At 45.9% G+C, this 72,089-nt stretch overlaps 2 protein-coding genes across 2 annotated transcripts; one reads left to right on the forward strand and one right to left on the reverse strand.

The window, feature by feature from the left end:
- Positions 1 to 24,284: 24,284 nt before the first annotated feature.
- ZW10 (zw10 kinetochore protein) lies at positions 24,285 to 56,957 on the reverse strand. Its single transcript, XM_075546616.1, has 16 exons — positions 56,756 to 56,957; positions 54,545 to 54,679; positions 51,354 to 51,455; positions 50,763 to 50,840; positions 50,451 to 50,610; positions 48,661 to 48,810; positions 46,811 to 47,002; positions 37,267 to 37,430; positions 35,551 to 35,733; positions 32,958 to 33,196; positions 31,252 to 31,323; positions 29,172 to 29,341; positions 28,309 to 28,439; positions 27,424 to 27,555; positions 26,388 to 26,590; positions 24,285 to 24,846 (listed from the first exon to the last, which is right to left on the reverse strand). Exons 1-16 carry the CDS (start codon positions 56,858 to 56,860, stop codon positions 24,726 to 24,728), a joined length of 2,337 nt encoding a protein of 778 aa, XP_075402731.1. The 5' UTR covers positions 56,861 to 56,957; the 3' UTR covers positions 24,285 to 24,725.
- An 11,985-nt stretch (positions 56,958 to 68,942) lies between these two features.
- On the forward strand, positions 68,943 to 69,626 carry CLDN25 (claudin 25). Its single transcript, XM_075547822.1, has one exon. The coding sequence runs from the start codon at positions 68,943 to 68,945 to the stop codon at positions 69,624 to 69,626; it is 684 nt and encodes a 227-aa protein (XP_075403937.1).
- The last annotated feature ends 2,463 nt before the right edge of the window (positions 69,627 to 72,089 follow it).

Below are 72,089 nucleotides of genomic sequence, written 5' to 3' on the forward strand. Positions count from 1 at the left end.
ATGGAGAGACTTGGGAAATGGAGAGACAGGAAAATCTTAGGGAGGGAAAGAAAAGCTGGGTGGTCCTCTCTGGTTATCAGCTGCTTATCCATCAGCATCTTGCATCCTGCGCGTTCACTTCTGCCTTCTTTTAACCAGTCTAGAATAGGGGCACCCAAGCTAGCCTGGAGGACACCCGTCCCAGGAGTCCGAATGGGCCCAAGGGTGACCGCAACTCACTCTTCTTCCCTCATTCTCTCTATCAAACAAGATCCTATTGACGAGGAGTTTAACCTTTCTTTGGCAAGCAGAAGTCTGTTCTTAGTGTGCTGCCATCTTTACCTGTTCCCAATCCCCCACCTCATTCGAACCAGGTGCTTTTCAAACCTGCCCCTTCTCTTCCCGGCCAGCCTCGCCACCCATCCATCTCCATCAGCATCTTCTTCAGAAGTATTGTAATGGCTGTCTGACTCATCTCCTGCCTCCGTTCTACTCCATTCTGATCAGTTACCTACATCTGTCTTTTCAGATGCGTCCAGACGTTGAACTATCGCTACAGAAAGGTAGATGAAAACAGACCCTTATCTTTTTCACCCTGCTGCCAAAGAGATGTTTCCAAGTTAAGTCCCATAGAGTCGGTTCCGATTTGTGGTGCCCGTGCACAACAAAACGAACGCCACCTGTGCTGCGGCAGCCTCACATATTCTCGTGTGTGCGCCCTCTGTGCAGCCCTGTGCCGATCCATCTTGTTGAGGGCCTTCCTCTTCTTCACTGCCCCCTCCTTTGCCCAGCATGGTGCCCTTTTCCAGGGACGGCCTCTCCTGACAACGTGTCCAAAGGACGTGGGATGAAACCTTGCCATCCTTGCCTCTAAGGAGAATTCTGGCTGTACTTCTTCCAAGACAGGTTTATTTGGGGTTTTGTTTTTTTGTAATCCGTGGTACTTTAGGTGTATTTCCAAGTATAATTTTAGTGTATCTTCAAGAGCAAATCTAAATATATCAAAGAACATCCGGGGCTTTCCATAGTCCACACAATAAACACCTTCAGTCGCTTGTTCATGCATTCGTTCAGCAAATATGTGTTGCTTCCTACCAAGTGCCAGGCACTGCTTCAGATCCTAGTTATTGTAATGAGCAAGACAGGCAGAGCCCCTGTCCTCAAGGCGCTTACCGTCGCCCTCAGCCAGGCCAATCGTTGAAGTGCAGTGTCTGAAGGAAAGGACAGGGCATGATGGGAGAGCTACCTTGGACTCAGGAGGTCCTTAGCATGGCATAGAAGGTTTTTTCCCAGTTTATCTAACATACCTGTCTGACTTCAATGTTTTCACCCGCCTGGTGTAGTACCTCTCCATAAGCCAGCTGGTTGTTGTTCCAAACTATCCCCAGAATAAACCACAGCACCCCTCCTCATGCTGCTCCCCATTGCTGAACCGTCTGCCTCTTTTAAATAATCCATTCAGTCCATCAGTCAGTCAATCACTAGTGACCGAGAGGTAGTACGTACAGACACTGTACTAACACAAACACTGCAGAGACACTGCTGACCAAAACCAGACACGTCTCTAAGCTAAAGGGCTCACTGCAGGGAGGATCTTAAATGAATCAAATGACATTAAAATGCACATTTGTAACTGATAAAATGCTGTGAGGGAGAGATATAGGATCCTAGTGAAGGTACGTACCAGAGAGAGATGGCTGATTCTAAGGATGCTTCCCGAAGGAAGGGGTAATCTAGGGATCTGGGAAAGAGGACAAAGTTTCCCACACAGGCTGCAGGAGAGAACCAAGTGCCTCCAAGGAGTCAGAAGAAGCCTGGAGGCTGGAGCAGGAGAGCCCAAAGGAGAAGACACGAGCAAGAGGCTGGAGCAGGGGCTGGGCCAGAACGGGCAGAGCGTGTAAAGCCGCCTTAAAGACTGGTCTTTATTCCCAGAGCAGTGGCAAGCCTTTTTAAAAGTGGCGCACTTGCCACTATCTTCTAAGACCCAAGTTGAATGTCTGTCTACCATTTCTAAAGCCTCATGCTCCCCCCATTGAGCTGCACTGCCGGACGGTGCCCGGTGAACCTTAGTCTGCGTCTGGCTCCTCCGTCGGTGTGAAACCCTCCAGAGCAGAGACCCTGCCCTCTTCACCCCATAAGCGCAGAGCTGCACTCGACGCCGCATGAGATCAGTGCTCGGTAAACCTTTGCTGAATCAAGGAGTCAGTCAAGCAGTCAACTAACATGTGCTGCTGTTTGGTTGGTTGTTTGTTTTATTTGACTCCATGGAAGAAAATCCTGGTGGTCCGCTTCTGTAAAGATAACAGCCAAGCAAACCCTGTAAGGCAGCTCTAGTCCATCACGTGGATCCCTGTGCGTTGGAATCCACGGAATAACACCACCAACAACCATCCCAGTCAGGCCAATTCCACCCTACTGTACTCTTACCTGTCATTACATTTATTCAACTATGGTTGTACAACTGTTTACTTTGGAGCCATTCAAATTCCTATCTAAAGACATAAATACTCAGCTGAATGTGAGCATGAGAGCAATTTCCCTTCAACCAGATGGACTGACCCCAAGCTGCGCCAGTGCGCTCAGACATGGGGACAATTGTGAGGACGGCACAGGACTGGGTAGTGTTTCGTTCTGTTGGGGATCGGGTAACTGAGTTGGAAACAACTGCACAGTACCTAACAACTACTACTACTACTTTAGTTCAGATTCTTACTATGCCTTGCCTTCCAAACCACCTCCCAGACTCCCGTCTCTCCGCTACACAGTCAATTCTCCATGTGGGTACCAGGGCTCCTTCCAGGACAGAAATCACGCCAGGTCACTGTGCTCCTTATACAACTCCATGTGGCCTGCAGGGTCAAATTCGAATTCTTCAGGCTAATACTCAGTGCACTGCATGATCCGGTGCTTTTATCGTGTGTTTCCTTACAACCTACCTTCCTTTAGCCTATATTCCAACTACAATCAACTCTCTGCCATCAAGTCGACTCTGACTCACTGTGACCCCAAATAGCATTCCAGAGACTACAAATCTTCACCAAAGCAGGCAGCCTCATCTTTCTCCCAGGGAGCGGCTGGTGGGTTAGAAGGACGGACTTTGTGGTTAGCAGCCCAACTCAAAACCCACTATGCCACCAGGGCTCCAATAAAAAGCAAATTCCTAGAATCTTCCCTTATTAAACCGTCCATGCCCACCTCCACACATTTGCTTAGACTGTGCTTGGAAGCAAACTCCTTCCCCCGTTTTCCTAATTAGAAACCCACTTAGCTCACAAGTTGTAGCTCTTTTTCATATAGATGTATTTATTCTCAACACCTTGCCCAGTAACTGGCATAGACTAGTCCTCAATCAGACTCAATTGTGTCCTATCTATGCACTGCCCTCCTCCTTTGGGCCACCTGCCATTGCGACAGCAATAAAGAGTGGGAGAGATGGGAAATGTAATTCCCTCCTCCACTGGCGGGAAGCATGCATTCCCAGGAAGAAAGGGAACACAAGGCCTTGTCTGTTCAAGGAGTCAGACTCCAAATGACCTAATGGTATTCAGGGAAATGATTACTAAAGCTACAAAGAAGCAACCATTGTTTCTGGACTTTTTCTAAAGTTCATAGATAACATAGAACTTTATACTTTACAAATAAGAGTACCCAACACTCATTTTAGTCAGCAGTTATTTTGTTTTGTTTTACGGTCATTTACTTTGGAACCATTCAAATTCATATCTTAAGATTCCAATACTCAGCTGAACATGGAGCAGGAGAGCAATCCCTCACATGGTAAGTCAGTGGTGTCCATGGTGGATATAAGGAGCATTTTTCAAAGCAACCAAAGAAAACAAAACAACAACAAAAAGTCAATGACAAAAAAAGAAAAGCCTATAGTTAGTCCAAGGACTGTTTGTTAGCCTTTAGGAGTGTTTTCTGGTTGTGTATGATGGGGTGCCAAGACCTCTGTCTTGTTTTTGTGCATGCTATTATCTCCGCAGGTCTGGCTAAATAAGATAGACTGGGTGAACAAACTGGAGGAGAAAACAACGGGACCGACAGTTTGGGGTGGCATGGGAGAAGGGGAAGTGGGGGGAAAGGAAGTGGTGTTAACAAACCCAGGGACAAGGGAACAACAAGTGATCCAAATTGGTGGTGAGGAGGGTGTGGGAGGCCTCGTGGGGCATGATCAAGGGCAATGTAACCAAGAGGAATTACTGAAACCCAAATGAAGGCTGAGCATGATAGTGGGACAAGAGGAAAGTCAAAGAAAATAGAGAAAAGAACTAGGAGGAAAGGGGCATTTATAGAGGTATAAATAAAGGCATGTACATATGTAAATATATTTATATATAAGAATGTGGAAATAGATCTATGTGCATATATGTATAGGTTTAGTATTAAGGTAGCAGATGGACATTGGGCCTCCACTCAACTACTCCCTCAATGCAAGAATACCTTATTCTATTAAACTGGCATTCCATGATGCTCACCTTCCAAACAGGATCTCTAAAAACAAAGTGGGTGCATAAGCAAATGTGGTGAAGAAAGCTGACGGAGCCCGGCTATCAAAAGATATCGAATCTAGGGTCTTAAAGACTTGAAGGTAAACAAGCGGCCATCTAGCTCAGAAGCAACAAAGCCCACATGGAAGAAGCACACCAGCCTGTGTGATCATGAGTTATCAAAGGGATGAGGTATCAGGCATCAAAGAACAAAAAAAAAATCAAATCATTGTGAATGATGGGAAGTGTAGATTGGGGACCCAAGACCCATCTGTAGGCAACTGGACATCTTACAGAAGGGTCATGGGAGGAGACGAGCCAGTCAGGATGCGACGTAGCAATGATGAAACATACAACTTTCCTTTAGTTCCTAAATGCTTCCTCCACCCCACCCCCAATTTTCATGATCCCAATTCTACCTTACAAATCTGGCTAGACCAGAGAATGTACACTGGTACAAATAAGAACTGGAAACACAGGGAATCCAGGACAGATGATCCCTTCAGGACTAGTGTTGAAAGTGGCGATACTGGGAGGGTGGATGGAGGGAGGGTGGGAGAGAAAGGGGTAAATGATTACAAAGATCTACATAAAACCTCCTCCCTGGGGGATGGCCAACAGAAAAGTAATAATTTATACATTATCAAGGGCTCATGATTAAAGGGGGTGTGGGGAGGGCGGGGGAAATGAAGAGCTGATACCAAGGGCTCAAGTAGAAAGCAAATGTTTTGAGCATGATGATGGTAACAAATGTACAAATGTGCTGGACACAATGGATGGATGGATGGATTGTGACAAGAGTTACACAAGCCCCCAATAAACTGATTTTTTTAATTTAAAAAATAAAGAGTTTTTTCATCTTTAATTAAGACACAAAGTAGAAGGAAACCTCGATCATGTGGTAGATTAAAGCTAACTTTCCCAGCATGTGCTCTAGGTCAGTAATAGCTGTCTAGTGCTTTTGGTCACGTCTTATAAGTGGACATGCGTGTGAAGCCCTTGTGATTCAGAAAGACGGCTTGCTGTCACCATGTGCAGCCTTCTTTGATGCCAACTGTTTCATGCACCTGTCTCTGGCTTCTTCTCCAAGACTCTGCTCATCTAAAGCCTTCTGCTATGCCTGGCTGCATACAGGGCGGGGTGGGGTGGGGTACAGAGGGATGTGCACAAACCACACTCTGCCCTCCTGAGAGTCACACTCTAAGTCAGACGCACCTGTGGAGAACACAGAGAAAACGAAACAACCCCAGAAATACATTGTATGGTAAACGGAACATCAGCAAAACCATATTTTCAGTTCTATACCAGCTGGTGTGGGCACAGCCCCTTTGAAATGAATTGTCTTCACAGACACCCTGAGAGGTAAGCAAGGAAGGGGTTTCTAACTCAGTTTGATGATAGTCAAACTGAGAGCAGAAAGACTGGATGATTCGCCCAAGTTCACGCTGATCAGTGAAGATGTTGTGGTGGTTAGGGGCCATTAAGTCGATCCTGACTGAAAACACAGCCAGGTCCTAAACCATCCTCACAATTGTTTGTAAGCTTTAATCCACTGTTGCAGCCACTGTGTCAGTCCATCTCTTCGGGGCCCTCCTCTTTTTTATTGTCCCTCTACAGTGAGTGATGGGCCAAGTGAAATCTAGGTCTTCACATTAGGCCTCAAGCTAGAGCTCTCTCCTCTTCTCCATCTCAGACTCCGCAAACTTGCAGTGGAGTGAAAGGTCCACTAGGTCAGTGGCCCCTGGAGGCACAGTGAGGTTTATGACTGAGTCAAAGATCTTTTCACAGTTTTACAAAGCCAAGATGTCAGGGGATCAAGGGATCTGATATCAAGGAGTTCAAGAAAAAAGAAAATGAATTGCAAATGATGAGGGCAACAATTGTACAACTATGCCTCATCTCATGAACATGAACTATGGATGGTCACGCTATCTGTAAGAGCTCCCAATAAAAGGTTTTCTAAAAAGCCGAGATGTCAAGTTGATGACCAGTGTGCCTGACCATGGTCTTTCCAATCGCCTCACGTGCATGCAAAGGCTGGACAGTAAAAAAGGAGCATGGAGATAATGGTGTTGATGTTGAATATTGAATCTACCACGGACTTCCAGGAGAATAAGCAAATCAGTCTTTGGAGAAATACAACCAGAATCGTCTTTAGAAGCAAGGATGGTGAGACATCAGCCTTCGTTAGGAAAGGACGATTGCTCGACGGGACACGTGACTGGCAAAGCAGATCAGTGAAACAAGACAAGCGTTCACCGGAATGTATTCGTCCAATGGTTGAAACAGTGGAATCCACAGCACTTGATGGCGAAGGCGGAACAGGGCAGGGAAAGGTTTCATAGTATTACTATGCAAGGGGACAATTCCACTGCCTTGCAAGCACGACTTTGCAAGAACCTTTTGGGGCATCTCGTACGTGAGGACACTACAAGGTGTTGCTGACTTCATGCTACCTAAAAATAGCAAAGAGTGGAGGCGGCAGAGAGGTTTGAGGAAGTGCGGCCCCTCTCAGTGGATGGGGTGGCCCCAAGCAACAAAGCCAGGCATCAAATCCGGATGTTTCATCATGAAGGACACGTCTAAGAACCATGTCAATCATGAGGCAACATTGATTTGATCTGTGGCAAGATGAAGAAGGGAATGAAACAGCATCTTGGCTTTCACTCTGGATCGCATTGAATTTTGAAAGTAGGAAATCCCAAATGCCCATTCCACCGCCTGCGTTTGCCCTGACAGAACGGGAGCAAGGCTCTTAGGACATGGGACTGCATAAGGGGTGCCCGGAAATAACCATGGGCTCTGCCAGTCTCTTCTCTCCCAGACACAGCCGCTGAACCAGAGTCACGAAGCAGCTGTCACAGTAACTTGGCTAATTAAATTATAGCCCACTGAATGCTTTATTGACCTGAAGTTCACTCCAGTGAGCAGGCCCACTTTGAAGGTGACTGTGTTCATGGCTGTTAGTGAGCAGATTAAATAAAATAGATGAAGATAATCAGAGGCAATAGGAAGAGTCCCAGTAATGCAAGCCCAGCGTTAAAAGCACAACTGCTGTGATGGGTGATCGGTCCAGTGAGGTATGAGAGACAGACAAACCCCGGGAGGAGGGATTTTCAGGCAAACAACAAAAAGAGCACTGAGTCTGGAATCAAGAAAACGTGAGTTGGGTCCCCAACTTTGCTATTATCATTTCTCGTCTGGAGTCCAGGGGCGCTCCTTGCTTCCTCACGGAGCGGTTGCTCCTAGGCTCCCAGGAGAAAGCACACATTCTTCTGTTGACATGGATGCAGCCGGCACCCACGGCACTAGGCGCCCAGCCTCCCACATAATCTCTGACCACCCACCAAATACTGATGACACAGCTACTTCTATAAGACGATAATAAAACGCACACCCGCCTACTATTACCACACCCTCCACAAGTCAGTAAAGTCGACTGGGCCCAGACTTTTTCCTTTTGGGGGGTGGTGGGAGCTTAATGACTGATCAATTTCTTCTTCTGTTGTGGGTCTGTCCGGGTTTTCAGTTTCAGTCTGTTATTTTATTTTAGGTAGGTTGTGTGATCCTAGAAAGGCGTCCATTTCTCCTAGGTTTTCAATTTGTTGGAGTACCATTCTTCCAACTGTACTTTTTCTTTGTTGGTTCTAATGTGACGTTGCCTATTTCATTTCTTGTCTGTATTATTTGCATCTCCTCCTTTTCTTCAGTTCAATTTGTCAGTGTTTTTTCTAGTTTGCTCATCCTTTCAAAGAACCAAATTCTTGTCTTATTCTTTCTCTAGTTGATTCTTTCTGTTGGCTTTCTTGTTTTGTGTTTGTTTTTCTTTTTATTTCTGCTTTGATCCTTATTATTTCATTTTGAGATAGTTAAAGTTTACTGTGCCACCTTGGCTGATAAACACATGTGAGGTTAATTGAAGGGCAGAGAGATAAATGACTCAGTGAGCCTTGCCTTTCTAGTTCTTGGGTCTTTCTTTATGATGGTCCGACCAGGGTGTAGCTGCCTTAGCAGTTCCCTGCTTCAGCTGGCAAGGCTCACTTCCTGCAAGACATCCCCCAGGAGAAGACACATGGACCTACCCCGATGCAGCCCTGGGTGCTGGAGCAGCCATGTGGAGACCCCTGCCAGTGCTGAGATGCTTACACACTCACTGACTCGGCTTTCCTCCTGCAGTCGGCATCATTGTGTGTGTTTTGTGAGATGGAGGAGGACTTTGTGGACTGGTGTCAGACATATGGGTTAATATTGGACTTGTGGGCTTGGGCAGCACTGGGTTGGGATGTTTTTTTGATGCGCACTTACCCTTTATAGAAAACTCTCTCATACATATGAGTTTCTGTGGATTTGTTTCTCTAATATAGCCAGACTAACACACTTTTCTTCTTGTGTCTATTTGTTTATTTTGCTCCTGTTTTTCTGATTGTTGGAACTTTGAGTATAAGTGTTCATTTAGGTTCTTTTTTCTCTTTTGGTATGTTCTTGCTATAAATTTCCCTCTGAGTGCTGCTTTCGCTTTGTCTCAAAACTTTTGGTGTGTTTTGTTTTCCTTCTTGCATATTCAAGGAATTTCTTATTTCATTTTAAAATTTCTTCTCTTATAGTTTGTAAGCAATTTCCACGTAGTTGATCCTCCTCTCCCCTCCCCACACCCACCCAGAAAACTTGATCTCCCGATTGTTGATTTCTAATTTTAGTGTTTGGGTCTGAGAAAATATTGAATTTTATATGTGAATTTTTTCCCAATAAAATTGTTTTAAAAATAACCCTCCAGCTTTCTTACCCCAGATCTAAATATTGGTCCGAGTGGCTGACAAAAGAGGAATAGTAAAACTGAAGTGGACTTGGAGTCTTTAAGGACATACAAATTCATTTCAAACATTTAAAAAGCTTAAAGAATTAATTCATGAATTAAATTAGATAAATTTTGTTACAGATGTACAGTCTTGGGGATCTAAAGGTGGCGCTTCTACACTGTCCTACATGGGCATGATAAGTTACAATCAACTTCATGGCAACAGGTTTGCGTTTTTATGGTTTGGCGTACACACACACACACACACACACACAAATATCCACACACATCTGAGGGAAGACGCTCTCCTAAGACTGAAAATGAAGCCCTTCCCCTGCTGTAGGCCTCACGGATCCCTCACGAGACTATTCCTACTCCCGCGTCAAAGGTGCGTCCTCTCCTCCCTTCATTTGAGCCGCACAGTTCATATGATTCGTTAAGCTTCCTCAGCATTAGACCGCACTCCTGCATTTTGGGGGATCCAGTCTCATGGGAGAACGGCTCTGTAATTGAACTCTACATTGTGTTCATTGAGCTGAGCACTGAGGGTTACATGTCTGATCGTTTGTGCGCGACAGGCCCTGGGCGGCATATTTTATCAAGACTACCTCGCTTCATCTTCTCCGTGAGAAGTTGGTCGTATTATGTTTTATGACCCCTTTTAACAGATGAAGATCCTGAGTCAGAGGGAGGGTAACTTGCCCAATTCGTTAGCCCCTAACCAAATGTGGCTCAGAGGCCCTGCATAGGTGTTCTAAAGTTATAACTCTTTGTGGGACTAGATAGCCTCAGAGTGACTGGTGGGTTTGCACCACTAACCTTGAGCTTAGCATCCTAGGGCCTAACCCACAGCGCCGCCCGAGCGGAGTAAATGCAGACTTGCTGGGAACCCGGGGTGGTGTGACTCGAGCCCACACTGACATCCTGTCCCTGACCCTGCCTTCTACAGCCTCCCGTTCACACCAGGCCCCGGAGAGCCGCTGGCCGCAGCAAGGATTCTGAGAAGGGCACGGAGTATCCCCCGTCTGCCTTTGTTTCCCCATCTCTGCACCTCCACAAATTCCACCCACACCTAGTACACCCACGCACGCCTCTCGCAGGACACGACCCATCACACACAGGGAACAGGCGGGGCTTCCTGAGAGCCCTTTTTTTCTGCACTGGAGCGACTTCTAAGGAGAAACCTACTTCTGTGGAAGTTTTCAAAAAGCAAAATGCACCATTACTGCCTGGCCTCATGAAAAAAATACTACTACTACCAGGCTCTCCCGAAGACTGGCTTGGTGGCCCTTGTGTCATCTTTTCTAAAAGAGGGAACAGCCAGGCGGAACCTCTCTCCTTCTCTGGGCCCTTCTGGCAGAAACCAATAGCAACAAATCCAAACAAAAGCAGCAAGGCCCCTGCGGTACATTCTCAAAGGTCGACAGCAAGGTGAACGTCAAGGAGAGGCCCCTGGGCGAGGGGCAGCGGCACAGTGAGGACCGTCATTGCCGCGTGCACTTGCTTTGGATGAGCCGGCCAGCGTGGACAGGTAACTGAGTGTTTTCTGAACTGAACAGGGAACTCCCACAGGGGCAGGGCCCCGGCGCTGCGGAGTCAGCTAGAGGCGTGACGCTGCTAAAACACTGCTCTTTTCAGAATTCAAAAACTTGCCCTTTGGAGAGGGTCATGGGAAATGGGGAGCTAATAACAATGGCGTACAAGACTGAAGAAAAATGTTCTAAAACTGATTGCACCACTTGATGAGATTGAATTAGATGCCGATAAAACTGTTCAAAAATATAATAAAAATCACAAACTAAAAAATTTGCCATTTTAATCACTTTTCCATGCACAATTCAGTGGTATTAATTGTGTTCACATGTTATACAACTGTCTCCATTATCTATTTCCAAAAGTCTTTTATCACCACGTGTCCAATGCATTTTTAATTGCCTTGCTAGTTATTGCTCTTCTGAGAGTTGGAAGAGGCAAAAAAAAAAAAAAAAGTATTTTTACCCAAAGCTTCCATTCAAGAATAAATGCAAAATTCACAATAGTCAGGGAAGAAATGGCTGGGGTTAGGCATGGGCCCTGGCTTTGAGAATGCATATGATGAGAGGTCTTTAAAAAGTTCATGGGAAAATTCCATTATGTTTTCATTCCCCTTTTCCATGAACTTTCAGAAGCCCCTCGCATTTCATAAGCTCGTATTTCAAAGAGCACAGAAACATGTGAGAAACTAAGTCACTGCCAGAGACTTGAAAAGAAACAAAAGCACCCAACAATGGATGAACGTGGGGGGGGTGTGGAGAAGGGGTCTCAAAACGTGAAGCCTGGCCATATAGTAAAAATCAGGAACAGAGCTGCAAATGGAAACTAGCAAGGGCTCCTACAAAGCTGCCACCAAAGCAGAAAGCAGCCCTTTCTAAGCAAAAATGCAACAATGATCCAAATGACCATAACAAATGCACAAGTACTGAGCCAACTCCTAACGACCATTTATGGGGTTTTTGAGGCTGGAAATCTTTACAGGAGGAGCTGGTGGCTTTGAACTGCAAGCTCTGCAATGCTTCCCCAACAGCTCCACCAGGGCCCCTCGAGGATGTCCAATGCCTGCCTGCTCGATGCTCACCTCATGAAGAGATCACTGGAGATGAGGATGCTCCAGCAAAAGGTGCTGAAGAAAGCAGATGGTGCCCTGCTATCAGAAACAAGAGCATCTAGAGTCTTACAGGCTTGTATTCAAACAAGCAGCTATCTAAGAACAGAGCTTAGCATAGGATAAAGATTGTGGATACTGAAATCCAAACACTACGGAGGCAAATGTATCAGAGCTGAAATTGTGAACACCCAATTTGTAAAAACTATGGGTGACAGTGGGAGCCCAGAATCCATCTGCAGCCTACCTATGCGAAGTAAGCCTCCGGCAGATCTTCTGACCACAAATAAGAGACTCAGAGAGCCTGGCTATCACATAGAGATTATGGTAAACCTGATTATGGTGGATGGAACGACAGTATAACATGATACCTCTTCGTTTGATTGCCCTCTTGACCCATTCTGGGTTTGCTCCAGGTTTAAATATTTCTTGCTTGTTTCTCGACAGAGGTTGTCTCTCTAGCTTATTATACGTGGTCTTCTCTTTCTTCTTCTTTTTAAATATATATCTACTGTTTTCATTCTTTTTTTGCTGGGGGAGGGCGTGTCCCAGTTAAAGAAGCACAAAAGGGTCTGATGTACAGAGACAACCATTGCTGTACCAGCTTATCAGGGACACAGTGGCAGGGATGGTGAGGCGGCTGGGAGCAAATAAGAAACACCAGAACTGATTGTGGTCATGTAAACGCCACTTTTAAAACACACTACTAGCGTCTGCTATGAGAATTATGTCTCAACAAAGCTATTTCAAAACGAAACCAAAGAATGGCCTCGACCTGGACAACCAGTGTCAGGAAGGTCAAAGGCCAGAATAGCACGCTGGTGTTTATGAAAAGCACTAGTCACAGGGCTCAGGCTGCAGAAAGGGTGGGTTAGGGTCAGTAGAGTGAAAGCAAGAAGAGGAAGGAGTCCGGCTCTGCTTGGAGTTAATGGCATCGCATCTTCTAGAGACAGGAAGGAGCTGAACTGCTCACACACTGTCTGCCATGACTCCCTGTCACGAAGCAGCATCTTCAACCTAGGAGGGATAGACTAGAGCCAAGCGGGAAAATCCAAAGCTAGGGTAAGGGCCAGCCTTACAAGTAGATGGTCCTATAGAGCAATTGTGCAATTGAAAGACAATAAAGAGACAGACAAAGAGTGGAGGGTGCTCCCCTTGTCCATGAAGGCAGGAACACGAGAGAGAATGCACTCTTCAACAGGCTGACATGGTCTTGGGGCTCATCAGTCACCATCACATATGTAACAAGGGGCACAGTGTCTTGCCCTAGATATTCCTGGGCTCATGGGGAGAGTAACCACTACCAGAACTGGGGGCAGAGGGGTGCGGACCACCTCTTGAGCAGGGATAACAATAGAAACATGTCTGGGCCTCGGCTGTGTAGTGGTCAGCCATGTGCTTGTAAGAAATATTATTCTAGTAGCATTATTCTGGGGGAGATGGTGGGGCTGGGTTTCAGCCAGGAGAATGTGACAGGGAGTCATCTCTGTCTCACCAATGTGAAGGCCTTCCTCCACCAGCGTCTTGGCCTTCCAGACTCTCTGCCATGAGTGTGGAGCATTTGTCCGCATACACTCTCTTCCCGGCCCGCAGTTTCCCACAAGATGGGAAAAGAAAACCTGACTCTGTAACCAGACGACTGTTACCCCCGTGGGACTCGCAAGTAAAAGAAACTACAGCTCGCATCGCAAAAGCACAGTCCTTGAGACGAGCAAGTGACTCCAACAAGGGCAACAAATCCACAGCCACTCAGACCAATGTGATTCGTCTCAGTTGTGCAAAACTCCTACAACAGACTACTAGACACACGCTGGTGAGCAACAAGTGCTAATATTTTTTATGGTAGGGAAGAATAATGTAGCTACAGACATGGAAAACTATTTAAACCATGTATTTAGGAACAGAGCTTAGTAATAAAATTTATAACAAAGTTAAGCTGACATACTTAATACTACACATAACTTTTATCCCACTGCATGATGATCAACCATAATTGGAGCCTTTCACACAAATGAATATCATTAATATTCTTTTTAAGCCAGACAAATGCTGCTCCACTCCCCACCCCACCTCTCCCAGGCCCATCTTAGGAAAATATGGTTGCCCTACCTTAAAACAAGCAGATCCTGGGAGTGTCATCAATACACAGCCCTACTGGGCAAGAGCTTGAACTGTGCAGCGACATCATCTGGGATTCCCTGTGCCAGTGACCCAGGAAGATCTGGTTCTAAGTGGGCAGAAGCCATCCCTCTGAAGCAACAGACAAGAGACAAGCCTTGTCCCGGGCAGCTTAGGAACACCTGAAACCACAGGATGGGGTAGCTGGAGGGAGCAGCTTTGCCCAACGGAAGGGGGCATCAGCAGGGAAGTCGAGCGATGAACAAACTGCCCACTGCAGGTTAAGCCAAAATTCAAAACCACTGCCATTGAGTTGATTCCAACTCATAGTGACCACATAAGTCTTTATGGGAACAGACAGCCTCATCTTTCTCCCTAGGAGCTGCTGGTGGGTTTGAACCACTGACCTTGCAGTTAGTAGTCCAACACTTAGCCAACAGCACCACCAGGACTCCTTAGCTATAAGTGAAGTCTTTGTTATTTCATAGTCAGCGTTTGGGAGAATGGGAGTGGAGTGGGTCTAGTGAGCTAAGGGGAGAATGGCAGGTGGAGGGAAGAGGGTTATAGTCTCGGTGTAATTGGCAGTCATGAATGACTAAGACTTGGCGATCACAGATACCTAGCTACAGCACAGTCCTGCACATAATTTAACTCTTATAAAGAGTAGTAATGTGATATAATTTTTAAAAAAACAGAATTTGGAGTCAAATCCAGGTTCTAGCACTTTCAAGAACATGATCTATCTATTACTGTGAAACAATGCACCCCAAACTTTCTTAACGCCATTGAATCGATGCAGACTCATAACAACCCTATAGGGCAGGGTAGATATGCCCCCACGAGTTTCCAAGACTGCAGCTGTTTACAGGAGTACAAAACCCCATCTTTCTCCCTCAGAGCGGCTGGTGATATCGAACTGCAAACCTTTCAGACAGATAGCAGACCAATACATAGCCATGGTGCTACCTGGGCTCCTTCTCCCAAAACAGAGACTGAAAACAACATGTATGATCTGAGTTTCTGTAGGTAAGAAATTTGAACCTGTTTCCTAGCGGGATTCCCTGCTTTGAGATGTACTTGCAGGCCACCATCAAGATGTCAGCCAAGATTGGTCAGGTCCAGACTCACCTGGGGGAAGAATCCACTTCCACGCCAGTTCACAGGCTGATCTGACAGGATCCCGTTCCCTGGGGCTCTTTGACGGCGGGCCTCACTTCCTAACTGGTTTTGCCCAGAGGCTCCCCTCAGCGCCTTACCACATGGGCCTTTCTCTCAAAGAGCTTACAGTATGGCGGCTGGCTTAGGTCAAAGTCATAAGTAAGAGCAAAATGGAAGTCGCCGTATTTTATCCCTTCACCTCAGAAGTGACATCTATCATTTTCTTACGAGAAGCAAGTTCCAGTCCCCACTCAAGGGGAGAGGACTACACTGGGGCATGGGGAGCAGAAGCTGGTGCCACTGGGGGCCAGTTGAGAGGCTTCCAAAGCCGATAACCTTGTGAGTTTGTTTGCTCATCTTTAAACTCTCAACAGTCTTCGAGTTGACGCTGATCACAGCAACCTGTAGGACAGAGTGGAACTGCTCCCTGGGGTTTCCAAGACGATAAATCTTCACAGGAGCAGGTGGCTTCATCCTTCTCATGTGGCGCAGATGTGGATTTGAGCCACCAACCTTGCTGTGGTCGGCAGTCCACTACCTAGCCCACGGTGCCCTGGCCTATAGCAGGCACTCAATAACCTGTCTCTGTAATACAATTTCAATAACAAAGTTAGAAGGTCTATGTTCGAGCCATGGTGTCTTTGGAATTCTGTGGACCTGTGTACAGGATCCCAAGGGACTTTGCTGCAATTACCTTGTCTGAGAGAGGAAGCTGCCTAGGGGCGTCACATGCTCTTTAAGGTGACACAAACACACAGCTAAATGGAAACAATTTAGGAAATCAAGAGGCAATCAGTAGCCATCAGTATCGACAAGGAAACAGTTATGTCAAGCCAACCCCAGTTGTTCTCGGGGGGTCCCTAGACCAATAAATTATAGGATCGCCAGGCGCTCTCTCTCATTGCCATCGAGGCAATGCAGAGTCACAGTGACCCACCGTGGGCTTCTGAGGCTGTAACTGGATTTGTGTCTTTGTTTTTGTCTTCATACGAGAACATTGGCTGCACGGCTAAGCGCTGAGATCCTTGAGATGCGCTGACGCTGGAACAGCCGCCCTCCTGGTGGTCACTTCTTCACGGAGCCCACGCCTGAAGCTCCAGGACACAGCTTCGAGCCGTCTCATTCGGTGCCCTTCGTCTTTTAGCCTTGGCACTCCAGGTATACTTTCTCATGCACCTGGCAGGGGAGCCACACCTGCTGCAGGTCGACTACTGGAGATGGAGCCACGGCAGCTGCACAAGGTACGTGTCTTATCGCGACACTTTCCGAAGGATGACATTCCCTTGGTTATTCCGCTTCTGCGGCCCAGCTCAAAGAGCCAGAAGAGAAGACACGTCCACTATTTCACTCTCCAGCCTGTAGCTGTTGACGGCCCAGTCTTTCTCCCGAGGAGCTGCTGCTGGTTTTGAACCGCCGACCATGCAGACTGCAGCCCAACGTGTTACCACGACACCGCCAGGCATCATAAAACTGGACTATAGCGCAGCATGTGACAAATCTCTGAGCATGCCTCTGGGAGTGAAATGAGGAAGTGTAATTTGGTTTGTAGATAGGCGAGAGCCACTTGAGAAACAGCCCAGGGCAATGCCTATGTGACTTCAAGCCATCAGTCACAAGGAGTCCTTGTCTCTTATATGAGGGCCTCCCACCCCAAAAATGGAATTTTTTAAAAAGCTATGTATTTAAAATTTTTACAAAACAGCCTTATCACCCTTAAAGTACCCTCCATTAAATTTAATACAGTTGTCAAATCTGCGATTCCACTCTTGGAAATCGTTTTCAAACTCATCTGTTTGGATGGCTGACAGCATCGGCCCAATTTTTTTCTTCACCTCTTCTACTTCGTCAAATCACTGTCCTTTCATGTCCCTCTTCATTCAAGGAAACAAAAAGAAGTTACATGGAGTGAGGTCAGGTGAGTAAGGTGCCGAGTGAGGTTTGTCATCAATCAACATTTCACCTCTTTTGAAAGGAGAAAACCACTTGTACACTTGAGTTTTCCCCACAGTGTTGTCCTTGTAAGCTGTGTTCAACCTCACAACAGTTTCTACACCATCTTCCCTGAGCAGAAAACACACAACCACACACGGTTCTCTTAAATCAGCCATCACAAAAAAATGAGGTCTGAGCCAAACTGCTTTTACAAAAAAAAATTCACTGTGACCACAGAGAACCTTCCCAGGCGATGCCACTGGGTGCACTAACTCAGAACAAGTTGTTCTATGCTCAGCCTAGTGGTAAAAATGCATACTACAAAATATCTGCTCTGCCCAGTGCAATTCTGGTTTTTTTGGGGGTACCCCGTTATATTCTCTTGGTGTGTTCACCAAGAAGCTCTGTCCTCTTCCACATCTTGCTAAGAAATTTGAATGAAGAGTGACTCACCTGATTCGCCAAGGCAACAAAATCTGGGAGCACAATTAGTGCTTCTGATTCAAAAACCCTAAGAGAAGCTCAGACACTAAAAGCCTGTGCTGAAATTTGGGAGATGAAAGTCCACAGAGATACGTGTAGAGTAATGGGCAGGATTTTTTTTTGCTTTGTTTTGTTTTATTAATTAAGGTCTCTGATATCAGAGCAATTCGTGCTGGAATAAAAAGCCTTGGTTCAACCACAGCTGCAGCCAGCATTGAACTCTGGATGAGAGCTTTAAGCGACACCGGCAAGTGAAAGAAAAACAAGAACCCAAGAAGCTGCAGGTGCGTAGGCTGGAAAAGAGGCGGCTTGCAGAGGTGAGTTAGTAGCTATCTCAGATCTGAGCAGGGCCAGCCAGGAAAAGCTGGTGCCAAAGAGCATTTAGAGACAGTCCTGAGGTCAGAACTAGGACAAGCAAGATGCTCCAGAACAATTGTAAACAATTGCTTACAATGGTCTACTTTCCCGATTTGAGATTATGGGGCTTACCTTTGCTTTGGGAAGGGTTCACTGCCTTACCAGCCCATTTAGTTGTGGGGCAATACTGTCAGAAGTGTTGTGGAGAGCAAGTTTCCCTTGGATGAGAAGATTCTTTCTAACGCCGAGGCTATGAGTCTTGCAGCTCCTCGTTTTCGGTCACCATGGCTTATGAAATCCAACACTGAAAAGAAGCAGAAAAATAAGCAGTATGGAAAATGGATCATGCCCAATAAGCTTAGAATAATAATATCAGGTTTGTACTTCAGATACATGTGTGCACACATTTGTATGTTTTGTTACACACCCGTCCCTGTTCCAGTCAACAGTTCAAGTCCATTCTTTCAGCTGCATCAGTCCCAAACCCTTGGAATTAGTCAATGACACCTCTTTCTTTCATATCCCAGAGCCAATTCATCAGAACCTTCTGAGGTAGGGATTAACTAGATGTTCATCAAACGTGTTTCTTCTTCCTGAGCATCCGGGTAATTTCCCAGCCTCCCTTATAGCCCCCCAGGAGGGTGGTCGTGTGACTGAGTTCAGCCCATACAATGTGGTGGTCTGGACTACTCCAGCCTCCCCGGCATGATCCTTAGTTCTCTGTCCCCGTCTGTCAACTAAGTGGAAAGAACTGCAAGCCCCGAGAGGAGAGGGGATGGTAAGGTGGAAGGGTCTTGGGTCCTGGATGACAAATTGGATTATGGCACAAAGGAAAAAGAAATGTTTACTGGATTAGAACACTGTGGATCCAGGGAATATCTAGTGTTACCCTAAAAGGAGTCCTGCTGGCTCTGGCTTGAAAAACACATCCAGAATCTGACCACTTCTTACAACTGTGGTTGATAAAGACCCGGTTCTACCTACTTTGGTATTTGACGGGGCTTCCAAAAGTTTGTGGGAAATGGAATTAAGAGATAATGGAGTTTTCCATAAACTTTTGGAAACACCCTCCTACGTCTCACTATTCTCAACAAAGGGAACCCCGGGATGATGTAAATTGTCAGTGTTACCAGCTGTTAACTGAAAGGCTGAAGGTTAAGGCCCACCCAGAGGAGCCCGGATGAAAACCTGGTGGATCGACTTCTGAAATAGCGGTCACTGAAAACCTGATGGGGCGCAGCGCCTCTCTGACCACGTGGGGGTTGCTATCGGTCAGAATCAGCTCCAGAGCAAGTGGGCCTTTGTAGATTCTCAGCAAAGAGTAAGACAAACTGGTCTATCCATTTTTAAGCTCAAATCCTGTTAAGGATTATTAAGAATGAAAACATACTCACCTGAAAGAGTACACTTACCATGTAGAGCTAGATACTTGAGTATCAATAAAGCGATATGTTGAATAGGATTTGTTTCATCAGTATGCTGGGATGGTGGGGGAGGGGATATAAAACAAGGCTGGTCATGTGATCATAACTGAAGCCGGGGATGAGTATGTGGGGTCCACTGTGGAGTCTACTTTCACCTGTTCTTCCTTCCTTTTTACATGACTAAAGGTTTCCATTTGACTCAGAATAAAAGCAAAAGACCTTTATAGTGCCAACGAGGTTCAATACAGTCTTGCCCCTTCCACTCCTGTCACTTCTATAACCTTTCCCATGAAGCCTCTTGGCTATTGGTTGAGTTCACCTTAGCTCACGGTCACGGAGTCAATTCTGACTCACAACGCCCCTATAGGACAGGATAGAACTGCCCCTGTGGGTTTCCAAGGCTTTACTCTTTATGAGAGTAGAAAGCCTCATCTTTCTCCCACGGAGCAGCAGAGCAGTGGGTGGTTTCAAAGGACTGACCTTGCAATTAGCAGCCCAACACTGGGCCACCAGGATTCCTAGCCTCTTGCCTAAAAGTTTCGCAATGGCTGGTTGGAGTTGTCCCCAGCCAGATGGGCCACTGGGCTCAGCCAGGTGTGTCCCCACCAGCCCATTCACGACTGCAGTTCGCCGTCTTCCCCTGTCCTCAGCAACTCCCAGTCGGGATATTTCTCCCATGCATGTTCTTACACATACTATATAGTCACTTATTTTGTATTCATTGTTTGTCTTTCTCATGTCACTAAAATTTACATTTCCAGAAGGGCAGGGAGTTTTTGTTTCAGTGAATTTTTGTTCAGTGGCTGAAACAATGCCTGGCATACAATAAGCACCCAGTACCCAAGTCGAATGAATGTCCTTAGTTTTAGGACTACTTATAGGCCTGAGGCCAGAAGGGAGGGGCCAGAAGTTCTTGGCCTCCGGCCTCGTTTCTCCTTCAGTAGCTAGAGTAGCTGGGCCCCATCGACTCCCACTCCACTCTCTTTCACTAAACAAGAAATCTAGGGCACGCGATTTCTGAGGAGGAGTGAAGAATTTATACATAGCTCCTTGGAATTACTGCCCTCCTCCCCAGCCTTCCGGCAGAGATTTCATAACTTAGATTTGGGATATCTGAGGCTACCCCCAGGGCCTCTGGTGGCGAAGAGGGCTACACGCGGGGCTGCTGAATCACAAGGTCAGTCATTCAAGATCATCAGCTGCTCTACATGAGGAAGGCTGTCTACTCCGGTAACGCAGGGGAGGTTCTACCCTGTTCTGTTTCATAGCAATGGGTTGGAATCGACCGGATGGCAGTGAGGTGTTTTTCACAAGGCCAGCTCCAGTTGGATGGTGCAATATTCCAACACCCTGAGCCAAACTCGTGACAAAGAGAGGACTCTCCCTGAAAAACCGTCACATACCTGGGACCTTGTCATCCAGCAGTTTTAGGAAATGTTAGGCTTTGTCAAAAACACCTACTTTTTACAAAGAAAATGTTCTTAAACTGGTTGTGGTGATAATGGCACAACGCTTCTGGATGTGGTTGAACTGTCTGATGGGTGAATTAGATGCTGAAACTTTAAAAACTGAAATCGGAATAAAATAAAGCAATATAACATTAAAGAGAGTTGTTCCAAAGCGAATGTCCAGAATCAGGTCTAGGATGAGGGAAATGTGAGCATCAGAGCCGGTTTACGACGACGACTTTGTGCCTAGGGTTTTTGTGAGAAATTGGCGAATTACCCTGTCCTGCGTTTACCGCGATCCCTCCTCCCACCACCGGAGAGTTGGCCCCACCCACATTTTCACTCAGCTGCGCCGTAAGCGAACTACGAATCTGACCCATCCACTTACGTGAGCCAGGTTTCTCATGATCCACAAAACTATCGGGGGGGGGGGGGGGGGGGGAAGGCGGGGGGAGAGTGTGTGCGTTCCACTCTACTCTGAGATGAGAAATGAAATCTTAACAAAACAATGGAGTCAGCCCCACAAATGATGAGGAATCCTTTCCTTAAGCAAAACTGTATCTGGAAGCGTGGGAAAGGGAGGATCCACATCGCCAGTGCTATTAACCGAAGAAAACGCCGTTTGCTCGACTGCTGAGGGACTGGTTCCCCAGATCTACTCGGCCTTTCCTGAGCTGCGTCCAGAACACAACCGATGATCAGAGGGGCAGGCACCTTGCCTTGCGTTTCCACAGACCAGGCCCGCACGGTTTACAGTGCTCCTAGGCTTGAGCAGAGTGCCATCTGGAGGATTCTGCCTGAGCCAAGAGTGGCCGTGGAACCAGTCACCAACAAGTCAGGATCCACATAGCAACAGCCACTACCAATTCACCCAGGGACCCTGCTGGCGGTCGTGGATTACACACGGGGGCTGCTAACTGCAAAGTCAGCAATTCAAAGCCACCAGCTGCTCCACTGGACAAAGAGGCTTCCTGCTCATTATCCTTCGGGGCAGTTCTACTCTGTCCTGGGGTCAGTGTGAGTCACCATCAACTGGATGGCAGTGAGTGGCCAAGCCACCTCATGGACTTATGCCACTTGCTGATAAAAATTAATTAACTTTTACTTCTTTTTTAATAATTTTGGGAGACTGTACTTGAATTTCATTTCCCAAAAGTCATTTGTATAGTTTGGGAAAGTGTTTCTCAGAGTCCCCACAGATTCACTGAGTGCTGTCTCCCATATCTGCCTCCCATAGCTGCGTGCTCCTTCTAAGAGAAAATGGCTCTGCTCCCTTCCTAACTTAAGGTCCCAAGCAGAGCTGGTACCCCCAAGGTTCCCGTAAGGAACTTCAAAGCTGTCCCATCTAATGCCCCATGTGTTCAAATAGATGATCTGCTTAATCATCAGCTGTTAATTGTCTTGACTAGCAAAGATGGCGTCTGCTGCTCAGTGGGCCAAGGCCTAGAAACCAGTCACCCGAGGGACACAGTCCTGAGGGACTGAGGACGCACAACCTCAAAAGAGCCGTCATGCAGTTCTCTGGTTAATGGAGGGTGGGAAGGAGCGGCGGGTGTGCTTGTCAGTCACAAGGGACCCCTCCCCCAAGCAGCAGGAATAGCGGCTAGGAAACCTGCTCTTCTGTTACCATCCGGTATCCATCTGCTGCCCTTCCTTGGCCTCTCTCAACTGCTGGCAAAAGCATGCTAACTGAAGCTTCGCCAAACCCCCCAAGAGACTTTCTTTGCCAGTGAAGACGGCCCTCCTTCCCTGAAGAAAGACCACCTCTTTGTACTCAAAAAAGCAACGCTGGTCCAAACAATTCTTGTTTCCGAGTTCTCATAGGACAGGCCGAAGAGAGACAAAAGGGTTATCATTCACGACACCTGGTTTCTGTTATAACGGAAAAATCAGTGTTCTTTTTCCTTATTAGTTCTCTAGGACATCTTAAGGGGGAAAGAGAAGCCAAGGAAGCAGAATGACTTGATTAAAGAGGCTGCGGCAGAACGAAGGAGAGGGCGAAGGGAAAGCAGCACGTGTGTAAAAGGAAAAACAATCTTTTGTGTGTGTGAGCAATTAGCAAGTGGGCACACTTCACTGAAGACTTGCTCAGGCTGAGCCCTGCTCAAAGGCACATGAAAATCACCCCCCATGCCCTCTGTTTGAGAGGAAACTGTGTTCTAGTGTAAGGAGTGTACCTCATCCTAAAGCTAGCAGAGGGCCTGTAACATTCCTTCATGTGAGATATGGGTGCTACATTCAAGTGTCGGGAAGAAACTACACAGTGCCCGGCTACCAGAAAGACGATCATCTTCCAGGCTTGTTTTCAAACAAGCAGCTAAGTGAGGCATCAACTAAGCCCACATGGAAGAAGCACACCAGCCTGCGTGATCCAAGGATTGTAAATAGAATCCAAATCCGAAGGAGGGAGTGATATCACAGCTCAAATGGAGCTTGACAGTGGAAGCTCAAAATACATTTGCAGGTTTTACTTTTAGATTAAGATTCTGGTGATTTCCCTCTGACCATAATCAAGGGATGGGAATAGCCTAGTTATCAGACAGTCTTGCAAAGATGATTAAAGGAGATTAAAGTGAAAAATCTCACTTGAAGGATTAAAACCTTATCATTTGATCTCCCTTTTGGCACACTGAGTTTGCTCTGGTTTTTAATATTTTGTTTTCTTTCAAGCTAGGGGTTATCTCTACTTTACCTTGTTACTGTTGGTAGCATGAACTGTTATGCATCTCTAAGTGTTTCTTAGTACATGAAATCCAAGATCAGTGACTCTGTAGAGTCAGTAACTATGAAGGGTTCCTGGGGGACACAGTAGTGGAGGTTAGGGGGTAATGGAGAGCTGATAATGAGTTCAAGAAAGTGTTTTAAAACTGACTGTGGTAGCACCTGTACAATACTTTTTGATATGACTGAACTACTGAGTGTCTAGATTATATCCTAGTAAAATGGCTTCGAAAAACCCCAAAACCTTCTTCAAAGGCTGCAAAGTTAAACACACAGAAAGCGAGCTGAAGGTTGGGCTCAGCCACCCACTAAAGCCCAACGTAACATCTCCTGGCACCTCCAAGGGGGCTTCAGAAGGTGCATCGAAGATGGACAGAAAAGTTACGGGCATTTTCCCCTGAGCTCTTTGAAGCCTCCGAGTATCACCTGGGAGAACACTGGCGATTTCACACCTTCGCCATTTGACCAGTGCAGAGACAGTGGGGGCTGGAGAGGGAAAAACATCGGAAGAAAACAAATTTGGTTTTAGTTGAAACAGCCCCCAAAAGAGGCCAAAAATGTGTACGTCAAATTCAAGGAGTTCTGCGAATGCTGAGAAGAAAGGCGATGACAAGTCAGTGTGTCTTCTGCGGAGTCACCTGCATTCATAAAAAGGACGCCGTGATAGACACAAAATGTGTTAGAGGAGGGCAAGTAAGAAAGGTCTCGATGCACCCGTGTTATTGAAGACACTGTCCCTTAGCTCTGGGAAGCAGTATTTATTAGAAACAACTATTAAAAGAAGTCTTCTTGATTCCCGCAAATCAAACGGTTCTCCTGCCACCCCCCGGATACAAATATTTCACGTATGCTTACATATTCTTTAGCCTAACTCTAGGACTCTCCTGGATTCCTTGGTCCAAGGTCCTGAAAGCAGCATGAAACACTGCTGCTGCCCGCATTCCTCGGTGACGGAAGGTGGCTCGAGTCAGACAATGGAGGTGCTTCGCTCCATGTCTTACCTCAAGCACCCAGTTCTCCCGCAAAGCCTCCTAACAGGCAAAGAGGTACAGTGTTCTTCCATAAAGGCACACTTCCGTGATATTCTGGGTAAGTCCAAACCAATGGTGATTCCAGAGTCTTTGGAGGAGTCGTGGGAGAGGAATCCACGTGGTTGAAACATGGCTTTCTCAAGTGGATCTACTTAATCTTTGCAAGGGCAGCTGCTCTTCTTTCTGTGTTCTGGAACAAGGAGCGAATTAAAGCTTTCACTTCACTCGGGGAGAATGCAGCTGCCAGGGGCCCTTTTCCATCTGCCCACCTGCAAAGCAAAGACAAAATGTTATTTCTTACCGTGTGTCTGAAGTACAGGCAAGATTCAAAAACTGGCTGTTTCACTTATGTTAAATGGTAATCCTGGTTCCTCGTGGGCTTTGAGCCCACCTCTTCACTGGCTGCACTGGTACCGACACAGACCGAGAGAACACGAGGCGGGGAAGACGAGACTGCTCTCCCTCAGTCCCCATTCGCTAAGAACTGAGCGACCTTCCAATTATCACCGCAGCCTCACGCTCTACACCCACTTTAAAAACGGAACCACAGGCAACACATGCAGCCCACAAAGGACTAGAGTAAAGGACATACCCTGTCCCATAAGTCTATTGAACCCACAGGGGGGATCAAGGGCAAAAATATGAACAGGCATTTTTTGCAAAAGAAACACAAATGACCAATGGAAAAAATGTCAGCCTCATTAGAATATGAAGAATACAAAGTTAAAAGGACAAGTTACTCTTTCATATCAACCACTTGAACAAAAAGAAATCTCAGTTACAATGTTTCCAAACGGACACCCTCGGTTGGCTAGCTAATACAACTGGGCCTCTGTAGTACATCAAGCTGAAGCAAGATGACAGCACTGTAGGCATGGTGACCGGCCTCGAGGACCTGTTCAAAACACAATCAACTTTCCCCAACAATATACAAGGGCTTTAAAAAATTGGTGGGAAGATGGAGTTAATAAAAATTTTCCATGATTTCCCCTCCCCCCCACACACACACTTTGTGAATGGGGTGAAGGTTTCCAGAGCAGATCAGTTTTCCAGTGAACAGTGCACGCACGCTGTGTTTCGGGTCACTGAGTGCCATCCCTCAGTGTACCATCACTGTCCCACCTCTGCCCTGTGGTTTGCGGTTCCAATCCTCTTTCTTTACAAACCGTGGGAACTTTGTCCTTGGGTGAGCGCTGCCTGTGTGATCTTCAATGGTTATTCAAGGAGTACGTGCCTCCCTCAGGACAATGTTCCCCGACAGACCTGTCTGTCATTCAGCTGAAAATTCCACCAGCTTTTCCCATGAGTTCCAATGAGGGCCTGCCCTCCTCCAGGTAAACACACTCACCACTAAACCACAGTCCCAATCACTGGGGGTGGCTAAGGTGAACCACCACCCACACACTGACAAAAAAGGGAAACTTTTCTAGGGGAGCCATGTGGACCCTCTAAAGCCACTCACTCTGCAGAAAAACTGCTGGCCCAGTCTCAGAAAGCGGGCAACCACTTCCAGCCCGGGGTCAGAGAGTGTGTGCTTCTCACATATGCCAACTCATTTAGTCTGTGTGCCCAAACAGGCTCAATGCCATCATAGCACGAAACAAGGCTTTATGTCCTTTACTGTGAGGAAACAGGCATGAGGCCTCCAGGAGGACGGAGCAAGCAAAGGCCCCCAACCACTGCTGTTTAATAAGAAGCCTTTTCCTGAGTGACAACAGTCAGCAGCTGAGGGAGCATGGCTTCTGACAGCACCACTCCTGCCTGGGGGCGGTGCAGAGGGGGGGGTGCCAGGGAGGGGCTGCATACACACCGGTCTGCAATTTCTTGCAGGTTGGCTTGGAGCATCATCATGAGCTCTTTGAAAGGCATCCATTTCGGCACGTAGACGGGAACCTCTTCCTGATATTTCTTATTCTTGCTTTCTTCAGCTAGAGGTGCAAACACTTGGGGTCCCTCATCCACCAAGGTCTTACACAAGGAGTACAGTCGTTCTCCGTCTTCAGTAGAGATGTCCTGGTTGGGCACAAAGGAAACACAAGAGAGAGGCCGGCTGATGGTGGGACCTCAGGTACATGCTGCCGGTGCTTCAGGCATGGCACTTCCCAAACCGTTCCGCATACCTTCCTACACTGGGATTCACCAGCTCTCTGACAATCACTCTCCCGAAAGCTAGACAGACACGAAGCACGGCCCGACCGAATGTCAGTCACATCAGAAAGGTCCACATGAAAGAGGCCACTGCACAGTAGAATGTGGCACAGCTTGCCACAGAGCAGGGGCTATTTTTACAAATGGGAGTGTAGGCAGGCAATCTCTGCTTTATAGGCATCAGCTGGCAGAGTCCAGGGAATTTTCTGTAGGATCACACACACACAGGGGGGCTTCAAAAATTCACAAAACAATGGGATTACAAAGGAACAGGATTTTCCCACATGCTTTGGGAAGGCCCTGGAACAGTCCCGAGGGCAGCAGTGCGGGGAAGAGCAGCCCGCACAAAGCTACCTCCATTCTGCTGAGTTATGTCACTACACTTGCTTGTAAAGTAAATGACTGACGTTATGCTTTGTGTCTCAAGCCCACGGCCCAATGTCCAACCTCTTCGTTCATAATGTACAAAGGGGCTAGGCCAAGAAGCAAGACAGTTGGCGCTGCTTTCTTACATCGGCTTAAAAGGTAGAGACTGTCAAGTTTCCAACAAGATAGAGTGAGAGCAAAAGGAGGGAACATGAACACAATGATGCAGTCAGGCAGACATGAAGCTGGTTGCCCAGATTCTACCATTTGTTGAGCCGGACAGACAAGACGTTCATCTGAAGTCTGGGAGGAGGCGTCTGAGGGCCCCTTACCTCGAGGGCCGTGATTCTGGCAATGGTCTCGGAAAGAGCTGTATTGAGTAAAGTCCCCATGGCTTTGCAGTAGATAGTCACTGGGAGGACATCCTGCCACACAACCCCAAGTCTCCTTAGCTGGTGCAGGACCTGTCGTCACAAGAAGCAGCCTCTTAGGTTGGAACATGCATTGCTGTGACTTGTACATTCCAGATTCACATTTATCATTTGTTTGTGTTTTGGCAGAAGGGCTGTCTGAGTATCAACAAGCAATCAAGAGTATCGGATTGTTTTCACCAGTGACCTATGTCTGCTACAGGAAGGGGCTTCAAAGACAATGGAATACAATTTTCAAACTTTTTGAAGGCCCCTAATCCACATTTTTGTGAAGCATACAGCCCCTTCCCGCTAGCTCAGCCTTCTGTGAGCACTGTGGGCGTGGAAGGTGTGTGCCCCTGCACCTGTGGGCACATTATATGCAGAAGCACACGCACACACTTCTTGACTATCTATGACTGACTGATACCCCTTGGCTAGCTGAAAACGAGACTCATCTTGTAGACAGGAAAACTGCAACGAGAAGATCGAGTATTGAAAAGAGGTAGGGGCCAACAAGGACGAAAACTCGGGTCTCAGATTCCCCAGGAGCATATTACTGGCTATGGCAAGCTTCCCCGATAAGTACACACACGACCGGGCACATGGAAGGATGGCGTCTGTTGACCTGGGGGGTGGGGGCAAGGAAGGCCTTAAACATGACTAGAAGTGGCATCCAGTTTCCCAGTGCGGATGGGGTGGAATCATCTGGGCTGCCTTTTACATATGCTTTCTTGCTTTGAAAAGAAAGCAGGAGGGGCATCCAGGGATAGAGCACAAATTCCAGAGCTCACAACAGCCTCCCACCTGCCGGATCGCTCTGCTTGCTGCAGAATAATTCTCTTCATCGTCCATGTTTATAAAGTTCCTAGCACTTGACAGTCTTTCCAGAAGTTCTCCTTTCTGGGCCCGCATCTGAGCCAAAAAGCACTCTGTTCCTAGATGGGAAAAGAGAATAAAGAATTCTAAAGGCAGCTCAATCGCACATTACAGAGCAGGGTGGGAGGGGAGACGAGCAGAAACCAGACAGCTGGAAAAAACCACTGCTAGAGAGCATCATCAACCTGCCCTCCACCCCACCCTCACGGTGATCAAGAACTCCCTCCCCAGAGTCAGGACCGGCTGAGAACCATTTCATCTGCAGAAACCACAGCTACTGATTAATCTGTCATATCTGCACCACCGAAGGAAAAAGCGAGGAACCGAAAAGCTAAGCGAACCACTGAGAATCTCCGTGTTTCTCAGCCTATCACTGCAGTACACACATTACTTGCCCCACATTTCAGTCTTGGTTTCTGTTGTTTTCATTTTTAATAATCCCAAGGGATGCTGAGGAGGGGAGAGGAGCGCTACCTTGGGCTTCTGTAAGAGAACCGTCACCGACAGCCGGGCAGTCTCCCCAGCAAAGAGGGCAGAATTGTCATGATGCATATCTCAGTTTGCACTCTCGCCTATCTCTGACCAGGTGGATTCACAGCACACCAGCAATGCGCATACAACTCCGAAGTAGGGGAATCCTGTCAGCACAAGTGCTGCACTCACATTACAAAGGGACTTAGCCAGGACACTTCCAAACCCAATGCCCTGCCACTCTGGCATCACTCAGGACCACCAATCTCTCACCTCCTCAATCATAACTAGCAGACACGAGGCTGCGAGGTTACAGTTACCGAGTCTCCTGAAGCCAGGGACAAGATCCACAAACGTAGAAGTGCCGTCACAGAGAATGGGGGCGAGCCGTAAAGTGAACTGGTGCCCGAGGGTCAGCAGGTGGTGAGCAATATACATACAGTTGTTGTGGTGAATGGCAGCCAACTGGGGCAGTTTTTGAAGGTTCTCTCTACGTCAGGAAGGTGGGCAAAAAAGGAGAGAAGCTGCCGGTTATTGAAGCTGGGACTGAGGGAAAGTCACTACTTCCCAAATGCAATTCTAGGTTTGAAGCCTAGCACGGGTGTAATTAACCAGGTAAAATCTCCTCACTCCCCTGGCCAGTCAGTCAGAGGGCTGGAACATGGCCTCGGCCTAATCCTAGAAAAGGATCTCAGGGAACAACAAGGAAAAAAAGCAAGGGGGTCAAAATGCCCCCCTGGGTTCTCTCTGTAGCCTGCAGACCTAGCACAGCTGTACATATTAACAACTTCAAAATGCAACGCCGCCTGATGCCAGGAGAAATGCACATTCCCCTCCCCTTTCTCTAAGCCCCTGTTACACTTCTATTATGAAGCACTTCAAATTTTAAAATATGAAAATATGGGACTTCCCCGAGACAAAGGGAATGAGCGCGTCAGGGAAGGAGGTCAGGACACCGAGGAGGTTTAAAAGGTGGCCCTAACTTACACCCAAGAGTAACCGCCAGGAGGCTCTGAGTCTTCTACACATGGTGGTCTCTGTCCACACTGCCTGTGTTTCTGGAATACAGCCACCAGCAGGCAATCAACCCATACTGACTGCCAGGCTAGGATGCACAAAGGCAGGAGGAGCCAGCAGTCCAAGATCACTGTTCTTATTTATTCCTGCCACACAGCAGAAACATTTGGGGGCTTGAAAAAAATACCCAATGGCTGGGTTTTACAACAGATCTCTAGCCCCAAATCTCTAGGGGAGTCTAAGCAAAGATACATATTTTTAAGTCCAATAAATGATTCTAAGTTACTGCCCGAGGTGAGAACCATAATCTAGAACAGTGGTTCTCAAAGGTGCTCTCCTAAGAAAGGGCATCACGTCCCCTGGACATGTGTTACAACACAGGTGTCTGTCTGCTTTAGCAAGGCTTCCAGGTGCTTCTGAGGCACACGAGCGTTGGCAAACCACTGACCCAGGGCACAGTTCAGAGGGGCCCCCTCTAGTGTGAAAACTGCTTCGAAGCTACCGCAGGCCCTGAGCCAACTACCTCTGAATGCCCACGCCGTCAGCTGGGCCTACTGTGCGGCTCTCATTTTCTTTACTTGAGCTAGTAGCAAGTGAAAGAAGTCTCTGAAGCCACAGCAGAGAGAACACAAGTAAACAGAATGAGGTCCGTAATAAATAAGCTTTCTTTTACAACAAAAACTATAGGTGGGCATAGTGAGAAGCATCTCAATTGTTCACAAAGCAGTAACAGCCTTGTTTGTTTTTTCTGCCTTGTAAGCAGAATGCTTGGTGGTGGGAGAGCTTTGTTGGCATGTCTCTTAAAACATTTGTAAAAAGCATTCAAAGCACTAAAATTAGGATAGCAGCGAGAGTCCCTAGAGGCTTAGGTTTAAAATAACCTTTCACTTATTGTTCAAGAGACTTTTACAGTTCAGGACTTCGTGCTATTCTATCGTGATAGCCCAGGAGCGCTAGGAGGAGTGGCTGATGACACCTGACAGCCCCACTGCCGTCTCTACGGCGCAAAGTCTGCCGCGCTGTGAATGCCAAAGGCAGAGGCAGTGTGCTTACTGGAGAGCCAGACAGAGTGACAGCCTTCTTGTTTCTCCCCAGGGAGCAGTAGCGTGCACAGAACGTAGCTCACGCCAAAAGCAGGGTGAAGTTCTTTTGAGGTTTTAACTTTGCTTCACTTACGCTACTGCACGTCATAGGAGCCTATTAGTTTATGTAATACATGAAAAAATGGTCTTTAAATGTGTGCTTTTGAAAAGGTTCACGGCATTGTGTAGTGAATTCTAATGACCACACCCATCCTTGATTGAGAATATAAAGGCAGTGGCTTAAACTTGACTCACAAACATTTTCACAATTACGTACAGACCCGCGATCAGCGGTGCTTACCTGTGACAGGTGGGCACAACATCATGGAACAAATGGAAGATACTCCTTACGGAGTAGAAGAGCTGAACGGCGCTAAGAGGGAAACACAGATTTAACAGACAGGTTAGCACTACACGGCAAATGAGGCACAATTCAAATGAAGTGCATCTCTAACAAGACCGCTGGCCTTGGTTGCAGCTAATCTGGATGGAAATATACCCTCTCTCAAGATTAACTAATCAGATTACCCGTCTAACACCCTAGATCCATTAATAATTTTAAGGTCACACACTCCCCCACAGCCCTTTTTCACTGGATCAGTGTGCACTCCCCAGAACCCCAAGTCCCCCGTCAGTAACAAATGGAGCTAAGCCTCAAGTAAATGTCACCCTTGCACCGGCGCGCTCTGCAAAGGGCACCGCATCAGTAGCGATCCTCGCTCGGCCCGTTGAGTCGGTCTGACTGTCGGCGCTCACCTTTACTCCTTCGTACCCAATGCAAGGCAGGAATCAACATTTCTAGGGTAGAATCTGGCCCGTAAGTTTCTTACCCTTTAAATCTGGGCTGAGAGCACCCGAAGATTACTTCTTATTAAAATGCACGGGAGAAGAGCAAATACAAGGCCGGTGTCGCCTCCCTCTACGTAAAGACATCTTAAACCAGGTACGTTGAATAAGTCACAGGAATCCCACAAATACGTTAAAGAAATCAAGTCGTGGTTAATATACCACAAAACACTGACACTACTTAATTGCTAAGATACCGGATTACTTTATTCTGCGTCTGCTATCCGTGTTGCTGTTTATGGCTGAATCGTGGAGAGGATTGCCAGATAGCTTCATGTTTGTTTTGGAGCAGACGGAATACCACAGTATTTTTTATGTACTGAACACCTGAAGTGATTCTTTCAGAATAAGATACTGGTTGCTTCCATGAGGACTCTGAATCACTCAAGCATTTAATATACAAAAATACTGTTTAGTGTTTTATGGTCTCAAAAGATTTAAGAATTACTGCTCTGTACCCTCATTTCCCAGCCGGAATGCTCTCATCTATTCTGGGTGAGTGCCTAGTGAAGAGACAGTCACTTTTATGAAAGGGTCTTCAAAGGGTTCGTGGAAATATTCCATGATTTTTCATTCATTTCTTAACAAATGTGCTGAAGCCCTCTCATGTGTCTATTTAGCCACAGAAGCACACTCTTCTGCTTCCAGGTATTTTCCTTCCTACTGATAATCAAACTGGATGGATTGATGCATGGACTCATCAGTGCCCCACTGTAGGCATGTATTTTCTAGAGCAGAATAAAACTAAGGGGTTGTCTATCTGTGGTGATAAGAAGAAACTCATAGGAACATGGGTGATGAAGTTCAGCCCACACTGAATGGTTCCAACTCCCTGCCATGGAGTTGATTCTGATGTCCAGTGACCCTCTAGGGACAGTGTCCCTGTGGGTCCCCAAGACCCTTCCGCAGGGGCACAGTGGTTCGGAACCACAGACCTGTGGTCAGCAGCCCAGCAAGTAGCCCGCTGCACCTCCAGGGTTTCTTTAACAGGTAAATTACAGCCAGAGATTGATGTAAGTTGACATGCCGACTGAGTCAGAGCGGGCAGTGTGAACTAACGGGATAAAAGCCAAAGAATTCCTGCTGGTCTTCTTATTACGTGGCCAGTTCAGACACGCACATCACAGTCGGGGCTGTTTGCAGCCCACTCAAAGTCCTCACCATTGATCACTGCTGGTCGTTGCCTCAAGTAGAGTCTGATAGGCGAGTTCCATTAATTTCTGCACGGAGGCACTGACGCGGCACGTCGGCAAAGAAAAGGAGTGCTGGTCCAGCGAGTTGCCAGGCTCTAGACTCCCCACCTCATCTCGCTGCGTTCTGACCACTTTCTGAACGTCTGGCTTCTTATCCTCACCGGGACTGGGCAAGTCTGGCACGCTTATCTTCGAATCAGGCGTAATCTAAGATTCAAGCACAAAAATGCATGAGCTTCAGGGAAGCCAAACGCGAGCAGACAGCGAGGAGTAAGATGCAACTTGCTTCCCTGAGGAGTAAGCTGTGGTTCTACAGCGCAGTGCAAAAGCCCGCATGATGGCAGCATTTTAATGACTGATCAGTCTCAGGTGAGAATGCAAGAAATGAGCAGACCCCTGTACTGTCAGATTCTTCAAAGTACTGCTGATCTTCAATGAAAGAACAAAGTTGTGGGATTGAAAAAGAGGTAAATAAAAAGAGCTTCCAAAATCCCCATTCTTCAGACAAAGCTATTAGATGACTGCAAACCACACAAACAAACCCACTGCTGTCAGGCCAACTCCAAAGCACAGCAGCCGCCCCTACAAGACCAAGGCCACTGCGCCCGGGGCTTCTGACGCTGAAAACCTAATGGACACAGACCGCCTGCCCCCCCCCTCCAGGAGGGCCTGGGGGGTTCCAGAGTGCAGGCTGCCAACCAATAATCACTGTGTTCATTGTCTGTACACTAAAAAATTCCTTCTCTCCTGCACTTTCCATGGATCGACTCTAAGAAAGGACTTGTTCAGACCGTCTGAGAAAATGAACTCATTCCTTTCCTTAAATTAAAAAACATGTCTCTCTAAAATGTACACACAATGAGAACTCTCATACTCAGTCAGGAGTAAATGAGAAAATACTAGGCTGGCAAGTCTGAAACCATGAGTGATATTTTCATCCTAACTTTTAAAGAAGTCATTTAACCTCTCTGGACCTCAATTTTCTCACTGTAAAAGGCAGAAACTGGAGGACAGCGATTTTCAAGTCTTGCTTCTCAAGCAAGGAGCTAGGAAAAAGCGACCCAGCCAGTAAGTTGGCTCCCCTCATCCAACCAGGGAGAAAGCCGCTGCTCTGCAGCCAGGACCCTGACAAGAAACCCATGGGAACACGTCCAAAGTCTAAGAAAACCGTCTAAGTCACCAGACCTGGTTTCCCCATCTGTACAATGGTACATACAATGTCATAGAGCTGTGAGGAAGATTACAGAAGAATAAAAATGCCAAGCCCCTCAGATAGAAGATAATAGATTAGGACACCAACGGAGAAATATCATTATAGGGATGCTTTGGAAAATGTCAGTACTTGTAAAAATGGGCCCAGATACATGACTCTCAAAGGGTGACTTCGTAAGAACCGAGGAATCTGAGAACAAGGGAGTACAACCTAATCAAGGTCTATGTGAGGCCAAAAGACACAACACATAACAACAAAAATGCATCTTTAGATCTTCTGAGGAAACAGTATCTGGGGGATTCTTTTAGAAAGATTTAGCTGGAGACCATGGAGGATAATCAAGTTGAAAATCTATCTTGGGGAAGGGAGGGGGAATAGAAATTTTCCAGCAATTGGTAATTTAGTAAATCTAATTCTAGGAGTTCCTGTCTGGTGCAGTTAACTCACTGCAAAGGCTGCAGGAAACCAGCCACTGACAGCCTATGAAGCACCATTCTACTCGGACACACATGGGACTCTGCGTAGATGGGTGATACAGTCTAGTGGCATTTACATTTCAACATCAAACAAACAGTGCTGGGACTGCACAGATTTCAATTTAAGAGAACACCCAATTTCCACAACGTGTGCTCATCTTGTGCTACCCCTAGTGGTTCATTAAGGATTTTGCTGATGGGGACATGGAACGGGGGACCCCAAAGAAAGATGGTTCTGGCAGAGGAAGAGAAGGGTGCCAGGGAAGAGGATCCTGATCCTTGGGTTAGGGTTACAAAAATGGTTAAGGACCTTTCTACCAAGGGGCTCTCTCAGTCTGTGCTCTGCTTTAATCTAAGTAATATTTTGTACGTTCAAATATTATTTTATACATTTATGGTTAAAAAAGAATTTACACATGGGCTAAGGTCAAAGGAATAAACTCGCCTCAAGGAAAATCACTCCACATCCTTTGCAGGTAAATGCTTGCATACTATAGCTATATCTTTTTGCTTACTTATTTCATTAACTTCAAAACTCGTCCCTATAGACCCTGTGAGATGAAGTCCCAATTTCCACTAGGGAGTACTCTCTGGACAGACAGAGCAAGGCCCAAGCCTAGTGTCAGGATCAACCATCATAATCCATTACATGGACAGACTTTCTCTATGGATATGATGCTATCATATATATTACCTTCTCCGGATCCTCACAATAACCACATGGAAGAAGTAGGCATTTGGAAGAAAACTAAAAAGACTAAGAACTCACTTCTATGAACTCAGTATGGGTCCTACTCACGTCTACTCTACGGTGCATGACTCAGAATCGAGTCCCTCCATAAGAGCAGTGCAATCAGCACTCAGCCGGGTACCTTCACAGTGTTGTGGATTTCAGAGGTCATCAGGTTTCTGGCCGCCACAATCACGTCCTGGCACTTCTTGTTAGCAAAATGAGAATTGACGTTACGTGCGTATTTCAACAAGTCAGTGGTGTCGCCTTTCAAAAACCGCATCTCCTTCAGGGCATTTTCAAATTCCTCAGTAGACTGTATGATCTGAGAGACAAGAATGAGAAAAAGGGAGCGGAGTCAATAATAATGACACACACGTATTTCATTTTAATATTCAGATTTCAAAATCAATGTAAAGAAAAGGACCAGTTGGCCATTTACGTTTGAAGACGAGGGCCATCAATTACCAAGTATAAAATACAATTCTTTTTCCTAGTTTTAAATCCATTAGGAATACTATATTCACTGGAAATTTGACTCTACTTAGTAATCGTGCAAAGATCTTTAAAATCCAGAGTTTAGCCGTTTTGGAAACCCGCTGATGCCATGTTAGGTGCACCTGAGCCAAGCCACGGCATTCTCCATCACCTCACATGCTGTGGGAGCCAGACGGAATAACAAAGACAGAAGAAGAATTGATGCCTTTGAGCTATGTTGTTGGCAAAGAATATTAATAAAACCATGTCTGTGAGAAGAGTGAACAGAATGGGGAAAAGTACAGCCAAGATGTAAAGTGAGGGTAGGGAGACTGGGTCTCATACAGGGGGGACCACTTCCTGAAGGAGGGCACTGCACTGCAGTGAATTATTTAATATGGCCCTGCTAGCCACAGTCGTGGTTACTTCCACCAAACAACCTTCATTTTCCTGGTGGGTCTGCGTAAAAGGTTAGATACGGATTGGATTGCGATTCACAGTGAGTAACTGTTTACAGAGTTGGATCTCCCTAACAGCAAGAGAGAAGAGCCGGAGTAGGGCACATCCTTAGATCCCACGATGCCTGTGCAATTGAACCGCCTTGATCAAGAGATAGCTGTGACCCCCAAGGAGTGACAGAGAAGCAGCAACAACAGAGCCAAGAGCCAGAGCACGAGCCAGAGTGCTGGACTTCCCAGCTCACACAACAAGTAACGCTGAGGGCTTTGGATCAGGAGGCTGGCTTACGGAATGGGGTGTCTCTGAGCACTCAACTGGGGAAGCTAGAATTGAGCGCCTTTAGTTGAACCTTATACCAAAGTGGCATGCCCTTTGGGCATTCCCTGGCAGCCCTAAAAGAATGTTGTAACACTGCCTGAGCAGGGCAGAGACCAAGCCAAGAGGCTAGACACCAGAAAGAAAACTGCCTGCAGGCATGGCAGAGAATGGCCTGTGTGAATACCTGTGTCCTGGGCATTTCTCACCGGAGCTGTTGCCTGCTAACTCCACAATCACGAGTACTGTCTGTGAGTGCTCTGTTACAATGAGTTACAAATCCAGCTGAAAAGCAGACACTGCAGTGGAGACAGAGCAGACATCATCCCGGGGAGCGGGGAGTGAAGACGAAAACCCTCAACAAGGTGGCGTGACGCGATGGTGGCAACAAGGAGCTCAAATACAGCAGCAAATGCGAGGAGAGCACAGGGCCAGAAAAGCACAGCACTAGGCAGTAGTTACAAGAGTTGCTACTACCTGGTACAGGTCTAGAAGAATTGTTTTCTAAAGAACAACAAATCTCTGAGGAAAAGCAAAAGACAGCCCTACAGTCTCTTAAAATACACACCCACACAAAACAAAACCTTTCTGTGCTGTCTGTCCTTACCTCTTCATACTGTTGTAACTTGCTGCTGTTTGTTGGGATAGAATAAACCAAGCAGTTTTTAATGAGGCATTCAGACAAGTCCTCCCAGATCAGGTCACCAAGCATCTCGGCCAATTGGATCGCAGGTGTTTTTTCGCTGTCTTGCTCAGCATCAAGAGGCAAATCTGAATTCCAAAGATAAAATTTCAAACCAGAAACGATCAAAAGTCAGGATATACTCTCTAGATTCCTAGAATCGTTTCCCCTTAAGATAATGGGGAAGAGCACAGCACAGCGCATCCTACAGCCATCTCATCTGACCGCGTGGGACAAAGCACGACGCTCAATTATTGTTCTTATTTTATTTTCACTGCTCAAATGAATCATCTGCACTGCATGCCTCTCTCTAACCTCTAACAGTGAGACATTAAGCCGTGTACATTATAATCATCTGAGTGTTTGACAAGTACTCAGCAGTTCTGCATTCCAAGTTGAAACTTGTTTAGAATACAAGGATCCCAATTCTTTAGTACAGAATATGCTTTTTCTATCTCTGCGTAAGCCAAAAAAGCCAAACCAACTACCACTAAGTTAATTTCAATGCACAGTGACCCCATAGGACATAGTAGAGCTGCTCTGTAGGAGTATCAAGCCAATAAGTCTCAGTGGGAGCACGCAGCTCATCTTTCTCCCCTAGGGTGGCTGATGGGTTTGAACTACTGACTTTGTGGTTAGCAGTCCAATGCTTAGCTCACAGTGCCACCAAGGATTCTTCATCTCTGCCTAGGATTATTTAAGATGTACCTTAAAAATATATGCCTTTTATAAATGTAACATCAAATCTACCAAGCAATATTTCAATACCAATTCTTTAACATATCTTATAGGGGCTTTTACCCAACATTCTACGGGGTTTATATGAGACTGGAGTCCTGGGGTGACTCAGATGGTTATATAATTGGCTACTTGGCGAAGGACTGGTGGTTTGAAAGACCACAGCCCTTCAATCCCCGTGGAGCACAACTCTACCCTGAAACACAGGGGGGGGGGGGGGGGTAGGGGAGGGCACATAAACCGAAATGGAGTCCATGGCAAGCTAGGGTTCTTTGTGTTTTGTTTTTAATGCAAGCATACTCTGTTTCACTTCACTTTGCTTTATCACACTTTGCAGATACTGCATATTCCACAAAGAGGTTTGTGGCACCCCTGCGTCAAGTCAGGTCAGGTCTACTGGTGCCATTGCTCCAATAGCATGTGTCTCTTTGTCTCTAGGTCCCATGGTGGCCATTCTCATAACACCTCAAACCTTTCCATACTGTGATTACATACTATAGGACAAAGGCTAATTAGATTCCTATTGCCCTGTATAAATAGATTTATATATGAGGATGGGGAAATAGATTTATATGCATAATTTATAGGTTTAGTATTAATAAGGTAGCAGATGGACATTGGGCCTCCACTCAAGTACTCCCTCAATACCAGAATACTTTATTCTATTAAACGGGCATCCCATGAAGCTCACTTTCCCGACACAATCACTGAAGACAAAGCGGGGCGCATAAACAAATGTGTTGAAAAAAACTGATGGAGATCGGCTATCAAAAGATATAGCGTCAATCGGACATCCCCTTACAGAAGGGTCACAGGGAGGAGACAAGCCAGTCAGGGTGCAGTGTAGCAATGATGAAACATACAACTTTCCTCTAGTTCCTAAATGGTAGGAATTATCATATTCCGAATTCTATCTTACAAATCTGACTAGACCAGAGGATGTACACTGGTACAGATAGGAACTGGAAACATGGGGAATCCAGGGCAGATGATCCCTTCAGGACCAGTGGTGAGGGTGGCAATACCAGGAGGGTGGGGTAGAAAGGGGGAACCAATTACAAGGATCTACATATAACCTTTTCCCTGGGGGACGGACAACAGAAAAGTGGGTGAAGGGAGACATCGGACAGTGTAACATATGACAAAATAATAATCTAGAAATTATCAAGGGTTCATGAGGGACAGGGAAGTAGGGAGGGAGGGAGAAAAATTGAGGAGCTGATACCAGGAGCTTACATGGAGAGCAAATGTTTTGAGAATGATGAGGGTAACAAATGTGCAAATGTGCTTTATACAATTGATGTGTGTAAGGACTGTGATACGTTGTATGAGCCCCCAATAAAATGATCAAGAGTTACAGTCTCAGAAACCCACAGGGACATTTCTGCCTTGTCCTATAGGGCTGCTATGGGTCGTTATGAGTAGGAATCAACTCAGTGACAGCGGGGGAAAAAGGGGGAAGCATATTTAATTAAGAGGCTATCACCCAAAAAAAACCTAGCTGCTATCGAGTCAAGTCCATCTCATAGCGACCCTGTAGGATAGAATACAACTGCCCTGGGACTCCAAGGCTATACATCTTTACAGGAGCAGGGAGCCTTCTCTGCAGGAGTCACTGGTGGATTCAAACTGCTGACCTTGTAGTTAGCAGTCCAACACAGCCCACTATAACACCAGCATAAAAACTCACTACCCTAGAATCTGACTCACAGCGACCTTAGAGAACAGAGCAGAACTGCCCCCTGTGAGTTTCCGAGGCTGTAACTCTTTATGGGGACAGAAAGGCCAAGATTCCTGGTATTTTGTGGGTCCAGTTCATGATACTTTCAGAAACAAAAAACGAATGTGGTTCACTTTACTGTGATATCTGCATTTTTTATTGCGGTGGTCTGGAACAGAACCTGCAAATCTCATGTGCTTGTACTCTAGAAGCACTCATATACAATGGTTAAGGCAGCTGGCTGCTAACTAAAAGGTAGGCAGTCAGTTTCCATAAAGGTTACAGCCCTGTAAATCCAATGTAGTGGTGATTCTACTCCATCCTACAGGCTCGCTGTGAGCCAGAATCAAATTAACGGCAATGAATTTGGTTTGGGTTTTTAAATTAAACCATTAATAGTCAAGTACTAGCTGGTGGGCAAAGTCGAACGAAGAGGAATCATAAAAGGTGCCAGCTCTTTGAAGCTAACTCTTACTCAGCAAGGAAGATCTTAAGAAAGAAGAGCGAGCCTAAGAAGAAAGTGACCCCAGGCCCTGGAGACAGCTTACAGCATCCACGGTCTAGTCATGCCCTGCACGATATGGCAACTGCCGACCTCACCTGGCTCCTGAGCCGGGGAACGCGGCTAAAGACTTTCTCTGTGTTATCATTTAAGTGTAACTACAGCTTCGGTGTGAAGTTTAAGCTCCCATTTAAAGCTGAGCAATGGAAGCAAGGGTGTGTGGCTGTGTACAGGGTCTATAATTGTAGCGACGGCTACATGAATCAACGCATGTAATGACACCGCGCAGCACTGCAGGGTCGCCTTGAGCTGGAAATGACTTGACGGAAGTGGGTTTGGTGTCAGGCTTATAGACACACATACCTTTGGCATTTCTAATATTTCATAGCTATATCACTGATCTGTTTGGTTAAACTGACAGCTCCACCCAAAGATTTCTTTTCTCTGCATCAAAGCAACGCTATAATGTGCTTATGTGACCCTTTTATGCATATACCATAATTCCTATAGAAGTTATAATTAGAAATTAACTTGAAGAACTTAACTATGGACAGATATTTTAATTCAAAAAAGGCTGATGCAGAATTGAGTGAAGATGCAGATGCCAGCAGTATCTACTTAAGAAACCAGAACAGCCCAAACCCAAAGCTGTCAAGTTGATTCCAACACACAGCTACCCTACATAGGGTTTCCTAGGCTGTAAATCTTCATGAGCATAGGCAACCTCATCTTTCTCCCAAGGAGAAGCTGGTGGATTTGAGCTGGCAACCTTGCCATCCAATGCTAATCTAAAAATCGCCACCAGGGCTCCTACCCATAAGTCCATTTTCAGACGAAAGGATGATTTAAAAAATTATTTCCAATGTGAAAATGTTATTGGAAAATTATGAAGCACACTTTGTAAAAAGCAAAAAGTAATAAATAAATAAATGGCAAAAAGTTTTCAATTAAGCCACCAAATAGCTGACCAAATATGGTATTTCTTACAGTACCAAAGATCAATCAATTCAACTTCTAAAACATTACAAATGCTTTTCTATAACTTTAGATGAAACCTTAGGTACATCTATTTAAAGCTTCCAATTTCATTCATAAATACGGTCAATTCACAGAGAAAAAAACATCAAGGTCACAGCATAAGTATTTTTAATCTCTTATACTAGGGTTAAGAAATTATTTCAGGTAGGCATGAAAAAAAAATCTTGCTTTCATCACAACCAAGAGTACTCTAGCTGCATTAGGTCAGAAATCCAGATTTACTAGAATTTTAAAACAAGTAATCCTTAAAGTTTCCCTCTATACATTTGTGTTTGGTTTTATGAAGCAGACTGTGAGAAAATGTTCAAATCAGTGTAGAAGTACACATCTACGCAGATACTATAAATCACTACTAGTCTGTGCAAGTGTTGTAAAGAAAAGGAGCTGAAAGTGTCACGATCTGTGTTCTTCACCAGTGTTCATCGCTGGGCTGGAGTTGTGCAGATTCGCTGTCCTGCTAACTTCAATTCAACATCTTGCCACAAGGCAGTGCTTGCCAAGCAGTCACTGGTCACAGAGAAGGGGCAATGCCACGTTCCTTACTGACGTCACAATGCACGGAAACAAACTAAATGCGAAGCGCCAAGGAAAGAAGTTTATTTGAGAGCTAGCTAGCGGGTACAAAATTTATATTGACATTAAGCCTCCCCTTGATATAAACCAAAAGAATCACGGGATCTGTTTTTCTAACATATAAGTTGCCAAACTTATTTGGCCATCGCCCCCTTTTCTGAAAATAAATACTCCACACTGCCCTGGCAATGAAAAGCGTGAAGACAATAATAACCCATAACCCAGGTAAGCTGCAGGTACTGCGTTCAGAAACACCGCTCTGACAGGCTTTCTACAGAGCTTTTACTAAGGGCACACACTGGCTGCAAGAAGAGTGCCCATACGTTGTCGAGGAATGGTTTGTCGATGCCGACGCAGGCAGCTCTGTTTACTTCGTGCAATGCCACTTTGAATGCAATGTCAGTAACTGATACGGGAGTTAGGGAATGACTCAAAGTTTTCACTGATACACTTTAGCTTCAGATTCAAACACTCCTCAATAAGAGATGAGCCAAGTGTGACAGTCAAGGGTAAAATCTTACTGTTATTTTGGCAATAAGTTTTGTTATTAGAAAGCTTTAAAGTATGATTGGAAAAAAATCGAGGTACAGAATCTACTTTTTCAAACGTAAAATTTAAATGCAGGTCAAGTATTTCAGAGAAAAATTTTGCACCTGCATTGAGATGTATGGTAAACACAAATGACATGAAAAATTTTAAAGTAAAAAACTCATTTTTATATTGGTTATATATTGACATTACAATATTGGGTTAATTACTAAAAATAAGCTCCCCAACTGTGGCTATTGAAACACTGTACCTTCCATGAGTTCATTCCCATTCTACTTCTACTCCAGGTACTTAAGGGGTGGCTGAGGCACGTAGTGGAAGCAGTCAGTCAGCTCAGTGGCTAGCTCCGAAAGAGCTGCTGCATGGCCCTAGCATGCACGCCAGGGAAGGACTAACTGGGTGCAAGCACATGCATAAAGCACTGTCTGTCCTTTTTCAAGAGCATGCCGAAAACATTTCGCCACGCTGTTAGCAATGGAGACTCGGTGGTAGGCTGCTAACTGCAAGGCTGGTGATTCTAAACCACTGGCCCCTCTGCAAGAGAGAGATGAGGCTGTCTACACCTGTAAAGATGTACAATCTTGAAAACCGTAGGCTCCCGTATCAGGTCACTTGCTATCACTTGTAATCAACTTGTTGGCAATGAGTTTTAAAAATAATTCTATTCTTAAGGATTCACAGTGGTGCAGAGGTTAAGTGATCAACTGCCAACTGAAATTCTATGAGTATTTTACTAAATTTTTATTATGAAAGCATACTAAATTTTTTCATAAATGTTTTCCATAACTAGTAATGGAACCATACAGCCCTGGTGGTATAGCGGTTACACTTTGGGCTGCTATCTCAATGGTTGGCAGTTCAAAACCACCAGTATCTCCTCGGGAAAAGAATAGGCTTTCTACTCCTGTATGGGACCAGCCTCCACAACTGAATGGATCCTACGGGGGGATTGTGTAATTGAGGGGTAAATTAAAAAACATCGTCAGACAAGACACGCAAGGGCTCACCTCTTTCAACAGCAGGATCAAGAACGAGTGCAAATGCACTCTCTCACAGGCTTCTATAATCTTTTGCATGCAAGCCATGTAACATACATACATAAAAGCAAGGAGGCATGTTAGAGGCACACGCATAACAGGAAGGGGATGGGCTAGGGGCATACACGTAACAGGATGGCACATCCGTAACAAGATGGGTGGGTTCTAGAGTTAAGATGGCAGCTTAACCTCGATCCTCTCTGAGCTGGCTTAAGTGTCCCTGAGCTCTTCTCCAGGGAAACAATCTATAATCTATGATCCTATCTGAAGGCACTGGGCCGTACTTAGACTTGATTGCAACCTCCCAGCACGGTCATAGCAACCATATGCTTGCAAGCAGCATCTTAAAATTGACATTATTATGGGGGGACATTGTGGGGAATAACTTTTAGTTAGGAGAATGTGATTGGAATTCAACTCCAACTCACGAGCGTGAAGTCCTCCCTCCACAAGATTCTTGACTTCCCAGACTCCTTAAAATGTGAACATAGAGAATTTGTCCGCATATACTCTTTCTGGTTCTCAGTTCCCCACAACTGTAAACAGTTACAGTCTTGGGAACCCACAGGGGATCGTTATGAGTCAGCATTAACCCAACGGCAGTGAGTTTTGAGTGTAATGATGGAGCCAGGTCCCTAGGTGTTTGTACTTTTTAACCCACAGGTTGCCGTACTGAGCCCCATAGCAGTACCAGGGGAGAGGGAGCTGACAATCTGCTGCTATGAAGACCTCAGCCAGGAAAACCCTACGGAGCAGTTCTACTCTGTAACACATGGGGTCTCAGTGAGTTGGAATCAACTCAACGGCAACAGGTTATGATGTACACAGCTTGGTCCTTGAATAAGTGGACATCATAAATTGGGTGACAGTTTCCTTATATTGAGCCATCTTCCTATTCCTAGAATACATTCAGGGCACAATGTGCCCTTTAAAGCTACTGTAGAGTGAGTGTGCCACTACTCTGTTGCAAATGTCTGCATTTTACTGGTCACAGCTAAAATATTTTAGTGCTTTCTGCACACGCATTTGACCATTACTATGCTTTAGTATCAAGGTGAGTGTAGTTTTTTTTAAAGGTGCTTTTCATCTCTTTCTATGGACCAAAAGAGCTTAATTAAGAGAATCTTTTAGAATTCACAAAAACTGAATTTACTCATAAACCTCTGTGCAGGGGTACCTTTTTAGTGGGAAATCTTCAACAATCCTTTCATCTTTCTTCTTCAATTATCTATAGGTTCAAAGTAAAGGCTTGCAATACATACTTTCTGCCCCCACAAAGATTTACAGCCTCACAACCTTAGACAGCTCGCAATGAGTCAGAATCCACTCAATGGATTTGGCTTTATACTCTCTGGGAAATTACTCATGGCTAAAGCAAACATGCCTGCTGGTGTGAACAATCGAATCTCTACCAGGTTACCAGGAATAATAAGCTAGGGGGCACACAGCTATTAACTTGAGGAAGGAGAAGATAATCTCTTAGAAAAGGGAGATAGCCAATAGTGGAGTGGAACAGGGTAGGTCACTGGGAGGTTGGAGAAATTGTTGAAGATGTTGAATGCAAAAATAATTGGTTATGTAAGCCCCACCTAATTCACAATTAAACATTTCAAAAAAAACAAATTATGCCTTTCCCTTACCTCAGTATATCTAATTCTATTTAATTTCTTTTTCATAGCTGCATCACATTCTATAGTACAGCTGAACAATAAATTACATAAATATGCTTGAAATGATACGGATTCAGAAAGTGCCCAATGTGTATGCACATAAATACTCACTTCACCCAGACATATATATATACACACAGCTGATACTTCTGTAACAAATTAAGAAGTCGAGTAAGGCCCACACTCGCTGCCATTGAGTCAATTCCAACTCATAGCACCACTCTATGTTATTCTCCAAACTGTACATCTTCCAGGGGACAGGCAGACTCATCTTTCTCCTTTGGACTGGCTAGTGGATTTGAACAGCCAACTTGTGGCAGCCCAATGCCTAACCCACAGTGCCACCAGAATTCCTTATTTTAGATTTTACTGTGTATCTTCAGATTACTTTGTGAAAGCAAACACTTACCAAACCAAAGAAGAAGGTTGCTTTTTCATTTCCTTGCCAAAAATGATAGATCTTTTTAATTTTACCAATCTTTGACCAGCAGTTCAAGGCCAATAGCCACTTTGAGGGAGTTCTACCCTGTCCTACAGGGTCACTATGAGTCAGAAATAACTCAATGGCAGTGAGGTTTGGTACACACACACACACACACACACACACACACACACTAATAGAAGTATAGAATGCAGAATGGGGCGTGAAGACTCCCATACTATTCAAAATTGATTCTGAATTGCTTCAAACTATCCCTAGAGTCAAAATACAGCATACCGAGGAAATGGAATGTAATCACAAAAAGTAAAGGAAGACAAAAGGGACTCAAAATTATGTCATAGAAAAACAACAAAATGATTCCAACAATATAGAAAGCTGGCCATTTAAGGTGTGAACCATCTACCTAGTAGACTGAGTTGAAAAATAATTCACTTCCTATGTGAAGCCTAGTTTGTTTATACAGAATGGGCAGTTTCTCAATGACTATGTAAAACTGTACTAGGTATATTGCTGATTCTCCAACAATTAAAGCAAGAATCTAAAAACGTGATGTTACAAGAATCCCCGTGAGAAAAAAATGCATCCTAGAATTCAAATGAAATAATATTATAAGCAAAGAATCCAGAGTACCACAGATGAAACTTACCAGTAGAGCACCAAAAAGGTATACAAAGTGCAGCAAGGTATTAGATGGCAACTATTTTTCTCCTATACCACAATATATTCATGCCTAACCCATGCAAAGTACAAGGTACGCAGTTCAATATCACCAGCCGCTCCTTGGGAAAAAAGTAAAGCGTCCTATTCTCATAAAGAGGTACAGTCTTGGAAAACCACAGGGTCAGTTCTACTCTGTCCTATAAGGTCACTATGAGTCAGAATGGACGCATAGCAGTAAGTGAGAGCCCCATTCGGGAGCACTGGCAGCTCAGTGGGTTAAGTGTTGAGCTACCAACCAAAAGGTTAGCGGTTCAGCCCCACCAGCTGTTCTACGGAAGAAGAATGAGGCCATCTGCTCCCATACAGAGATACGGTCTCGGGGACGTTAAGGGACAGTTCTGTCCTACAGGGTTGTTCTGAGTGGCCGTCAACTCACTGGCAGTGGGCTCAAATCACGGGTATCATTACCTTTCTGTGATAATGTCCACTTATAAAACAATACTTCTCCAAAATATAAACACACTGCCTTAGGAAACATACCTAGGAGCTGTTTCTTGAGCACTTCTAATACAAGTCTGATTTTTGTAAAAACTTCCGATGGTGATGGATGTTCCAAGTCAGTCTTCACGGATTCAAACCGAAAGATAACGACACTGGGCTGACTTTCTATCACAGCGTAAAGGGATGGACAGGATGCCAGAGGCCTAAGGATATACTTCAGCAGCATCTTACCTGGAAAACCATACAAACACCAATCAAAACTCATAAGAAATGCCTAGAAAATAAAGATGTTTAAAGAAACAATGGATTTTCGAGCCAAGAAGAATACATATACCACAGCATTAAAAATCAACCATTATTGTTAACAAATTCAGGGGCAAGGGAACTAGTGATCCAAAATCAATGGCGATGAGGATGTAGGAGTCCTGGTAGGGCTTGATCAAGGGCAGTGTAACCTAGAGGAATTACTAAAACCCAAATGAAGACTGAGCATGATAGTGAGATAAGGGAAAGTAAATAAGGGAAAGTAAAAGGAAATAGAGCAAAGAACTAGGAGGCAAAGGGCATTTATAGAGGACTAAATACAGGCATGTACATATGTAAATATATTTATATATGACGATGGGGAAATAGATGTATGTGCATATGTTTATAGATTTAGTATTAAGATAGAAGATGGACATGTGGCCTCTACTCAAGTACTCCCTCAGTGGAAGAACACTTTGTTCTACTAAACTGGCATCCATGATGCTCACCTTCCTGACAAATGGATGAATAAGCAAATGTGGTGAAAAAAGCTGATGGTGCCTGGCTATCAAAAGATATAGCATCCAGGTCTTTACGGCTTAAAGATAAACAAGCGGCCATCTATGTGAGAAGCAACAAAGCTCACATGGAAGAAGTACACCAGCCTGTATGATCACGAGGTGTCAATAGGATAAGATATCAGACATCAAAGAACAAAAAGTGATATTGTGAATGAGGGGGAGTGTGAAATGGAGACTCACAGTTCATCTGTAGGCAACTGGACCTCCCCTTACAGAAGGGTCTCGGGGAGGAGACGAGCCAGTCAGGGTGCAGCATAGCACCAATTGAACATACAACTTTCCTCTAGTTCTTTAATGCTTCCTCCCTCACCCCTCCCACTTTCATGATCCCAATTCTACCTTACAAATCCAGCTAGACCAGAGGATGTACACGGGTACAGATAAGAGCTCAAAACACAGGGAATCCAGGACAGATAAGCCCCTCAGGACCAATAATGAGAATAGTGATACCAGGAGGGGAAGGCGAGAAAAGGGGAACCGATCACGATGATCTATATATAACACCCTCCCTGGGGGCAGAAAACAGAAAAGTAGTAAAGGGAGATATCGGTCAGTGTAAGACATGAAAAAAATAATAATTCATAAATTATCAAGGGTTCGTGAGGGAGGAAGGATGGGGGAGGGAGGGATAAAAAGGAGGAGTTGATACCAAGGTCTCAAGTAGAATGAAAATGTTTTGAGAACGATGATGAAAACAAATGTACAAGTGTGCCCGACACAATGGATGGATTGTGTACGGATCCTAAGAGTTGTACTAGCCCCAATAAAATGATCTGAAAAATAAAAAAGCAACCAGTAAGCACTACAGGTTTTCCCAAAGACATTTCCTACCTTGTCAACAGATTTTTATTTAAATTACTCAGAAAAAAATAAGTAGCAGTAGCTAGTGAAAGGAAAAGAAAAAGGTCCAAGCCCAAAAGACGCTACTATCTATGAGCAATCCATCTGCTGCATCAAGCTGCATGGCTGAGTCTCCCCAGAGGGCTTCGTCATCTCCTTTCTCAGCCCTTCCACACGGGGCTTCTGGGGTTCGTGCAAAAGAAACAAAGCAGAATGCCTTACCAAATGACTTAAGCTTGGGATGTAGCTCCCCAAGAATAGAAAACGCCAAGAGAACAGAACTGACGGGTGGCACAGGGGTCTTCTCCTCTTTCGGGGACTCGGTGCATAAATGGAGCTCCGTCTCCAGGCAGGAGTCCCAGCTGCTGGTGTCTGCAGGAAGAAGGGCGGTGTGTCGTCAGCTATCTCAGCAACACGACATGTGCTCACTGCTCGCTCCCTGAAAACTGGGCGCGGACACTGAACCGTACCCGTGGGAAGAGCTCAATGTGTATTTATTGAATTGGGGCGGTGGGGGGAGGGGGCATCTTTCTCTACTGAGACCTCTAACTACATGGTTTATCACAGCACACTTCTAACGCAACCACATACTGACTGACATGTCCGTGGCATCACCCCAAGGCAGGTCACGACTATTTTTTGTGGTGTTCGAAGAATCCACGTTCAGAACCAAGGCGATGTGCCCACAGTAAAAGCCCATGACATGTGCACTCAGTGACTAAAGGCAGGCCTGGGGTGAAAAGTGAGGCCCTGCTTCACGGAAGCCTGCTTTTCTATGTTCTTCCTACCATGTAAGAGGCCAGGCTGCCAAGCACATTCACAGGCCAGGAGCGTTACACAAAGAGGTCAGCAACCTGCCACCTTCTCGTCATTCTCCAGTGGGCCTGGGACAGAATGAAAAACGTTCTAGATTGTGTCCTTCAAAATACCCTACGCACACACACACATGCACGGAAGGTATTTGGAAGCCAAAGGGGATTTAGAAAAGGGAACATGGAGGAGACTGTAAACTATTTCTAGAATCAATGTTGGAAAGTACAAGAGGTTTCAAAAGGTTCGTAGGAAAACGGAACTAAAAAAGAAGAGAATTTCCCCATGCACTCCCTGAAGCCCCCTCCCTCAGACAGGAAGTTTAGCGGCATGCCTTTCAATGTATTCTCTGCAATCCACTCTCCAGGCCACCAAGACATCAAGGGGGCTCATTCCCAGAGGGGTGCAGAGCAGACTGAGAGCCAAGGAAGATAAATCACAGCCAAGGCCAGAGTAATCCCATTACTTCATCTTATAAAAATCACCCCTTTTCTACTGCAGGCAAGCTTTCAGAAATGTCATGTACATTTTTCTAAAAGTCAACATTTTTCTATTAAATCATCCTCTGTATTTTAATAATATCAAGTATCTCCGAGCTGGCCTTCCTTCCTCAGTAGCAGAAAGAATGGTGAACCAATTTCTCTCAGCTTTCTTACCGAGAGAACCAGCTGGGGCTGGAGCTTCAGGAATGGGTACAACCTACAGTATGGTGGGCACCAAGAGTGTTCTTAAACTGCTACTACCTCCTCTCCCACACCCTGCCCCTCAGCACACGGACACCCTGCCCCTCAGCACACGGACACCTTGCCCCTCAGCACACGGACACCCTGCCCCTCAGCACACGGACACCCTGCCCCTCAGCACACGGACACCCTGCCCCTCAGCACACGGACACCCTGCCCCTCAGCACACGGACACCCTGCCCACTCAGGCCCTCACCCCCTCCCCCATCCACACACCGCATCATCTTTCCTCACTGTCCTAAGAAAGGGGACAGAAAGAGAGGCATGGGGAAGTAAAAGGAAAGGCATTCTGGGCGCCACATGAATTGATCCTAGCAATTAATGTGGTAACTCAATGCAGACTTAGAAGCGTAATGAATGAAACCTCTTCATCTGCTAATATAAAACATCTAGAGCATTTTCAGGGGCCAAACTGGTTCTGGCAGATCAAGGCAAGCACCCGCTGGCGGTCAAGAGCACCTTTTGACGGTGGGAACTTCCATACAATCAGTTTCTGCCACTCTTCTCCAAGGTGATAAAGGATGTTCTGTTTCTGTATGGTCAGCTCCATGCTGAGAGATTTCAACATTTTCAAGTCAAAGCACTTTCTGGACTTAAGTAACTTCAAGTGTTTCTGTGCCTGGCAGTGAAATGGAATCATTGTTAAGCATCCCACCTGGACACGGGGCAATTAGCATATATTTGTATAATGATAAAGAATACCCAGACACAACATTTACTAAAAACAAGAAGTGAACTGATTGCATATGCTTTGGCGGCAGCACCAAGTACCTCCTCCAGATGCTGCGCGGCACTGACATACTTCTTCTCTGCTAGCGCACAGTTATAGTCTTCAATAGCAGTGGAAAACTGGAAAGAGAAGGGTAAGTGGTTAGGTACTTTATTATACACATCCTACGGTTTCGAGTCTGTCATGCCTGTTTGTTTGTAGTTGAAATATGAAGATAAAAAAAAAAAACAAAGGGAACCGACTACAAGGATCTACATGTGACCTCCTGCCCGGGGGACGGACAACAGAAAAGGGGTGAAGGGAGACGTGGGACAGTGCAAGATATGACAAAATAATAATTTATAAATTATCAAGGGTACATGAGGAAGGGGAACAAAGGACGACCTGATGCAAAGGGCTTAAGTCGAGAGCAGATGCTTTGAAAATGATGAGGGCAAAGAATGTACAGATGTGCTTTACACAACTGATGTATGTATGGATTGTGATACGAGTTGTATGAGCCCCTAATAAAATGTTTTTAAAAAAACACAAACAAAACGCCATATATTCAGGAGTTGCTGATAAACCATGGGACCAATGAAAAGAAACAGTAATGATCCAAACACTAAAGTGTGTGAGTCGGGTTTACTGACCTCTTGTAGCTGTTTTAGCAAACTCAGGACGACTGAGTCTCTTTCCAACTGTTGCTTCAGGTCTGTAAATTCGGCAGTTGATACATGCAGATCTCGGCAGACCTAATTCACACATTAAAGACAAGTACTTATGAACTACACCACAGCTATAAAATAAAGCATTTCTAGCAAAGCAACACGTATTATAATTCAATATAATTCACACAGAAATGTAAATGCTAGTGAAAAAAATAAATAGTAGGGAGTCCTGCTAAGTCTACTTAGCCCAAATTCTTTAAAGTGTTAGAGAGCAAAGATGTTAGTTTGAGGACTAAGGTGGGCCTGGCCTAAGTCATGGCATTTTTAAATGACTCATAACATGCAAGTTGGGCACTTAATAAGGAAAACTGTAGACGAACTGATGCATTTGAAGTATGTACTGGCAATACTGAAGGCACCAAGGGCTGTCATAAAAACAAAAAAATCTGTCTTGGAAGAAGTATAGCCAGAATGCTCCTTAGAGGAAAGAATGGTGAGACTCCATCTCGTTTAATTTGAACATGTTATCAGGAGAGACCACTCCCTAGAGAAAGACATCATTCTTGGTAAAGTAGAGGGACCCATAAAGAGGAAGGCCCGAGACAAGATGGATTGCCATGGTGATGCCAACAGTGGGCTCCATCACGTAAGAATGATTGTGAGGGTGGCACAGGACTGAGGGCTCTTTAGTTCTGTTACACTCAGGGTCTCCGTGAGCTGAAACCCACTCAGTGGTTCCTAACAACAGCATCCGGTATAAACGGCATGCTTTGAAATAAAAATCTATCCAGCAACTACCACAGTATGTAGGCCTTGTAAGTGCTCAAAAACACCCTCAGTTAATTGGATGGACCTCCTTATCACATCTATCAACTGAACCCAGCTCCTCTTCTAGAGCCAGAATTTCCATCTTTCACTCACAGGACAGGTTTTCAAAACTTAAAGATGTTTCTTTTCAAGGCCAAAGACCCTGGGTTTCTTTCACGGGTCTTCATATGGTACTAGGCGTCTCACCCGAAGCACCTCTCAAATACAAGAGTCAGATAGACAACGTCACACCAGTTTCATCTGGCCAGTATTAAGGAGAGCTCTTACTTTTCTTCTTCCAGACATTTTATTTCTACCAGCAATCTAAGGTTGCACTATTGACACATCGATCAAATCATCAACTAAATACACATACATATTGGGAGTACTGCTTGAACTGTGTGTCAGGGCTGTGGAGAAATGAGCTGCTTTTTACTGAATTCTCTAGTCAGGATGATGGGTGAGTGGACTATGTGATAAAATGTCTAGGTAATCAGTGGTCTCCTTACTTACGACTCGAGTTTTACAAAGAACTTCTGAAACACCCTTCTGTGCCTTTTCTTTCTTAGTGGCTCACCGAGAGAACACACTTGATGGCTTTTTCTTGGTATTAAGTTCCAAAACCATGACCTCTGAGTCCAGATCCACTCATAACGACCTTCTATAGAGTTCCCAAGATGGTAAATCTCTATGGGAGCGGACAGTCTCATCTTTCTCCCACAGAGCAGCTGGTGGGTTTGAACCACTGACTGCAGTTAGCAGCCCACTGCCTAACCCACGGCCCCACCAGGGCTCCCTTTTCTTGATTTTAAGGACCTTTAAAATACTTTCAGTGCTCATTTTGGACATCAGCGGGTCCTGAGTAGCAACTTGGAAATAGAAGTAAAGACTAGCTAAGACTGGTATTTGTTCAAATCCTCTTATCACCTTGCATACTTTCACCTGCCTGTTTTTCTTAAAAGAAAACTGCAGGAGAAAAATCCCAGTGAGGTGAAATATATGAAAATGCTTTTTAAATTAAAATGGATATTTCTACTTCCAGACTAGGTTCCTTCTTTATGGGACGGCAGTGCTTCTGCCAACACAGTAGAAAGTTCTAGAATCTGCCAGGCTGTCCCCAAGAAGGCAAACTTTATCATACAGGGACAGTGCAAGACGGGCAATAATTCTCGTTTCCCTGGGGAAACTGGCTTTAGCACAGGAAGGAGACCATTTGGAGCACGCCCTCCAAGGCAGTTTTCCAGAAGACAGCAAAAGGGGGGCGGGAGCAGGAAGCCAAGGCTTGCTTGTGTCCAAGGCTGGGGCAGATCTAAGAGAAAGCTAGTTAAGAAGTCCAAGCATTATTCTGTGTCTTTCCTTTGTATTCTTACAATGGTACCTTTTGATGTTCAAAAATTTCTAATTAATATGGAGCAATTTATTAATATATTCCTGTGGTTAGTTTTTGAAGTCTTGAATTTTGGAGATTTTTGCCTAGTACAGTGTTATGAAGGTATGCTCCTATCTAACCTTCCAGAAATCTTAATTATTATAAATTTATACTTTACTTTGTAATTAAAGCCTGAAAGTACTTTACCTTCTTATTTTTTAAAAAGGGTTTTGGTTAGTATTGACTTATTGTATTTCACTCTAAATATAATTTGTCAAATTACACACATTACTGAATTTTTTATTAACACTGCATTTAAACTCTAACTCAACTGTAAAACATGGACTCTTTTAATGCATGCATGTGCAGGGTATATTTTTTCATTTATTAAAATCATCTTTAATTTCTCTCAAAAAAAAGAAACGCAGGCATTATGACCTCAGGGAGAGACGATGCCAAAGATCTAATATTAAGCTTCATCTGCTTTCGTTTTGTTACAAAGACAATGAAATCCTGATGTCGGTGTGTTTGTAATTCTAAAGTGATAATCAAGTGTAAGACATTACTATTATAGATAAAAAGAAATCCTAACATCAAAAAAGTTGTTCAAACTAATTTGGGCACTATTTCTCTTTTAAAGTTGGCAGTCACCCTAAAATCACCTAGTTTAACCTACCTTTACTAATAAAGGAAGGTGAGTCTTGAAAAGTAACACAGCACTGAACTTTCTAAGGAGTCAGGAAGCTCAACTGTCTCCTACAAAGCTACCCAATAAAACAAACTATTCTTACTTCAAAGAGCTCTGGCAGAGAAGAGGGTAACGCATTGAGCTGCTAAGCACGAGGTCTGCAGTTCAAACCTACTAGCTGCTCTGTGGGAGAAAGATGAGGCTGTCAACTCCTGTAAAGATTTACAAATCTCAGAAACCAACAAAAGTCACTATGAGTAAGAATCGGCTAAAAAGCAGCAAGTTAGGTTATTTTTCAGTTCATCTCACCTCACTCTCTATCCGGGCTTTCAGCTGGTCAATGTCATCGGATAGCTTATCCACCTGCGTAACCAAGTCTTGGGCACTCTGCATGCTGGGCAGGAATTCACTGTACTTCTTGCTGATCATACTGCATACCTCACCCTATAACAGAAGCAGATTAGATGAGTAGGAAGCCCTTTGAAAAATCTACAGTCTGGGTGATACCGGGAGGGTGAAAGGAGGGTGGATGGATCTACATATAACCTCCTCCCTAGGGGACGGACAACAGAAAAGTGACAGTGTAAGATATAACAAAATAATAATTTATAAATTATCAAGTGTTCATGAGGGAGGAGGGAGAGAGGAGGGAGTGGGGAAAATGAGGAGTTGATGCCAGGGGCTTAGGTGGAGAGCAAATGTTTTGAGAATGATGAGGGCAATGAATGTACAGATGTGCTTCACACAATTGATGTATGTATGGATTGTGATAAGAGTTGTATGAGCCCTAAATAAAACAATTTTTTTAAAAAGAAAAGAAAAATATACAGTCTGCCTGGCAGGGGAGGCTGGTGGGTAATGGGGAGCTAACAACAATGAGTCCAGGGAAGAATTTCCCTACAACTGATCATGGTGATGACTCTGCAGTTCTTCTCAATATGGCTAAGTAGTGACTATGTGATACATAAATTCTATGTCAATTTAACTGTGCGTGTGTGTGTGTATCCTGTCCTCCACATGGCATTTTCCATATGGGAGCCTTCTTGCCAGCTACCCACACCCATTTACTTTTCATCTAAGACAATTGGTTTCTCTGGAAAGCCCATTTCTCCCACCTGTAAAGGTCTTATAACAAATTAGTTGGTGCAAGAAGACATAACTATCAAACCCCAACAGTGACCAAGAGTTATACAAACACTGGAAAAAGCAAAAGTTGAGCCAGAAGGTGTCATATTTAACTCAAGACTGTAGCTACCCGTGTCCTGCACCCATCTCATGAAAAAGAAAGTAAATGGACAGGGTAAAGCCATAGTCTGTAGACCTTAATCTATTTGCCCCAGTCTTCTTAACTGCAACACTTTGAGGTCTATTCATTAAGCCTAGATTTATTTGTCTCACCAACTCCTTTCACTCAAATTCGTTTCATAAACAAATCATTCAAAACTTAATACACATTTGTCCGTGTTTTAGAAGAAACAATAGAAAACTGTGCTTGCCCACAAATAGCTTGACAAATACTAAAGATACTCCGCACCTAAGGAACCAGGTTAGAGGGCCGACATGTGTCCTTCAAAAGCACAAATGAGAAAGCGATTTTCTCTGCCAGAGAGAACGTGTGGATTTGAGCCACGCAGGTGACTACATCTGACTTGTCCCCTGGGTAGAAACACAAGATGTAAAAACGTAGAAATGACTGTCGAGGCCCGAGAAGAGCACTATTAGTGAAAACCAGGCGCTAGATTTGGGGGGTGGAATGTAAGTGCGAGAATTTTCCCGGGATGAGTCTATTGGACTCGGAGCACGTCCGAACTTGGAACAAGTACCAATGACGGTGCGGTGACTATTTCAAGCGTGAGGAAACCGACAGGATTTGTTAGCACGGTCCCCAAATTGCTCCCTGCGATCCAGCTTCAGGCCCTGGGGACGCATCGTTTTAAACCCCGTGTGGGCATCCCGGAGAGCTAACACCAGCACAGCAGAGGGGTGCAGTGCGGGGCGACGCGAGTGCGTCCTGTGTGGCTATCAACTCGGGGCCCGTGGAAGTGCACCCGCCCTTCTGTTCCTTTGAATACTCAGCGCAGCAGAAAGGGCTTGGGGGTGGGGAAGGGGCGTAATCAACGTCGTGATTGGTTGCAGTGACACGAATGTCCCTCGGGAGGACGGCACGCGGCTCCCAGATACACTGCGGTCGCCCACACGCGGCACCCACCGACGGGCCGGGGGAGGAAGGGACCCGCCGCTCCCACCGGCCCACTTCCTGCGAGCCCCCGCGCTTCCGGTCCGTCTCTCCCGCGACGCCGGCGGGCAGCTAGCTCCCCGAGTCCTCCGTTCCCGCGCCCCGCCCCCCCCCAGCCCACGGCCGCACACCGGCACGCCAACGCAGCCCCTTCCTTGTTGCCCCTCAACCACACGCCCGACTCCGGGGCGCCCGCACTCGGATCCGAAGACCCCTTGGCTGCCATCTCCGGTCCCCCCGGAGCCCTTTTCCACTCAGCCGATACCAGCCCGGGGCTCGCTCACCTTGATCTCCTCCACCTGCCGGGTCAGCCTGCTGATCCGAGTGCTCAGGTCTTCCTTCTCTAGCCGCCCCGAGTGGGCGAGAACTTCCTTCACGAACGAAGCCATGGCCACAGGGCGCTTCGGCGTTGACAGGATCGCTGTCCAGGCGCCAGCGCGGCCGCTCCAGTCCGGCCGGCGGCGCTGACGCGCGGCTGCCTGGGAAACAGAGTCTGGCGCGGCCCCGTCTCCCTGCAAAAGGCGAGTTCTGAACTACAACTCCCAGCAGGCACCGCGACAGGCGCCGAGCCGGAGCTCCACGGTTTCCGTAGTTGCAAACTACGTTTTCCTCCGCAGTAATTTTCAAATAGCTCTAGGATTCCCGCCCGTTTGGCATTGCGATAAAATGAAAAAAAATTTTTTTAATCTAATAACCAGACTTCACTGAGCCTTTCGCAACTTCAAAACGCGCCCCTATGAAGACTCATTTAGACCAACTCAACATGTTTGTTGTTGGTCTTTCGTAAATATTCACTCACTGAACTGCACTATACTGTACATGAATGGTGCCCCTGGGGCTGTTCCATGAAGTGGTGTCAACCCATTATAAATTTTAAAAACCAAACTCACTGCCATTGAGTCCATTCTGATGCACAATGACTTATAGGACACACTGGAACCCGCTCAATGGGTTTCTGAGAATAACTTTACAGCAACGGTTCTCACTCAACCCGCGGGTCGTGTCGCCTTTCAGGGTCCAACGACCCTTTCACAGGGGTCGCCCGATTCATAACAGTCGCAAAATTGCAGTTATAAAGTAGCAATGAAAATAATGTAATGGTTGGGGGGTCACCACAACACAAGGAACTGTATGAAAGGGTGGCAGCATTAGGAAGGTTGAGGACCACTGATTTACATGAATGGGAAACTCATCTTGCTCCTTAAGAGCAGCAGTGGTTTCAATCTCATGACCTCACAGTTAGCAGCCCATCGCTTGTAACTGCTATGGAACCTGCACCTATAATTGCACCCCTTTATATTGTATAGTTTATATTTGCATGCATATTGTTAGGTCTCAGATGATCCCAACTCGAAGTGTGACAGAACAAAACATGGGGTTTCGAGGCCTTAGGGTAACAGCAAATCGCCAGGTCTTGCTCCTGCCAACCTGCCAGGTAGGTTTAGACGTCAATCTCGGTTGGCAGCAGAGTGCTTGGCTGCTGCAGCAACAGGATTCCTTGCAGACACGGTGGGAGTTTTAAAAGTACTGCTGCTAAGGTTTCTATTCAGACGTGCGCCGTTTTATTCCAAACAAAACTTATGTAAGCATCTGTCTCTGATCAGTCGATAGCCACAGACAAGTTGGCTCCCTCATTGTCTCATCTTATCTCCTTCAAACCCCAAACCAAGCCCACAGCCCCGGAGCTGCTTCCGCACCACAGGGTTTCAGAGGCAGTGAATCTGTATGGGTGCATGCATGCAGACGGCTTTATTTTTTTCTCCAACAGAGCTGCTGGGGGTGTTGAACAATCTACCTTGCAATTTGCATTTCAAACTTTTCCAATAGCACCACTAGGGCTCCTTTAGTCTCTTTAGGGTGGCTTAGTTGTGTTTTGGGTTTTTTAGGTCCATTTAAAACAGTGGTTTCTAAGAGAATCTACTCACTCCCTCCCGCTGCTATCACCCATGGCGACCCCTGTCGTTTTCAGAGACTGGGTACAGAAGGAGAAAGCCCAGTCTTTCTCCTCCAGAGCTTCTGGTTTCCACTGTTCAAATTGCAGCCCAACGCATAACCCAGACACTGCCAGGACTCCTTCAGGGACTCTACGGGGTTCGTTCTATTCAGACAGATACCAGTGACTAAGGAGGATCCCAAAGGGGTCAATTTGGTAGGTTTTCTCCAAGAACCCAGGATAGGACTTCTGAGAAAGAAAACGGAAAACTGCATGGATGCGAAAATGGCCAGGAAAATTGCACTGAGTTTGTTTCCCACCATGGAAGTGCAGCTGCTAATTCTTCTAGGGCAGCGAGGGCTGTCAGAGGAGAATTGCCATGGGAAATCTTCCCCCATCCACACTGCAGCCTGGATCCTGTCCCTCTGAGGCCTTTTCTGTTCCCCAAGCTCCAAGAATGGCTCAAGGGACCGTGATTGGAATCCCTGGAGGATGACAAAACTGCCATCTTGACTTGGAGTAGATCAAAGAGTGTAGATCTTCCACAGAAGAGTTAGCATGACGGAAGCACGGCCTTTCAAAATGCATGGACCAAGATGGAGGACATGGCAAGAAACCATAGCTTCCCATTTTGATGTTTGCTTGTTTTTGTTTAATAAAAGTTTCTATGATTTTGAAACAATGTATTTTTACATACCCTCATGTTAAACCAACAACAACAAAAAAAACAAACCAGTTGCTGGCCAGTCTGTTCTAATTCATGGTGGCCCCATGTGGTTTGCAATGGCCTTGACCTTTCAGAAGCATTTCACCAGGTTTTTCTTCCCGATCTTTCTTGTGAGGCCCCTCTGAATGGATTCCAACCATCAACCTTTTGGTGAGTAACTGAGCACTGAACCAGTTTTTCCATGAAACCAAAAACTAAGCCAAACTCACTGCCCTCAAGTCAATTCTGACTCACAGCTATCCTATAGTGCAGGGTAGAATTGGCCCAGTGAATTTTCAAGACTGTGATGCTTTTTAAAATTCTTTCAACAGTTTCACTGGCATATTATTCACATCTCATACAGTCCAATAGTTCAACCACATCAATAAGAGTTGTACAATCATCACCATAATCAGTTTAGAACATTTCCTTCATTTTTGTCCTCATTGTGATTAGCCCCCCTCCCCTCCACTTAGCCTACCATAGCCTCAAGGAGCCATTACTCCAGTTACAGTTATCCATAGATTTACCTCTCCTGGTTCATACACGGAAATGCTTCTAAAAAACAAACCATCAAAACTAACAAGAATAATAAAGTCAAACAGATAAAAGCCTCCATCAGAAAGAAAGCAGAAATTATGAAAAGCTAGATCCCTTTAAATTAGTGGTTCTCAACCTTCCTAATGCCGCCACCCTTTCATACAGTTCCTCATGTTGTGGTGACCCCTCAACCATAAAATTATTTTCGCCGCTACTTCGTCACTAATTTTGCTACTGTTATGAATCAGGCGAGCCCTGTGAAAGGGTATTCAACCCCCAAAGGGGTCGTGACCCCCAGGTTGAGAACTGCAGCTTTAAATGGCTCATAAGGTGATAGGGTGCTAAATTTAAACCTCACTGCATCTGCAACGAGCAACTTTCCAGTGTGCGCTGCATGATCGCAGAGCTATTCGCACCCCTGGGAACCACCAGGAGCTGAACCCATGCGTGATTTTCCTTCACTTTCTACACCCTGGTGCTCTCATGGTTACGCATTGAGTTACTAACTGTCAGGTCAGCAGTTTGAAACCATCAGCCACTCTGCGGGAGAAAGATGAACTTTCTACTCCATAAAGAGTTCCCATCTTGGAAACACACAGGTCCAGATCTACTCTGTCCCATAGCGTCCCTCTGAGTCAGCATCGACTTGATGGCAGAGAGTTGAGTGGAGTATATATGATGATGATGATGATGATGGAGGACTGAGCAGTGCTTCATTCTTCTGTGCATATGATTGCTATGTGGTGGAACCAACTTGGCAGCACCTAACAACAAGAGCAATAACAAAGACACACACACACACCTACCCTAGCCCAATTATTGCACTGGGAAGGCTAGTGCGTTGTTTTGATGCTAGAAGCAATGTCAAATATGTTCAAATAGCAGCAGGGTCACCCCTGGTGAACAGGTCTCGGTGGTACTTACAGACAAGGACGAAAGAGTAGCAGGACCATTTGGGGAAAATGAGCCCCTGAAAATCTGTGGATGGCAGCGACATGTTGCCTGGTGCAGCGCCTGAGAATGAGCCCCTGCGGTTGGGAGACCCTCCAAATACGGGTGGGAAAGAGCTGCCCCCTAGTGACTTGAATGGAGAAAAGCTTTCAAGACCTTAATTTGCCGATGGGGTATGAGTCAAACCCGCTGGACCCTCTATGAGTAATCAGCATGTGGAATGCACAAGGTATGAGCCTAAGAAAAATTAGAGTCATCAATTAAATGGAGTGCATCAGATTGAGGTTGTAGGCATTCATAAGCTGAAGGGGGCTGGTATTAGCTACTGTGAATTGGATAATCATCTAGCTTACCATATGTATTAGTCTGGGTACTTTAGATAAACAAATACAGAGAAACTCATGGATAAGAGACAGTTTTATATAAAGGGTAAGTGCGCATCAAGAAAACATCCCAACCCAGTGCTGCCCAAACCCACAAGTCCAACATTAACCCATATGTCTGACACCAATCCACAAAGTCCTCCTCCATCTCACAAAACAGACGCAATGACACCGACTGCAGGAGGAAAGCCAAGTCAGTGAACGTGTAAGCATCTCAGCGGTGGCAGGGGTCTCCACACGGGTGCTCCAGCACCCAGGGCTGTGTGGGGGTAGGTTCATGTGGCTTCTCCTTAGGGATGTCTTGCAGGAAGTCAGCCTTGCAAGCTGAAGCAGGGAACTGGCTAAGGCAGCTGCACCCTGGTCTGAACATCACAAAGCAAGAGACCTGAGAACTAGAAAGGCGAGGCTCACAGGGCTATTTATCCCTCCGCCCTTCCATTAACCCCACATGTGTTTATGGGCCAGGTTGGCACAATACACTACCTCACCATGCCAGGAATGACACATACAGAGGCATGGCATCACATCTACCATCCCAAAGAACATATCAAGTTCTATGTTGAAGTACAATGTTATCATAATAGCTACACACCTACAAGGTAGGTGCAACGATGATTCAAATTATTATGCACCGCCCACTGCAGCCAATGATGAAGAAATTAAAGAATTTTAACAGCTTCTTCAAACCTGAAATGAATCAAACATGCAAGGAAGAGGCACTGATAAATACCGGTGATTGGAATGCAAAAGTTGGAAACAAAGAGGAAGGGTCAGCAGTTGGGAAATGTGGCCTGGATGTGAGTATCAAAGCTGGGCACGCATGACCGAGTCCTTCAGACCAACTACTTCCTCACTGCAAATGCCATTTTCAACAACACAAGCAGCTACTGTGTACCACCCTGCCAGATGGATTACATAGGGATCAAATTGACTACATGTGTGGGAAGAGATGAAAAAGAAACTCGATATTGTCAGCTGAAACAAGACCAGAGACTGACTGTGGAGCATGTGCAAGTTCAAGTTGAAGCAGAAAAACTTAGGACAAACATGAGACCAAAATGCAACCCCACCTGAACCTAGAGGCCATTTCAAGAACAGATTTAACACAAAGAACACTAATCACCATAGCTCCGGAGCGCTGTGGGATGACATCATGTATCATGCATGAAGAAATCAAAAGGTCATTAAAGAGATGGGGAAGAAAGAAAAGTTCAAAGGGACTCTGAAACTTGCTTTTGATAGCAGAGCAGCTAAATTCAGTGGAAGGAATGATAATGCAAAAGAGCTGAAGGGAAATTTTCAAAGCGCAGCTCAAGAAGACACAGTAAATCATTATAATGAAATGTGCAAAGGCCTGGAGTTAGTTAGCCACCAAGGAAGGTCATGCTCAGCATATCCCAAGCCAGAAGAACCGAAGGAAAAAAAAGCATACTTCGAGTTGTACTACTGAATGATGCAGGAAACATCAAAAGAAGAGGAAAGAAATATATAGTCCGTGTATCGAAAAGAATTAGGTGATGCTCAATCATTTCCACATAATCAGGACGAATAGGCCTGAAAGGAGTTCAAGCTGCCTGAAGGCCTTAGAGAAAAACAAGGCTCCAGACATTGGTGTAACGCCAATGTAAATGGTTCAACACAATGATATGGAACTGGAAGTACTCGTCTTTACAAAAAAATATTGGAAGACAGCTACCTAGCCAACTGATGAGAAGAGGTACATAGCTGTGCCCATTCCAAAGTAAGGTGACTCAGCAGAATGCAGAAACGATCCAACAATATCATTTGTATCACATGCAAGTAAAATGTTACTGGGGATAATTTGAAAACGACTGCAGCATGAATGAGGTAGATCGTGCTGACATCAGATAGCTCTTGAGTGGAAGCAGCGAACACCAGAAAGATGTGTTTGGTTGACTACTGAAAAGCAGTATACTGTGGGGATCTTAAAAAACGATGGAAAACATTGCATAGAATGCACCTTCCAGAAAATTTACATGCACTTGAATGTGGAGCCTGTAACGGACCAAGTTGCTAATCATTCAAACAGAGTAAGGGAATCTCATGGGTATAAAATAAGGAAAGGTGTGCATCAGGGTTGTATCCTTACGTTGTTTTCGTGCATCTGTATGCTGAGCACAGAACTGGAGGAGCTGGGCAGTATGAGGGAGAATGCGGGCTCAGTATTGGGAGATGAGGCATTCACCACTTCGGATATGCGAATGACACAAACTTGCTCTCTGAAAGCCAAGAGAACTTGTAGCACTTTTTGATAAAGATCCATGACTTCGGCTTTCCACACCGATTACAACTCAATGTAAAGAAAACAATCATCCTTGTAACTGGACCAATACACAACATCACGATAAACGGAGCAAAGGTTGAAGTTGTCGGGGATTTTCATTTGGCTTGGGTTCGCAAGCAGTGCTCATGGAAGCGGCAGTCAAGAAATGGAAGGATGACTGCCGGGCTCAGCGGCCCACAGGAGGCCACCCTGGAGGCAGGCACAGAACCCCAGCAAGCAGAGAGGGTGGAGGAGCCTGTCTTATAAAAAAGCCACGCACCCCAAGGAGGCATTATCAGGCTGGGATCTGACTGATAGTTTGGGTGCCACCCCTGTACTTTCACACAGGTTCAAGTTGACAGAGGACCCACGGTATTTTCAGTCATCTCGTATGCGTGTGAAATCTGGGCAGTGAGTGAGGAAAATCAGAGACAAAATCATGTATTTGAATCATGGGATTGGTGAAGAATATTGAAAGTGCTGTGGACTATCAGAGGAACGAAGAAATCCATTTTGGAAAAAGCACTGCCAGAACGTGCCTTAGAAGTGACGATGGCCAGACTCCCCCTCGTATACTTTGCAGGAGAGACCCGTCCCTGGAAAAGGACATTATTCTTGCCAAAGCAGAGGGTCAGCTAAAAGACAAGTCCTTCAAGAAGCTAGACTGACAGCGTGGCTGTAACAATGCGCCCAAACCTAAGCACTGTGAGGATGGAGCAGGACCAGGCCGTGTTTCATTCTGTCATTTATACAATGGCTGGGGACACTCTTTATGAAAAAGAAAATAAAAACATAACCCAGCACGGCCTTGCACAGGACGTGTGTGAGTGAGGGGACTCGAAGCGACAATTATCTCTGAGCAAAGTGCAGCGAGCATTCTAGAGGAGGAGCACCACGTCCTGACTGAATCAGAGACGTCCCATCAGAGAGGGGTCTAGGGGAGGATGAGTCAGTCAGGGTGTGATGTAGCACCAATGAAGAATACAGCTTTCCCCAGACCCTGGATGCTTCCTCCCCCCAAATACCATGATCCGAATTCTACCTTGCAGGGCTGGATAGGGCAGAGGTTGTACACTGGTGCATATGGGAGCTGGAGGCACAGGGAATCCAGGGTGGATGATACCTTCAGGACCAGGGGTGTGAGGGGCGATGCTGGGAGAGTGGCGGGTGAGTGGGTTGGAAAGGGAGAACTGATTACAAAGACCTACATGTGACCTCCTCCCTGGGGGACGGACAACAGAGAAGAGGGTGAAGGGAGACGCCGGATAGGGAAAGATATGACAAAATAATAATCTATAAATTATCAAGGGCTCATGAGGGAGGGGTGAGTGGGGGGAGAGGGGAAAATAAAGAGGACCTGATGCAAAGGGCTTAAGTGGAGAGCAAATGCTTTGAGAATGATTAGGGAAAAGAATGTACAGATGTGCTTTGTACAATTGATGTATGTATATGTATGGATTGTGATAAGAGTTGTATGAGGCCCTAATAAAATGTTTAATAAAAAAAAAAGAAGAAAGAAAAGCTTGTAGTTACTTCAAGGATTGCTTCTTGGCCGTTAGGAGTGTTTTCCAGTCCAGTCTGTTGTGGCACCACGCCCTGGCCCCAAAGTACACCTTCAGCATTCCCTGGGGACCTCGCCACTCCATTTTCTTGCTGTTCTGTTGCACCCCTTAATGTTTTGCCTAAGTGTGGCGGGATCCGTCGGATCAGGTGCAATTCCCACACTGTGGCTCTGGTGTCGTCCCCTGTAGGGCTATGGGTCATGGAGGGATGTCATGTCTCATAGTGGGGCCGGCCTTGTGGTCCTCTCTGTTGACTGGCTGCTCTAATTGGGAACATCGACCTCCTGGCCTGGTGGGCCAAGATGTGCTCCACTCTCTCCTCCTCCCCCTTCATCTGCTCCTGAGTGCTCCAATCAGATATGTTCCTCTTCTAGAGGTGTAGATTCAGTGTTTTCCTTTGAAATAAATTCTTCTGAGGGGAGGGGCAGGTGTCCACTTAGTAGTTGGTGTTGGGGCCGACGCTCTAGACCTCTCCACTAGTTCCCTACTACACGCTGGCATGTTGTATTCACATCTTGGAGCACCGGGTTGAAATATGGTTCCTCTTTTCCTGTGGAGACACAAACAATACCCTCCCCTTGGGTGGGTTAGTGCCCTGTGCCCCTCTACCCTTTTCTTTTTGATTATTATTTTCCTTTCCCCACCTCCTTTTTAGTTGTCTACCATGCGTATCCCTGTATTTGGTCTGGTCCCTGCCATATTACCTGGTCCTTGCCCCAGGAATGTTTGTATACAGTAGCTTTTTCCCTATGCCTATTTTTTTGTTTAAAGCTTACCTCAGCAGCCTTTCGAGTGTTTCTATATTTAAGTCAATGCTATCTTGAAAGCTGTTTTCTCTTTTTTTCCCTCTGGGTGAGGTTGTTCTATGTGGTGGCCTCTTATTTCTGCTTGGTGAGTGTTGTTCTTCTGCCCATACTGGGTCGGCAAGGACCTTTTGTAGGGCTGGGTTTCTTATAATTTATTCTTTGAGTTTTTCCTTGTCTGGGAAGACTCTTACTTCTCCATCTATCTTGATTGATAATTTGGCTGGGTAGAGTATTCTTGGGTTTGCGTTGTTTTCCTTCAATTTTGGAATATGGTACTCCACTCTCACCTCTTCTTCATAGTTTCTGCTGATAGGTCTGAGCATATTCTTATGTGGGAACCTTTATATGTGATTGCTTGTTTTTCCCTAGCTGCTCTCATGATTTTCTCCTTTTCTTCAAAGTTGAGTAATTTAAGTATTATGTGCTTTGGTGGCTTCTTCTTGAGATCCAGTCTCGCTGGTGTTCTTTCAGCCTCTTAAATGGTTGCCTGGTTTTCATTCATTAGGCTGGGGAAGCTTTCCTCCAAGAATTCTCTCACTGTTGTTGCAGATGACTTCTTTGTTGTGTCTTCCTTCAGTAAGCCAATAATTCTAATGTTGTTCCACTTCATAGCATCAGACATAGCTCTTCAGTTTTAAGCTTCTCTGATGATTTTTTTAGATTTTTGTTCGCATTTGTTAAAGTCTGCTTGGCTGTGCTCCAAGTCACTGATGCGGTTCTCTGATTCCTCCAGTCATTTCTCGAGATCTGTGAGTCTGCTACTGGTTTTTGTTATCTCCTCCCTAAGCTCCTGTATTTCTTTTTGGTTTATGACTTTTACCTCTTCTATCATTTCATCCTTTTTCTGTATTGTTTCCCTCATATCTTGTATGACTCCAAGTAGCATTCTGAAAATTTCTTTCTGTGGCAGCTCAATGTCTGCTTCTATTCAGGACATCTTCTTCCATTGTCTTTTGTTTCTCCCGTTTTTTCATTGAGGCCATTGGAGCTGATGGCTGTTTGTGTTGTGTTTTTTTAGGAGAGTCAGGTGCCATTTTCCAGGGAGTCAAAGAGCACTGGCTTTCTCTGGAAGACTTGTAGGAGTGCTTCTTTGAACCTCCTATAGCTTATTTCACTATGGAATTAACCTACCACTTTATCCTCCTGTGGCTTCCCTCTCAGGGGAGTGACCCAGAAAGGTTGCCAGGTTTGGTGTTGCGGAGGTTGGGCAGAGGTTCCTGCAGCAGCTTGGAGCATTGAGGAGTGTTGGCCGAGTTGATTTATGCCCCCTGGCACACAAACAGGAATCAATGAGATCAAGAGATCGTGGAATTTTTCAGTGAGCGTTTTTTGTTGTTGTTGTTGCTTAAGTCCTTTGGGATATGTTTGAAACTTTCTGTCATAAAAGTATAAGAAGAGCATCCCAGATGATTCTACTTGCCTCCCTCCACCCCCACATCAGGCAATAGTCACTGGTATATTAGAGTTGCCTAGATGTTGAGACATCAACCAGATAAGGACTAGATACGTCTTTCTCTTCTCAGCTGCTCATTCTGGCTGGCCGGCCCACACCCTTGCTTATACACGGTGATGCCCCACACATCTTGGGCAAACATTGATGTCTTCAGGGTGACAAAGGCAGGTTCTCTTCATTTCCTATCAAGGCCATCCTTCGTCCTCCTGCTGGATCACCAGTGTAGGGACCAGGCAGGAGTCGTCACTGCTGCAGCCTCTGGGGCAAGAAGAGGAAATACCAAAGGCCATGCCTCTTGGCTCAAGTCTTGGTTGGGCTGCTGACCAGCTCGGGGATTTTACCTAACAAGTACCTCATCTCATGGTGCTGGTGTGAAAAATTAAATTAGAAAACTAGCCCAAAGTCCGGCATTTGCCAGCACGCAGTAAGTACAAATTATTTCCTTTCCTGTCAGAACCTGCTCAAATTTTGGCAGCAGCGACAAACAGGAATGGAAACTGAAATGATTGTCAGCTATTTATAGCCTCTGTCGGGCAGCAATGGGAGCCAGGAGAGGGAACACTTTCCTCTTGATATAATCTGGACCTGAGTTGGGAGCTATTTCATAAAATAATAATAATAAACCTACAAAAATAACAACCACCAAACTCACAGCTAGCAAAGCCAGTCCGGGTTAGGGTGACCCTATAGGACAGGGTTACCTGCCCCTTTGGGTTTCTAAGACTGTAGCTCATTGCAGGCATAGAAAACCTCATCTTTCTCCTGTGGGGTGGCTGGTGGTTTCAAACTGCTGATCTTGCAGTTTGCAGCCCAAAGTGTAACCCACTGTTTTCTACTTTGAAAAATACTAAAAGATAACTTTATAAATGTATAAAGCATATAGATAAATCCATATAAAGAAATTAAAGCTAACCACACTCCTACTAGCAGATAACAAGGTCAAATATTGTATATGTATACATATGTATATACATTCACGAGTGTGTGAGTGTGTGTGTAGTGTAGTGAGAGAGAGACACGCACATCATCTCTGGGTGGAACAAATGGCTGCTATGCAACTGCTGACCCAAATGATAGCAGTTTGGAGACTTGAAAGAAAGGCTGCCAATCTACCCCCAAAACCCAGCCAGTGAGAGCACTGTGGCGGAGCACAGGGAGTCTCCCTGAGTTGGAATCAACTGGACAGCAAGTGGTAACTATGGACAGTGTAGACCTACACACTCTTAAAACAAAAATGAACCTGTGCTCTACAGTCTCCGTAGACTCTTTGGCCGCCTGCTTTTCTCCCTGAAGAGCACATCAGAACCCTTTCTGTAGGCCATTGAAGCTTCTCCTACAGCATCGATCACAAATGTCTGTCTAGTACAAGCCAGAAGTTAACAATCATTACCCTGTCGGTAGACCTTCAAAGTAACCCCTGGTATTTGGCACAGCCCCCGACCTGTGCCAAAGCATGCCTGCATTCCAAAGCACAACACCCGGAATGGCCTCCGAGCACACTGCGCCCATGGGCACTCCCAGGAAAATTTCTTGTTGGCAGTCTCCGAGCCAGGAAGTGACTTTTAACTTTTCGTTTATCAATTTGTTCATCAAGCATATACTGATGGCTTATTGTATGACTGTGGGCCTCTGAGGGGACCCTCCCCAAGAATCCACACCCACTTCTGATGTGGGGCACACCCTCTGAGCCCAGACATTGCCAAATCACCAGCACTTGCCCCAGCTACTGCCTGGCATAACCCAACAGGAGCCCTCTCCCAATGTGAAAGACCTGCTGCTCAAACCTCCCTAAAGCACTCCCTGCGCATCGGTCACCAGGCCCTCCGGAGCTCGCCTGTCTGGTGGTATCAGCTATGGCGGGACGTTTCCACCGCAAAGTGCAGCTCGGGGGACTGCTCCTGGCCCTCGTCGGCTGGCTGTGCTCATGTGTCGCCACAGCCCTGCCACAGTGGAAGACTCAAAACCTGGGACTGATCGAAATGGAGACGCAGCTAATGGGGCTCTGGCAGGTCTGCGTCAATCAGGTTGCCACTGTGTGCCACGCGTTCGAGTCCTTCCTGGCTCTGCCACAGGAGCTCCAGGTATCCCGGGTCCTCATGGTTGCCTCCAACGGGCTGGGGCTCTTGGGCCTCCTACTCTCCAGCTTTGGGTCCGAATGCTGCCGGGTTCACCAGATACCAGGGATCTTCAAGAGGCGGTTTTGCCTCCTGGGAGGTGCTTTGGTAGTATCCGCTGCAGCCATGACCCTCTTACCGGTCTCCTGGGTGGCTCACGTCGCAATTCGAGACTTCCGGGATGACAGCATCCCTGAGATTGTGCCTCGGTGGGAGTTGGGGGATGCCCTTTACCTGGGCTGGGCTGCAGGGGTTCTCCTGGCCCTTGGCGGCGTCACCCTCATCTTCTCTGCCTGTCTGGGGAAAGAAGTTGCGTCCTCTCTACACAAGGCTGGTCCCACAGGCTTGCCATGCCTGAATCCAGCATGTGACTCACGCGTCTCCCTCCACCTAACACCGGGATGTGGGAGCTTGATGACCTAAGATGTTGCCAAGGAATCTGTGGAAAAAGGAGTGCCAGCAGAGTCCTCTTCCTCGGCCTTCATCCCCCCATGCTGCCTTTCATTTGGAGCGGGGTGGTGGTTGCTATTACACTTGTGAAGATTTCATTCTCTGGACCGCTGGTGATGTGGTGAGCCTAAAACCAGAATAAAGACCCAAGGCAGTGCCTAGCCAAGAGGTTTTTTGTTTTGCCATTTGAAGCTCTGACTACAAATGCCCTTACACTCTAGCATCGATGACACACTCGATCCTTGGACTACAAGGGGGATATTTTACAATCCTGCAGCCATCAGAGAAAATTGAGTGTGAAGTCACTGAATGTGAGGAGGGGGAAGAGGGACAAGCTAAAGGTGATACCTTGGCAAATGAACATGAACTGTTGTTACTCCTTACTGGAGCTCAGGCTAGGGATCCTCCTTCTGTCTGTGTTTGGTTTTAGGTGCACACAGAGGGAGCTGTGTCACAGACTGTGGCTGGTTTGCAGGTTGATGGGAGATCTGGTGGTGTAGTGTTGGGCTGCGAACCAAGAGGTCAATCATTTGAAAAGACCAGCATCTTCAAGGGAGACAGATGAGTCTTTCTACTCCCTGGCGGTACAGTGGGCTATGCACTGAGCTGCTAAGCACAGGGTCAGCAGTTTGAAACCACAAGAGGCTCCTTGGGAGATAGAGGAGGCTGTCTGCTCCCATAAAGAGTTACCGTCTTAGAAACCCACAAGGGCAGTTCTATTCTGTCCTGTGGGGTCACTGTGAGTCAGAATCGACTTAATAGCAGTGAGTTAGTTGTTTTACAGAATATTAATCTCCCCGAGTGGGTTGCTCTCTTCTTTCAGCTGTTAGGAGCTTCGGAATGGTCTGCTCTGTCTTCCCAACACGAGATAAAAGGAACAGTGAAAGTTAAATGGTAGGGCGACCAAGTTTTCCAGTTGTCTGGGACGGAAGGATTCCATGACCTCTGAGCTTTTAAGGTTTATAGGAGAGCCCCAGGCAAACTGGAATGAATCGGTCATTCTCGAGGGACTCTCCCCAGCGGAATATCACCCACTGGAAGAGGAATATCAGGTTCTCAGAAAGGTCTTTTATCCTGTACAAAAGTGCACTATAAACCCCTTGAACCTCTACCCAACTGACAGTGAACCTGCTGAGGATGTGGCTATGAATAACATTCCTAATAACAATAACCCAGTTTCCTTTTCTTGTCCGACCTGCACTGACCAATGCCTGACGACTCCACCCTGGGTCTTCCTAGGGCATTGGAGAGCCCTTAGGGAGGAGCCACAGGGATGATTGCTCACAAACCTGTCCGTCAGCTAAAACCACCCACAGTCCTCACCCGCAGCATCCTTTCGCTACCACCCATCCCTGCGCCCTTCGACAGGCAGTCACCATTGGCTCCGCTGACAATTCCCAGAGCAGAGCAGCTACGGAGATGATTCCCAATGCCTCTAAAGCGGTCACGTCTCAGGGTTCAGGAAACGTTGAATTCCCTCAGGACTGGGGAGACGCTTCTCTCACCAACCAGGTGCTGTGGATGGCCAGCTGGGCTCTGAGGTTGCTCCGTGTTTAGGACCCCACCGTGCCTCCCACGAGTCCATGAGCATGGCCCTAGCATCTTTGGAGAACCATGCTCAGACAAGGACACACGTCTCCACCAGGGCCACAGCCCAAAGACCTCCTGAGGAGAGGACAGGGTGTCTGCAGAGGAACCTCATTGTCTGCAGCCACGTTTACCTGCTCACCCAGAGCGGGTTTCATTTCATTTCCCTGTGCGGACTCCACCCGACATGGACCAATCCAAAGGGCTCTTAGGAAAAGGAGGCTCTGAGGACACAGGACAGATGGCACCAACGGGGCATTCTGGTGTTCTCTTTAATCCCCAAACTGCTTCCAGTGACCATTTTTATCAGTTATTCGGGCACAACGTTGAGTCAAATTTGGGTCAAATTTCCAAGGGTTTCCCAGGTCACACAGGGTCTGGAAGGAACCAGGTCATCATTTATCCAATCTTGTAGTCATTCATCTAGCACTCTGCAATGCTAACCAGCCACTGTGCTCAGAACCAGGATACAAATAGTAAACCTGACTGAATTTACCCCCAGCCTGTGAGAAACAAAAGTTATTCCCCAGGTTGCCCCTCCATAATACATGCCAAGGTGCTGCTTGCTAACACATGGTCAATGACTATACACTTGGAGGTCAACTGCTTAAGGCATCTGTCTGAAGGTTATCAGCCATCTAGAGCCCTCAGACCCTAAAGCCTGTCCCACTCTCCGTAGAGCCCACTCCCCTGATAAGGGTAATGGATTATTCCCCTGAAGGAGAACCCAAAGACACCTAAGGTCAAGGTTAGGCCACCATCTTGACTCCAGAGCTCACCTATCGTGTTACATGTATGCCTTTCTGTCACATGTATCCCTCTAATGCCTCCCCTTCCTATTGTGTATAT

This window comes from Tenrec ecaudatus, chromosome 4 (assembly GCF_050624435.1).
Source record: "Tenrec ecaudatus isolate mTenEca1 chromosome 4, mTenEca1.hap1, whole genome shotgun sequence".
Taxonomy (NCBI): domain Eukaryota; kingdom Metazoa; phylum Chordata; class Mammalia; order Afrosoricida; family Tenrecidae; genus Tenrec; species Tenrec ecaudatus.

Coding starts and splice junctions, on each gene's coding strand:
- ZW10 (XM_075546616.1), bottom strand. CDS start 56,860: ATGGCTTCGTTCGTGAAGGAAGTTCTCGCCCACTCGGGGCGGCTAGAG. Junction 50,611..50,762: donor CCGCGCAGCATCTGGAGGAG/GTACTTGGTGCT, acceptor TTTCACTGCCAG/GCACAGAAACACTTGAAGTT. Junction 28,440..29,171: donor CCCTGGCTTCAGGAGACTCG/GTAACTGTAACC, acceptor TTTCCCATCTAG/GAACAGAGTGCTTTTTGGCT.
- CLDN25 (XM_075547822.1), top strand. CDS start 68,943: ATGGCGGGACGTTTCCACCGCAAAGTGCAGCTCGGGGGACTGCTCCTG.